Source organism: Triticum urartu, chromosome 5 (genome assembly GCF_003073215.2).
Source record: "Triticum urartu cultivar G1812 chromosome 5, Tu2.1, whole genome shotgun sequence".
NCBI lineage: Eukaryota > Viridiplantae > Streptophyta > Magnoliopsida > Poales > Poaceae > Triticum > Triticum urartu.
The window spans coordinates 12,019,939-12,091,801 of NC_053026.1; the positions used below are offsets into that span (position 1 = coordinate 12,019,939).

At 45.0% G+C, this 71,863-nt stretch overlaps 4 protein-coding genes across 7 annotated transcripts; all 4 read left to right on the forward strand.

Moving 5' to 3' along the window:
- The first annotated feature begins 17,587 nt into the window (after positions 1 to 17,587).
- On the forward strand, positions 17,588 to 20,493 carry LOC125506938 (probable glutathione S-transferase GSTU6). Of its 2 annotated transcripts, none has more exons than XM_048671645.1 (3): positions 17,588 to 17,857; positions 19,510 to 19,833; positions 19,931 to 20,493. In XM_048671645.1, the coding sequence occupies exons 1-3, from the start codon at positions 17,633 to 17,635 to the stop codon at positions 20,297 to 20,299; spliced, it is 918 nt and encodes a 305-aa protein (XP_048527602.1). In that variant the 5' UTR covers positions 17,588 to 17,632; the 3' UTR covers positions 20,300 to 20,493. The 2 variants fall into 2 exon arrangements, with proteins under 2 accessions (XP_048527602.1, XP_048527603.1); XM_048671646.1 differs by having other exon boundaries at positions 17,723 to 18,413; positions 19,496 to 19,833.
- Positions 20,494 to 32,723: 12,230 nt separating this feature from the next.
- LOC125506940 (neutral ceramidase-like) lies at positions 32,724 to 39,478 on the forward strand. Of its 3 annotated transcripts, XM_048671648.1 has the most exons (11): positions 32,743 to 32,878; positions 32,974 to 33,194; positions 34,045 to 34,475; positions 34,948 to 35,156; positions 35,506 to 35,862; positions 35,961 to 36,216; positions 36,308 to 36,578; positions 36,658 to 36,783; positions 37,238 to 37,301; positions 37,779 to 37,948; positions 38,649 to 39,478. In XM_048671648.1, exons 3-11 carry the CDS (start codon positions 34,126 to 34,128, stop codon positions 39,195 to 39,197), a joined length of 2,352 nt encoding a protein of 783 aa, XP_048527605.1. In that variant the 5' UTR covers positions 32,743 to 32,878; positions 32,974 to 33,194; positions 34,045 to 34,125; the 3' UTR covers positions 39,198 to 39,478. The 3 variants fall into 3 exon arrangements, with proteins under 3 accessions (XP_048527606.1, XP_048527605.1, XP_048527604.1); XM_048671649.1 differs by lacking the exon at positions 32,974 to 33,194 and having other exon boundaries at positions 32,724 to 32,878; XM_048671647.1 differs by having other exon boundaries at positions 32,776 to 33,194.
- Positions 39,479 to 44,336: 4,858 nt separating this feature from the next.
- On the forward strand, positions 44,337 to 45,814 carry LOC125506629 (protein FAR1-RELATED SEQUENCE 5-like). The gene is made up of 2 exons (XM_048671416.1): positions 44,337 to 44,672; positions 44,818 to 45,814. The coding sequence occupies exon 2, from the start codon at positions 44,831 to 44,833 to the stop codon at positions 45,812 to 45,814; it is 984 nt and encodes a 327-aa protein (XP_048527373.1). The 5' UTR covers positions 44,337 to 44,672; positions 44,818 to 44,830.
- Positions 45,815 to 51,106: 5,292 nt separating this feature from the next.
- LOC125555441 (chloroplast envelope quinone oxidoreductase homolog) lies at positions 51,107 to 54,893 on the forward strand. Its single transcript, XM_048718400.1, has 4 exons — positions 51,107 to 51,271; positions 52,342 to 52,483; positions 53,381 to 53,472; positions 54,134 to 54,893. The coding sequence occupies exons 1-4, from the start codon at positions 51,191 to 51,193 to the stop codon at positions 54,827 to 54,829; spliced, it is 1,011 nt and encodes a 336-aa protein (XP_048574357.1). The 5' UTR covers positions 51,107 to 51,190; the 3' UTR covers positions 54,830 to 54,893.
- The last annotated feature ends 16,970 nt before the right edge of the window (positions 54,894 to 71,863 follow it).

Genomic DNA, 71,863 nt, shown 5'->3' on the forward strand with positions numbered 1-71,863 from the left:
ATCTCATGTGCTATTAATCTTGTCAATAGTCAAAGGCTATCTTAAAAAACACATTAGGCCCTATATAGATGGAAGGAGGGAGTAGGTCCCATGCAAAAAATGAGAATAAAATTCAAACATCTGGGCATCGTGGCTCGGTCAAGAACATTGAGAAACTTGGTTTTAAAATCATGAAACTTGGCATTGTGTCATGTCATGGTAGTACCATGCCGTGGTCAAAAAATTGGCCGAATAGGAACAAATTTTGGTATAAGCTTCTTGCAAATCGGAGCTTCTCTCAAGAAGGCTAGTGGTTCTGGGAGGGAAATTCTCACCTTTGTGTGCATAATTCAAATTTGAAATACAAGCACATGTTCCAGTGCACCAAAGTTGGTTGAAAAATCACATGTGTGTCCTCGGGTAAATTTCTAGGTTCCATGCAAGAAATGGGAATGAAATTCAAAATTCTGGGCGTCGTGGCTGGGTTGGAAACATTGAGAAACTTAGTTTTTTAATTCCTGTAAATCCAAAACACGCATGAAAATAATGAAACTTGGCTTGGTGCCATGACATGGCACCAACATGCTGTGGTAAATTTGCAGTATGATTTGCGAAGGCGCACACATTAACAATCAACAAAGTCATTTTGGAACAAGTGTTGTCATGTTACAATCGGAAACACAAGTATTATTGAAACCGTGGGCGTTCTACTTACTAGTACCATTTACGTGCCGCCACGCGTCCCCATTTTTATTAGCTAGGAGGCGCCGTGTAGGGTAGCTATCTGAGTACGAGAGGCGTGCGATCAGACCCCTGCGCGTGCTTATCGGGAGGAGAGCCCTTTGACCTCCATCTGCCGTCCACCTCTCTCCCAAGGTATCCATTAATGGTGCCTGAGCCTCTGTTTAATGGCGTGGCTATGTCTCACTCGACTGAGATTCAAGAGAGAAAAAAGAAAATCTGAAAGCACGGATCTTGATGTAAGATCCGACGGACCTATATAGCATCTACTACGACTTATAGCAAGACTGATGAATATATAAGGATGATTAATTTTTTTTGATCAAAGAAGGGATTGACCCTTTCGATTTTCACTACCGAAAACCACCACAATTCACAAGAAGTTCAGCACAACTCCAGCCTAACACGAAGGACTAAAAGCTACCAGATTGAAATCGCAACATCCCAAGAGGCCAACAAAGGCCAAACATCCGCGCTAGAACCCAACATTTCACAACCGACGACACAATCCACATCCTAAACCGATTATTACATCAAAAGAAACCAGGAAACTAGTCTCCGCGGAGAGCGGCGATGAGCTCTTTCGTGTCCTCACACTACAAGAAATTGTTGGGGAACGTAGCAATAATTCAAAATTTTCCTACATGTCACCAAGATCAATCTAGGAGATACTAGCAACGAGAGAGAGAGAGTGCATCTTCATACCCTTGAAGATCGCTAAGCGGAAGCGTTCAAGAGAACGGGGTTGATGGAGTCGTACTCGTCGTGATCCAAATCACCGATGATCCTAGTGCCGAATGGACGACACCTCCGCGTTCAACACACGTACGGAACGGAGAGACGTCTCCTCCTTCTTGATCTAGCAAGGGGAGAGGAGAGGTTGATGGAGATCCAGCAGCACAACGGCGTGGTGGTGGAAGTAGCGGGATCCCGGTAGGGCTTCGCCAAGCACAAGCGGGGAGGAAGAGGTGTCACGGGAGGGAGGGAGGCGCCAGGGCTTTAGGTGTGGCTGCCCTCCCTCCCCTCCACTATATATAGGGGCCTAGGGGGGGCGCCGGCCCCTTGTAGATCCCATCTAGGGAGGGGGCGGCAGCCCTAGGGGTGGCTTGGCCTCCAAGCCAAGTGGAGGCGCCCCCACCCCTTAGGGTTTCCAACCCTAGGCGCATGGGAGGCCCAAGGGGGCGCACCAGCCCACCAGGGGCTGGTTCCCACGTCCCTTCAGCCCATGGGGCCCTCCGGGATAGGTGGCCCCACCCGGTGGACCCCCGGGACCCTTCCGGTGGTCCCGGTACAATACCGATGACCCCCGAAACTTTCCCGGTGGCCGAAACTGGACTTCCTATATACAAATCTTTACCTCCGGACCATTCCGGAACTCCTCGTGACATCCGGGATCTCATCCGGGACCCCGAACAACTTTCGGTTTACCGCAACTAATATCTCTACAACCCTAGCGTCACCGAACCTTAAGTGTGTAGACCCTACGGGTTCGGGAACCATGCAGACATGACCGAGACAAATCTCCTGTTAATAACCAACAGCGGGATCTGGATACCCATGTTGGCTCCCACATGCTCCACGATGATCTCATTGGATGAACCACGATGTCAAGGATTCAATCAATCCCGTATACAATTCCCTTTTTCTATCGGTACGATACTTGCCCGAGATTTGATCGTCGGTATCCCGATACCTCGTTCAATCTTGTTACCGGCAAGTCTCTTTACTCGTTCCGTAACACATCATCCCGTGATCAACTCCTTGGTCACATTGTGCACATTATGATGATGTCCTACCGAGTGGGCCCAGAGATACCTCTCCGTTACACGGAGTGACAAATCCCAGTCTCGATTCGTGCCAACCCAACAGAAACTTTCGGAGATACCCGCAGTGCACCTTTATAGCCACCCAGTTACGTTGTGACATTTGGTACACCCAAAGCATTCCTACGGTATCCGGGAGTTGCACAATCTCGTGGTCTAAGGAAATGATACTTGACATTAGAAAAGCTTTAGCATACGAACTACACGATCTTGTGCTAGGCTTAGGATTGGGTCTTGTCCATCACATCATTCTCCTAATGATGTGATCCCGTCATCAACGACATCCAATGTCCATGGTCAGGAAACCGTAACCATCTATTGATCAACGAGCTAGTCAACTAGAGGCTTACTAGGGACATGGTGTTGTCTATGTATCCACACATGTATCTGAGTTTCCTATCAATACAATTCTAGCAATGATAATAAAAGATTATCATGAACAAGTAAATATAATAATAACTAATTTATTATTGCCTCTAGGGCATATTTCCAACAGTCTCCCACTTGCACTAAAGTCAATAATCCAGTTCACATCGCTATGTGATTAACACTCAAGGTCACATCCCCATGTGACTGACACCCAAGGAGTTCACTGGAGTCAATAATCTAGTTCACATTACCATGTGATTAGCACTCAATGAGTTCTGGGTTTGATCATGTTATGCTTGTGAGAGATGTTATAGTCAACGGGTCTGAACCTTTCAGATCCGTGTGTGCTTTACAAATCTCTATGTCATCTTGTAGATGCAGCTACCACGCTCTATTTGGAGCTATTCCAAATAACTGTTCTACTATACGAATCCGGTTTACTACTCAGAATGATCCAGATTAGTGTCAAAGATTGCATCGGCGTAACCCTTTACGACGAACTCTTTTACCACCTCCATAATCGAGAAAATTCCTTAGTCCACTAGTTACTAAGGATAACCTTGACCGTTGTCCTGTGATCCATTCCTAGATCACACTTGTACCCCTTGACTGACTCATGGCTTGGCACACTTTAGGTGCGGTACACAACATAGCATACTTTAGAGCCTACGTCTAAATCATAGGGGACGACCTTCGTCCTTTCTCTCTATTCTGCCGTGGTCAGGTCTTGAGTTTTACTCAATACTCATACCTTATAACACAGCCAAGAACTCCTTCTTTGCCGATCTATTTTTGAACTCCTTCAAAATTTTGTCATGAAAGTACTATTAAGCGATTTTGATCTATCCTTATAGATCTTGATGCTCAATGTTCAAGTAGCTTAATCCAGGTTTTCCATTGAAAAACACTTTTCAAATAACCCTATGTGCTTTCCAGAAACTCTACATCATTTTTGATCAACAACATATACTCATCAGAAATTCTATAGTGCTCCCACTCACTTCTTTGGAAATACAAGTTTCTCATAAACTTTGTATAAACCCAAAATCTTTGATCATCTCATCAAAGCATACATTCCAACTCCGAGATGCTTACTCCAGTCCTTAGAAGGGTTGCTGGAGCTTTGCATACTTGTTAGCATCTTTCAGGATTGAAAAAACCTTCTGGATGTATCACATACAACCTTTCCTCAAGAAAAACGTCGAGGAAACAATGTTTTGACATCCTATCTGCAAGATTTCATAAATAATGCAGTAACTGCTAACATAATTCCAACAGACTCTTAGCATCGCTACGAGTGAGAAAGTCTCATCATAGTCAACTCCTTGAACTTGTCGGGAAACATCTTAACGACAAGTCGAGCTTTCTTAATGGTGACACTTACCATCATTGTCCGTCTTCCTTTTAAAATCCATCTGCACCCAATAGCCTTACGACCATCAAGTAGTTCTTTCAAAGTCTATACTTTGTTTTATACATGGATCCTTTCTCGGATTTTATGGCCTCGAGCCATTCGTCGGAATCCGGGCCCACCATCGCTTCTCCATAGCTCGTAGGTTCATTGTTGTCTAGCAACATGACTTCCAAGACAGGATTACGTACCACTCTGAAGTTATACACATCCTTGTCGACCTATGAGGTTTGGTAGTGACTTGATCCAAAGTTTCATGATTACTATCATAAGCTTCCACTTCAATTGGTGTAGGTGCCACAGGAACAACTTCATGTGCCCTGCTACACACTAGTTGAAGTGACGGTTCAATAACCTCATCAAGTCTCCACCATCCTCCCACTCAATTCTTTCTTGAGAAACTTTTCCTCGAGAAAGGACCCGTTTCTAGAAACAATCACTCTTGCTTCCGGATCTGAAATAGGAGGTACACCCAACTATTTTTGGGTATTCTATGAAGATGCATTTATCCGCTTTGGGTTCGAGTTTATGAGCCCGAAACCTTTTCACATAAGCGTCGCAACCCCAAACTTTTAAGAAACGATAGCTTAGGTTTTTCTAAACCATAGTTCATACGGTGTCGTCTCAACGGAATTGTGTGGTGCCCTATTTAAAGTGAATGTGGTTGTCTCTAATGCCTAACCCATAAACGATAGTGGTAATTCAATAAGAGACATCATGGTATGCACCATATCCAATGGGGTGCAGTTACAATGTTCGGACACACCATCACACTATGGTGTTCCAGGTGGTATTAGTTGTGAAACAATTTCCACAATGTCTTAATTATGTGCCAAACTCGTAACTCAGATATTCATCTCTATGATCATATCATAGACATTTCATCATCTTGTCACGACGATCTTCAACTTCACTCTGAAATTACTTGAACCTTTCAATAATTTAGACTTGTGTTTCATCAAGTAAATATACTTAGCATCTACTCAAATCATCTGTGAAGTAAGAACATAACGATATCCACCACGTGCCTCAGCACTCATTGGACTGCACACATCAAAATGTATTACTTCCAACAAGTTGCTTTCTTGTTCCATCTTACTGAAAACGAGGCCTTTCAGTCATCTTGCCCATGTGGTATGATTTGCATGTCTCAAGTGATTCAAAATCAAGTGAGTCCAAACGATCCATCTGTATGGAGTTTCTTCATGCATATCTACCAATAGACATGGTTCGCATGTCTCAATCTTTTCAAAAATGAGTGAGTCCAAAGATCCATCAACGTGGAGCTTCTTCATGCGTTTTATACCATCATGACTCAAATGGCAGTGCCACAAGTATGTGGTACTATCATTACTATCTTATATCTTTTGGCATGAACATGTGTATCACTATGATCGAGATTCAATAAGCCATTTATTTTAGGTGCAAGACCATTGAAGGTATTATTCAAGTAAACAGAGTAACCATTATTCTCCTTAAATGAATAACCGTATGGCGATAAACATAATCCAATCATGTCTATGCTCAACGCAAACACCAAATAACAATTATTTAGGTTTAACACCAATCTCGATGGTAGAGGGAGCGTGCGATGTTTGATCACATCAACCTTGGAAACACTTCCAACATATCGTCATCTCACCTTTAGCTAGTCTCCGTAGCCTTTTATTTCGAGTTACTAACACTTAGCAACCGAACCGATATTTATTACCCTGGTGCTACTAGGAGTACTAGTAAAGTACACAATAATATAATGTATATTCAAAATACTTCTGTCGACCTTGCCAGCCTTCTCATCTACCAAGTATCTAGGGTAGTTCTGCTTCAGTGACCATTCCCCTCATTATAGAAGCACTTAGTCTCGGGTTTGGTTCAACCTTGGGTTTCTTCACTAGAGCAGCAACTGATTTGCCGTCTCATGAAGTATCCCTTCTTTCCCTTGCCCTTCTTGAAACTAGTGGTTTTACTAAACATCAACAATTGATGCTCCTACTTGATTTCTACTTTCACGGTGTCAAACAACGCGAATTGCTCAAGGATCATCATGTCTATCCCTGATATGTTATAGTTCATCACTAAGCTCTAATAGCTTGGTGGCAGTGACTATGGAGAACTATCACTATCTCATTTGGAAGATTAACTCCCACTCAATTCAAGCGATTGTAGTACTCAGACAATCTGAGCATATGCTCAACGATTGAGCTTTACTCCCTTAGTTTGCAGGCTTAAGAAACTTGTCAGAGGTCTCATACCTCTTGATGTGGGCATTAGTCTGAAATCCCAATTTCAGTCTTTGGAACATCTCATATGTTCTGCGACGTTTCAAAATGTCTTTGGTGCCACAATTCTAAACTATTAGTATTACGCACCGAACTATCACGTAGTCATCAAAACGTGCATGTCAGATGTTTCCCAACATCTACAGACGATGCTCGAGGTTCAACGCACTGAGCGGTGCATTAAGGACATAGCTAGCCCTTCTATGCAGCAATGAGGACAATCCTCAGTTCACGGACCCAGTCTGCATAATTGCTACTGTCAACTCTCAACTAAATTTTCTCTAGGAACATATCTAAAACAGTAGAACCAAAGCGTGAGCTACGACATAATTTGCAAAGACCTTTTGACTATGTGCATGATAATTAAGTTCATCTAATCAAATTATTCAATGAACTCCCACTTAGATAGACATCCCTCTAGTCATCTAAGTGATACATGATCCGAGTCAACTAGGCCTTGTCCGATCATCACGTGAGACGGACTAGTCATCATCGGTGAACATCTTCATGTTGATCGTATCCACTATACGACTCATGTTCGACCTTTCGGTCTTCCGTGTTCCGAGGCCATGTCTGTACATGCTAGGCTCGTCAAGTTAACCTAAGTGTATTGCGTGTGTAAATCTGGCTTACACCCGTTGTATGCGAACGTTAGAACCTATCACACCCAATCATCACGTGGTGCTTCGGAACAACGGACCTTAGCAATGGTGCACAGTTAGGGGGAACACAATCCTTGATATTTTAATGAGGGATCATCTTATTTATGCTACCGTCGTTCTAAGCAAATAAGATGTAAAAACATGACAAACATCACATGCAAATCATAAAGTGACATGATATGGCCAATATCATCTTGCGCCTTTGATCTCCATCTTCGAGGCGCGGCATGATCACCTTCGTCACCGGCATGACACCATGATCTCCATCATCATGATCTCCATCATTGTGTCTTCATGAAGTTGCCTCATCAACTATTACTTCTACTACTATGGCTAACGGTTAGCAATAAAGTAAATTAATTACATGACGTTTATGTTGACACGCAGGTCATAAATAAATTAAGACAACTCCTATGGCTCCTGCTGGTTGTCATACTCATCGACATGCAAGTCGTGATTCCTATTACAAGAACATGATCAATCTCATACATCACATATATCATTCATCACATCCTTTTGGCCATATCACATCACAAAGCAAACCCTGCAAAAACAAGTTAGACGTCCTCTAATTGTTGTTGCATGTTTTACGTGGCTGGTATGGGTTTCTAGCAAGAACGTTTCTTACCTACGCAAAACCACAGCGGTGATATGCCAGTTGCTATTTACCCTTCATAAGGACCCTTTTCATCAAATCAGATCCGACTAAAGTGGGAGAGACAGACACCCGCCAGCCACCTTATGCATCAAGTGCATGTCAGTCGGTGGATCCAGTCTCACATAAGTGTACGTGTAAGGTCGGTCCGGGCCGCTTCATCCCACAATGCCGCCGAATCAAGATAAGACTAGTAACGGCAAGCAAATTGAAAAAATCATCGCCCACAACTACTTTGTGTTCTACTCGTGCATAGAATCTACGCATAGACCTAGCTCTGATACCACTATTGGGGAACGTAGCAATAATTCAAGATTTTCCTACGTGTCACCAAGATCAATCTGTTGGAAATATACCCTAGAGGCAATAATAAAAGCATTATTATTATATTTCCTTATTCATGATAATTGTCTTTATTCATGCTATAATTGTGTTATCCGGAAATCGTAATACATGTGTGAATAACAGACACCAACATGTCCCTAGTAAGCCTCTAGTTGACTAGCTCGTTGATCAACAGATAGTCATGGTTTCCTGACTATGGACATTGGATGTCATTGATAACGAGATCACATCATTAGGAGAATGATGTGATGGACAAGACCCAATCCTAAACATAGCACAAGATCTATAGTTCGTTTGCTAGAGTTTTCCAATGTCAAGTATCCTTTCCTTAGACCATGAGATCGTGTGACTCCCGGATACCGTAGAGTGCTTTGGGTATACCAAACGTCACAACGTAACTGGGTGACTATAAAGGTAGACTACGGGTATCTCCGAAAGTGTCTGTTGGGTTGACATGGATCAAGACTGGGATTTGTCACTCCGTATGACGGAGAGGTATCACTGGGCCCTCTCGGTAATGCATCATCATAATGAGCTCAAAGTGACCAAGTGTCTGGTCACGGGATCATGCATTACGGTACAAGTAAAGTGACTTGCCGGTAACGAGATTGAACGAGGTATTGGGATACCGACGATCGAATCTCGGGCAAGTAACATATTGATTGACAAAGGGAATTGCATACGGGGTTGATTGAATCCTCGACATCGTGGTTCATCCGATGAGATCATCGTGGAGCATGCGGGAGCCAACATGGGTATCCAAATCCCGCTGTTGGTTATTGACCGGAGAGTCGTCTCGGTCATGTCTGCTTGTCTCCCGAACCCGTAGGGTCTACACACTTAAGGTTCGGTGACGCTAGGGTTGTGAAGATATGTATATGCAGTAACCCGAATATTGTTCGGAGTCCCGGATGAGATCCCGGACGTCACGAGGAGTTCCGGAATGGTCTGGAGGTAAAGAATTATATATAGGAAGTGCTGTTTCGGCCATCGGGACAAGTTTCGGGGTCACCGGTATTGTACCGGGACCACCGGAAGGGTCCCGGGGGTCCACCGGGTGGGTCCACCTATCCCGGGGGGCCCCATGGGCTGAAGTGGGAAGGGACCCAGCCCAAAGTGGGCTGGGGCGCCAAACCCCAAGGGCCCATGCGCCTAGGGTTGGGGGGGAACCCTAAGGGGGGGCGCCCCCTTGCTTGGGGGGCAAGCCCCCCACCCCTTGGCCGCCGCCCCCCTAGGAGATCCCATCTCCTAGGGCCGGCCACCCCCCCTTGGCACCCCTATATATAGTTGAGGAGAGGGAGGACTTCATACCTCAGCCTTGGCGCCTCCCTCTCTCCCCGTTACGTCTCTCTCTCGTAGCATAGGCGAAGCCCTGCTACTGTGACGCCCTGCATCCACCACCACGCCGTCGTGCTGCTGGATCTTCATCAACCTCTCCTTCCCCCTTGCTGGATCAAGAAGGAGGAGACGTCTCCCGTCCCGTACGTGTGTTGAACGCGGAGGTGCCGTCCGTTCGGCGGTTGGTCATCGGTGATTTGGATCACGTCGTGTTCGACTACATCATCACCGTTCTTTGAACGCTTCCGCACGCGATCTACAAAGGTATGTAGATGCATCTGATGACTTGTTGCTAGATGAACTCCTAGATGGATCTTGGTGAAAACGAGTAGGAAAATTTTTGTTTTCTGCAACGTTCCCCAACAGTGGTATCAGAGCTAGGTCTATGCGTAGTTCTTCTTGCGCGAGTAGAACACAATTTGTTGTGGGCGTAGATTTGTCAACTTTCTTGCCGCTACTAGTCTTTTCTTGCTTCAGCGGTATTGTGGGATGAAGCGGCCCGGACCAACCTTACATGTACGCTTACGTGAGACCGGTTCCACCGACTAACATGCACTAGTTGCATAAGGTGGCTGGCGGGTGTCTGTCTCTCCCACTTTAGTTGGAGCGGATTCGATGAACAGGGTCCTTATGAAGGGTAAATAGAAGTTGACAAATCACGTTGTGGCTTTAACGTAGGTAAGAAGACGTTCTTGCTAGAACCCTAATCCAGCCACGTAAAACTTGCAACAACAATTAGAGGACGTCTAACTTGTTTTTTGCAGCAAGTGGTTTGTGATATGATATGGCCAAAGTTGTGATGAATGATGAATGATCTATATGTGATGTATGAGATGTTCATGCTATTGTAATAGGAATCACGACTTGCATGTCGATGAGTATGACAAACCGGCAGGGAGCCATTAGGAGTTGTCTTTATTTTTTGTATTGACCTGCGTGTCATTGAGAAACGCCATGTATTACTTTACTTTTTTGCTTAACGTGTTAGCCATAGTAGTAGGAAGTAAATAGTTGGCGAGCAACTTCATGGAGACACGATGAATGGAGATCATGGTGTCATGCCGTGACAAGATGATCATGGAGCCCCAAGATGAGATTCAAGGAGCTATGTGATATTGGCCATATCATGGTCACTATTATATTGATGCATTGATGTTTTATCATGTTTGCATCTTGTTTAGCTTAGACGACTGGTAGTAAATAGATGATCCTCATAATAATTAATTCAAGAAGTGTTCCCCCTAACTGTGCGCCGTTGCGACAGTTCGTTGTTTCGAAGCACCACGTGATGATCGGGTGTGATAGATTCCAACGTTCACATACAACGGGTGTAAGACAGATTTACACATGCAAACACTTAGGTTGACTTGACGAGCCTAGCATGTACAGACATGGCCTCGGAACACAGAAGACCGAAAGGTCGAGCATGAGTCGTATAGAAGATACGATCAACATGAAGATGTTCACCGATGTTGACTAGTCCGTCTCACGTGATGATCGGACACGGCCTAGTTAACTCGGATCATGTTATACTTAGATGACTGGAGGGATGTCTATCTGAGTGGGAGTTCATTGAATAATTTGATTAGATGAACTTAATTATCATGAACTTAGTCTAAAATATTTACAATATGTCTTGTAGATCAAATGGCCAACGTTGTCCTCAACTTCAACGCGTTCCTAGAGAAAACCAAGCTGAAAGACGATGGCAGCAACTATACGGACTGGGTCCGGAACCTGAGGATCATCCTCATAGCTGCCAAGAAAGATTATGTCCTACAAGCACCGCTAGGTGATCCACCCGTCCCACAGAACCAAGACATTATGAACGCTTGGCAGACACGTGCTGATGACTACTCCCTCGTTCAGTGCGGCATGCTTTACAGCTTAGAGCCGGGGCTCCAAAAGCGTTTGAGAGACATGGAGCATATGAGATGTTCGAAGAGCTGAAAATGGTTTTTCAAGCTCATGCCCGGATCGAGAGATATGAGGTCTCCGATAAGTTCTTCAGCTGTAAGATGGAGGAAAATAGTTCTGTCAGTGAGCACATACTCACTATGTTTGGGTTGCATAACCGCTTGTCTCAGCTGGGAGTTAACCTCCCGGATGATGTGGTCATTGACAGAATCCTCCAGTCGCTTCCACCAAGCTACAAGAGCTTTGTGATGAACTTCAACATGCAGGGGATGCAAAAGACCATTCCCGAGTTTTTCTCAATGCTGAAATCAGCGGAGATAGAAGTCAAGAAGGAACATCAAGTGTTGATGGTCAATAAAACCACTAAGTTCAAGAAAGCCAAGGGTAAAAAGAACTTCAAGAAGGACGGCAAGGAGGTTGCCGTGCCTAGCAAGCAAGCTGCCGGGAAGAAGCCAAAGAATGGACCCAAGCCCGAGACTGAGTGCTTTTATTGCAAGGGAAGCGGTCACTGGAAGCGGAACTGTCCTAAATACTTAGCAGACAAGAAGGCAGGCAAAACAAAAGGTATATGTGATATACATGTAATTGATGTGTACCTTACTAGTGTCCGTAGTAGCTCCTGGGTATTTGATACTGGTGTAGTTGCTCACATTTGTAACTCAAAGCAGGGGCTGCGGAATAAGCGGAAACTGGCAAAGGACGAGGTGACGATACGCGTCGGGAATGGTTCCAAGGTCAATGTGATCGCCGTCGGCATGCTACCTCTATATCTACCTTCGGGATTAGTTTTAAACCTTAATAATTGTTATTTAGTGCCAGCTTTGAGCATGAACATTGTATCGGGATCTCGTTTAATTCGAGATGGCTACTCATTTAAATCCGAGAATAATGGTTGTTCTATTTATATGAGAGATATGTTTTATGGTCATCCTCCTATGGTGAATGGTTTATTCTTTATGAATCTCGAACGTGATACTACACATGTTCATAATGTGAGTACCAAAAGATGTAAGGTTGATAATGATAGTCCCACATACTTGTGGCACTGCCGCCTTGGTCACATAGGTGTCAAACGCATGAAGAAGCTCCATGCAGATGGACTTTTAGAGTCTCTTGATTATGAATCATTTGACGCGTGCGAACCATGCCTCATGGGTAAGATGACCAAGACTCCGTTCTCAGGAACACTGGAGCGAGCAACCAACTTATTGGAAATCATACATACTGATGTGTGCGGTCCAATGAGTGTTGAGGCTCGCGGTGGCTATCGTTATGTTCTCACCCTCACTGATGACTTGAGTAGATATGGGTATATCTACTTAATGAAACACAAGTCTGAAACCTTTGAAAAGTTCAAGGAATTTCAGAGTGAGGTTGAAAATCAACGTGACAGAAAAATCAAGTTTCTACGATCAGATCGTGGAGGAGAATACTTGAGTCACGAATTTGGCACACACTTAAGAAAATGTGGAATAGTTTCACAACTCACGCCGCCTGGAACACCTCAGCGTAACGGTGTGTCCGAACGTCGTAATCGCACTCTATTAGATATGGTGCGATCTATGATGTCTCTTACCGATTTACCGCTATCTTTTTGGGGCTATGCTTTAGAGACTGCTGCATTCACTTTAAATAGGGCTCCGTCAAAATCCGTTGAGATGACACCGTATGAATTATGGTTTGGGAAGAAACCTAAGCTGTCGTTTCTAAAAGTTTGGGGATGCGATGCTTATGTCAAGAAACTTCAACCTGAAAAGCTCGAACCCAAGTCGGAAAAATGCATCTTCATAGGATACCCAAAAGAAACTATTGGGTACACCTTCTACCTCAGATCCGAAGGCAAGATCTTTGTTGCCAAGAATGGGTCCTTTCTAGAGAAAGAGTTTCTCTCGAAAGAAGTAAGTGGGGGGAAAGTAGAGCTTGATGAAGTATTACCTCTTGAACCGGAAAATGGCGCAACTCAAGAAAATGTTCCTGAGGTGCCTGCACCGACTAGAGAGGAAATTAATGATAATGATCAAGATACTTCTGATCAAGCTCCTACTGAAATTCGAAGGTCCACAAGGACACGTTCCGCACCAGAGTGGTACGGCAACCCTGTCTTGGAAATCATGTTGTTAGACAACAGTGAACCTTCGAACTATGAAGAAGCGATGGCGGGCCCGGATTCCGACAGATGGCTAGAAGCCATGAAATCCGAGATAGGATCCATGTATGAAAATGAAGTATGGACTTTGACTGACTTGCCCGTTGAACGGCGAGCCATAGAAAATAAATGGATCTTTAAGAAGAAGACAAACGCGGATGGTAATGTAACCATCTATAAAGCTCGGCTTGTCGCTAAGGGTTATCGACAAGTTCAAGGAGTTGACTACGATGAGACTTTCTCACCAGTAGCGAAGCTGAAGTCCGTCCGAATCATGTTAGCAATTGCCGCATTCTATGATTATGAAATTTGGCAAATGGACGTCAAAACGGCATTCCTTAATGGTTTCCTTAAGGAAGAATTGTATATGATGCAGCCGGAAGGTTTTGTCGATCCTAAGAATGCTGACAAGGTGTGCAAGCTCCAACGCTCGATTTATGGGCTGGTGCAAGTATCTCGGAGTTGGAACATTCGCTTTGATGAGATGATCAAAGCGTTTGGGTTTACGCAGACTTATGGAGAAGCCTGCGTTTACAAGAAAGTGAGTGGGAGCTCTGTAGCATTTCTCATATTATATGTGGATGATATACTATTGATGGGAAATGATATAGAACTCTTGGAAAGCATAAAGGCCTACTTGAATAAGTGTTTTTCAATGAAGGACCTTGGAAAAGCTGCTTATATATTAGGCATCACGATCTATAGAGACAGATCGAGACGCCTCCTTGGTCTTTCACAAAGCACGTACCTTGACAAGATATTGAAAAAGATCAATATGGATCAGTCCAAGAATGGGTTCTTGCCTGTATTGCAAGGTGTGAGATTGAGCACGGCTCAATGCCCGACCACGGTAGAAGATAGAGAAAAGATGAGTGTCATCCCCTATGCCTCGGCCATAGGGTTTATCATGTATGCCATGCTGAGTACCAGACCTGATGTTAACCTTGTCGTAAGTTTGGTAGGAAGGTACCAAAGTAATCCCGACATGGAACACTGGACAGCGGTCAAGAATATCCTTAAGTACCTGAAAAGGACTAAGGACATGTTTCTCGTTTATGGAGGTGACGGAGAGCTCATCGTAAAGGGTTACGTCGATGCTAGCTTCGACACAGATCTGGATGACTCTAAGTCACAAACCGGATACGTGTATATTTTGAATGGTGGGGCAGTCATCTGGTGCAGTTGCAAGCAAAGCGTCGTGGCGGGATCTACATGTGAAGCGGAGTACATGGCAGCCTCGGAGGCGGCACATGAAGCAATATGTGTGAAGGAGTTCATCACCGACCTAGGAGTCATACCTAATGCGTCAGGGCCAATCAAACTCTTCTGTGACAACACTGGAGCTATTGCACTTGCCAAGGAGCCCAGGTTTCACAAGAAGACAAGGCACATCAAGCGTCGCTTCAACTCCATTCGTGAAAATGTTCAAGATGGAGACATAGATATTTGTAAAGTACATACGGACCTGAATGTAGCAGATCCGTTGACTAAACCTCTCCCTAGAGCAAAACATGATCAACACCAGAATTCCATGGGTGTTCGATTCGTCACAATGTAACTAGATTATTGACTCTAGTGCAAGTGGGAGACTGTTGGAAATATGCCCTAGAGGCAATAATAAAAGCATTATTATTATATTTCCTTATTCATGATAATTGTCTTTATTCATGCTATAATTGTGTTATCCGGAAATCGTAATACATGTGTGAATAACAGACACCAACATGTCCCTAGTAAGCCTCTAGTTGACTAGCTCGTTGATCAACAGATAGTCATGGTTTCCTGACTATGGACATTGGATGTCATTGATAACGAGATCACATCATTAGGAGAATCGTGATGGACAAGACCCAATCCTAAACATAGCACAAGATCTATAGTTCGTTTGCTAGAGTTTTCCAATGTCAAGTATCCTTTCCTTAGACCATGAGATCGTGTGACTCCCGGATACCGTAGGAGTGCTTTGGGTATACCAAACGTCACAACGTAACTGGGTGACTATAAAGGTAGACTTCGGGTATCTCCGAAAGTGTCTGTTGGGTTGACATGGATCAAGACTGGGATTTGTCACTCCGTATGACGGAGAGGTATCACTGGGCCCTCTCGGTAATGCATCATCATAATGAGCTCAAAGTGACCAAGTGTCTGGTCACGGGATCATGCATTACGGTACGATTAAAGTGACTTGCCGGTAACGAGATTGAACGAGGTATTGGGATACCGACGATCGAATCTCGGGCAAGTAACATATCGATTGACAAAGGGAATTGCATACGGGGTTGATTGAATCCTCAACATCGTGGTTCATCCGATGAGATCATCGTGGAGCATGCAGGAGCCAACATGGGTATCCAGATCCCGCTGTTGGTTATTGACCGGAGAGTCGTCTTGGTCATGTCTGCTTGTCTCGCGAACCCGTAGGGTCTACACACTTAAGGTTCGGTGACGCTAGGGTTGTGAAGATATGTATATGCAGTAACCCGAATATTGTTCGGAGTCCCGGATGAGATCCCAGACGTCACGAGGAGTTCCGGAATGGTCCGTAGGTAAAGAATTATATATAGGAAGTGCTGTTTCGGCCATCGGGACAAGTTTCGGGGTCACCGTTATTGTACCGGGACCACCGGAAGGGTCCCGGGGGTCCACCGGGTGGGTCCACCTATCCCGGGGGGCCCCATGGGCTGAAGTGGGAAGGTACCCAGCCCAAAGTGGGCTGGGGCGCCAAACCCCAAGGGCCCATGCGCCTAGGGTTGGGGGGAACCCTAAGGGGGGGCGCCCCCTTGCTTGGGGGGCAAGCCCCCTACCCCTTGGCCGCCGCCCCCCTAGGAGATCCCATCTCCTAGGGCCGGCCACCCCCCCTTGGCACCCCTATATATAGTTGAGGAGAGGGAGGAATTCATACCTCAGCCTTGGCGCCTCCCTCTCTCCCCGTTACGTCTCTCTCTCGTAGCATAGGCGAAGCCCTGCTACTGTGACGCCCTGCATCCACCACCACGCCGTCGTGCTGCTGGATCTTCATCAACCTCTCCTTCCCCCTTGCTGGATCAAGAAGGAGGAGACGTCTCCCGTCCCGTACGTGTGTTGAACGCGGAGGTGCCGTCCGTTCGGCGCTTGGTCATCGGTGATTTGGATCACGTCGTGTTCGACTACATCATCACCGTTCTTTGAACGCTTCCGCACGCGATCTACAAAGGTATGTAGATGCATCTGATGACTCGTTGCTAGATGAACTCCTAGATGGATCTTGGTGAAAACGAGTAGGAAATTTTTTGTTTTCTGCAACGTTCCCCAACACCTGTCTTCACCATCATGCATGTAGACGGGGTTGCACTGGAGTTTCCAGTGCCTCATATGTCATCCGACGTGTGCCATTGGTCCATATGCGTATGTGACAGATGTTTCTAGTTTGTCATGTATGATTTGCCATGACAGTAATTTTATGATGTCACTAATTTAAATTATGCTTAGACAAAATCTGTCTAATTTCCTAACAATATCGAGCTAGAAAAAGAGAGGAGCAAAAGATGGGCGCACAAGCAGTGGAAAACTGGAGGACACCGCGCGCAGGGCAACCGCCCACGCAGCAGTAGACTCTAGAGATATCGGTCAATCATTTACCACGCACCGCACGACGGTACTACGTCCAAACAAATGCGAAATCAAAATCTCTTGATCGTGACAGACATGATTTTGCGGATCGGGTAGGAAGTTCAGAGTTCAAACGCCATAAGATATTGAGCCTCTGTGTGGCACAAGACGATATGCACGCTGGCTCAATCGATCGTCCGCGAGGGATCATATTTAAAATTATTATTTCTTAGATTGACTAGTAAGCGTGCACTTCAAGGGAGTTGGTTGGGAGTTGGTGCATTGTTGAATTTTTCTTAGATGAAGACGTGGCAAGCTCCGCTCTGTATATAGCGGCCAGTGCCGTCGTCCCGCTCCGGCGCCAACCGAATAGGCAGCCATGGCGCTTCTTGTGCTCGCTTCGGCTCCGTCCAACCCCGCCGGCTTCGGACAGTCCGCTCCGTCGGCTCCCAAAAGGCCTCTTTTTATCGGGGCTGCCAAACGGCCAAGCGCACGCTTGGTGTCCGCTCCAGCTTCGCTCCGGCTCCGGCTCGTTGTCGGCACGTCCTCTCTGCCTCCGGCTCTTAGGCTCGGCAGCGCAGCAGCGGCAGCCAGGACAAACATGGTACTGTACAATCGCCATACACATCTTTACTCAAATAAATAAATCAGGATAGAAACACGAATTAGCTCTTTTCTGGTTTCCCTCTTGCTCCTGGCGGCTGGAATCCTAGCCGCCGCCATGAGAGGCAAATCTTCCCGCGCCGTTCTTCGGCGGCTCCCCTTCGCCGGCGGCCTTGATTAGGTGAGAAAGGTCGTTGGATCCACGTATGTGGAACATTTTTACTCCCTCGTAGTCTAGGTTTTTAGGTTGTTCATCGTCTTAGTTTCGACAACGACAATAACAACACTGAATAAAGCTTCAGATCCTTCCCTGACGAGGCCATCGGTCCTATGGTTGGGGACGGATTTGAAAACTAGTCTGTTCAAGTAAGGATGAGGTGGCGACGGCGGCATCCTTGTGGTGGACCCATGTCCTCGGGCTCCGTCGTTGCGACGGCGTTTGCTCCAGCATCGGCGCGGAGCTTGGGAGGTAGTCCAGGAGTGGATGCAGATTGTGGTCTGCATCGACGACATCTAGAAGACGAAACGTGTGCTGGTTCGTGGTTCGTGGATGGCAGGTATGATTTTCTTATTCGGCGTTTTAGTCATGGTGGGGTGTCAGATCTAAAGTTCGATGGTGCATCCGGGTTGTTGCCCCGATCTGATTCAGTCAATAGCAAGGGCTTCACTTTTGGTGATCCATCTTTTTTTTGAAAGTACAGACACAAGCGCTCATATACACGCGCATACACTCACCCTTATGAACGCACACACGCACACCCTACCCCTATGAGCACCTCTGAAAGAATGAGCCGGCATATCATCTTAAGATTTACGAAGTCACCGTAGGCGCCTCGTCATCGATGGGAACATCTTCTCCCACTGAATGCGCATCGCCGGAAATCCTAAAATAAATCCAGGATAAATGCGAGCACTAGGATTTGAACACTGGTGGGCTGGGGATACCACAGTCCCTCTAACCATCCAACCACAGATTGGTTCGCCTTTTGGTGATCCATCTTAGAGGTCCGCAGATCCGTATATCAGTGGTGGAGCCGCGTCGAGCTCCGATGAGGAGGTGATCCATCATCCTTTTTTTTGGTGACTGCTGTGATGGTGCCGGAGGTAGGTGACGGGCATTTGTGTCAAGCTAAGAGATGTTCTGCTATCTTTTCAGTTTCGTCATGTCAGCCTTTACGTGACTTGTATTTTATTTTTTATAATATAAATGAGCCACGTATTGTCATGCAAAAAAATTAAACCAGGAAAACAAATAAATAATTAAACTACACAGGTTCCCGCATGTGTCATTTCCATTTCCGCACGGCATCTTCCAATGGGCCCCTTGAATTTATCCCGACGAATGCTTCAAAAGCAAGTTCTTGTTTTCTTGTGTTTCGACTATGTTATTTATTTATTTTTGCCACCGGCCACCACCGGTTTATACACGGTTTAAATGATATGAGTAGAATATCAAGAGAACTGTAGAAAGTACTTTCTTCATCGTTTTTTTGACACTAGTGTAGTGTCAAAAAACATCTTATATTATGAGACGAAGAGAGTACATGATATCATACTTTCGACTTACTTTATTTTGCCCGGAGAAGAGCATGCATGCAATGAGCTATGTTGATAAAATCCGCCTTGATGCACCTACTAGGCTACATATGGCAGGAACAATTAGGAGACGAGCTCAAGGTGTTGGGAACATGGCGGAGCCCATTCGCTCTACGGGTGAGGCTAGCGCTCAACTTCAAGGGCCTACCATATGAGTACTTTGAGGAGGACCTTGACAACAAGAGCGACCTTCTCCTCAAGTCCAACCCGTTCATTAAGAAGTTGCCCGTTCTCATCCACAACAACAACCTGATATGTGAGTCACTCGTGATCTTGGAGTACATTGAGGAGAAGTTTAGTGATGTGGGTCCAGCCCTCCTCCCCGTTGACCCCTACGAACGTGCCATGGCACGGTTCTGGGCCAGGTACATTGAAGATAAGGTACATACATGTCTGACGACTGTAAACCCACTTACATATATAGCAACATATATATGTCCCACGGACTATGTGGGTGCTCACGCTTGATGAATTGCAGCTAGTCGCCCCATGGTTGAAGATGTTTAGGGCCAACACAAACGAGGAGAAAGCTGAATGGATGAGAGAGACGGTGGAGGCAGTGAAGACGCTGGAGGGGGCGCTCTCCAGAAAATTAGCGCCCTTCTTCGGTGGTGATGATGTCGGGTACGTCGATGTCGTGCTCTCCGGCATGATCGCGTGGATGCAAGGAACTAAGGCACTTTGTGGTGTCGAACTCCTGGACACAACAAAGACCCCACTCCTAGTGGAATGGACGGAGCGCTTCGCTGGGTTGGAAGGTGCTAAGGAGGTTATGCCGGATGTGGACAAGTTGGTTGAGTTTGCCAAGATAAAGCGTGCCAAAATGATGGCACTCGATAATAATTAAGCTGTGCATGCATGCATAGCATGCATTCTCTCTAGTTGTTGGTTGGTGTTTCTCCATCTCAGTAGTTGCAGTTTGATTTACTCATGCAAAGAACAAGGACTGAAAATTATGAAAGAAGTAGATAAGAAGACAATGGGAGTACACATCCTATATCCTATATATACATAAGAAATTGATCTCCACTATCCTATTTATCTCAACATGCACATATGCCACCTCATCAATTATTATTTCCTCTTTCTTAGTTGCATGCTCCATCCAATTAGCATACTTAATGCACATGCAACCATGCATACATGGGAAAATGTCTACCTCAATACACAATCATGCGTGAAAAAAAGTTTTACACTATACAATAATCACATGATACTATTAATTCACATGTATTTATGCTCCATACAACCAATCCCATTAGAATATATTGCAACCATTTCCCGCCGCAACGTGTAGAGTATCATCTAGCTATCTATATGCTTCCGTGCATGATGTAGGCAACCCACCCATTTTTTATTCATTGGGTCTATTCATTTCATCGCTTCTTCTTCCCCTTAGCCGAGATACTTCATGAGTGAGGAGTTAGGCTGGTTATAGTGGGGAGTAACTTAGACTAGTAACATGCATATGTTACTATTACTACTACCTCTGTCCTGATTTATTGGTCCCCTTCGTATTTAGTGTCAATTTTTCACCATAGATTTGTCAATGCATGTCATAAAAAATCATACCACGAGAAACTATGTTCAAATACGAATCCAACATTTTTTGGTGACATGCACTAACATTTTGTTGGTCAAATACATGGTCAAAATTTGACATGAAATATGAAGGGGGCCAATAAACCAGGACGGAGGTAGTACCTCTATAGTTGGTAGTGTGTGGTGTCATGCAATACCTTATTTATTAGGTTCTAGACTCATTTTATCTTATATGTGTACTGTTACCGTAACATATTATGTTACCAAAACATTGTCTTTCCTCATTAATTACTTAACACATACATCATCTATTTTGTCTAGATATGTGTGATATTACCACTTATGCTACTCCCTCTATGAGTAGTCTTAGGGTTCAAGGTCAATTAGCGTGTTTGGAGTGCGTGCATATTTGTGTATGGACAGACCGAGGGACACATAGGCTCCATCCCCACTAGTAATGTGTGACTACACTATTACTACACGACTTGCATATCTAATACGTCTTTGAGGTTTTCGGGATATTATTAATTATATATAGCCTATAATCTAAGAAGCTCAAGGGGGATAGAAGAAGGGGTAGTCCTATACAAACTTCTAGCTCAAATTTCAGGGTTGGCGAGTTTTAGGTTAAGCTAGTTTGTCTATATTTGCTCCACTCATTGAATCCCTCGACATCCATATAATTTGTTTCTTTTTTTTATCATAGTACATTCATCTCTTGAAAACAATGATCTTGGTGTTGATGACTTTCATGCCAAATCCATTCCGACACACTTCATCCATCACCTATGGAACATTTTTTTGTATATTTGAATGCAATTATTGCTCCACGGGTGCCTATGGCCACACCCCTGGTAGCACCTCTTGCGCGTCAACAACCCCCTTCGCGCCCTGCACCGTCGCGTCAACAAGCTCTTGCGCCACCGTCTTAAGTGCCCTTGATCCCTCCCCGTAGTAGTGAATAAAGTGGATCAAGTGCTAGATCCTAGATATAAGGACATCATTTGTTTTAACGGTGGAGAACCAAAACACTAAGAGCCAAAGACTTGCTTCATATGCAATCAGCTAGGTCATAATGTTAACAACTGTGCGACATGGCTGCAACTACATCCAATGGAAACCTACTTTGGTAGGTCCGCTAGGGGATTGAGTTTTTATCACATTGATGTGCCTATACATAATGAGACTAATTGACTCAACGTCAGAAATTTAATAGTCCCAAATGTGGTGAAATGTGAAGTAAGTAGGGATGATTTATAGGAATATTTAATTTGAGTACTTTGTTTTGCAAACAGAAATAGTGGCCTTGGCAGAGCAATGCTCAGTAGAAACATTTCCATGGTTTGGTTTTCTCCTTAAAAGAAAATAGAAGACTTGATTGACTTCTTTGCCCTTCACTTAACTGAAGGGGTGAATTGTTGGAAATATGCCCTAGAGGCAATAATAAAATGATTATTATATTTCATTGTTCATGATAATTGTCTATTATTCATGCTATAATTGTATTATACAGAAATCGTAATACATGTGTGAATACATAGACCACAATGTGTCCCTAGTGAGCCTCTAGTTGACTAGCACGTTGATCAACAGATAGTCATGGTTTCCTGACTATGGACATGGGGATGTCATTGACAACGGGATCACATCATTAGGAGAATGATGTGATGGACAAGACCCAAACCTAAGCATAGCACAAAGATCGTGTAGTTCGTTTGCTGTAGCTTTTCTGAATGTCAAGTATCATTTCCTTAGACCATGAGATTGTGCAACTCCCGGATACCGTAGGAGTGCCTTGGGTGTGCCAAACGTCACAATGTAACTGGGTGACTATAAAGGTACATTATAGGTGTCTCCGAAAGTGTCTGTTGGGTTGGCACGAATCAAGACTGGGATTTGTCACTCCGTATGACGGAGAGGTATGTCTGGGCCCACTCGGTAATGCATCATCATAATGAGCTCAATGTGATCAAGTGGTTGATCACGGGATCATGCATTACGGTACGAGTAAAGTGACTTGCCGGTAACGAGACTGAACAAGGTATTGGGATACCGACGATCGAGTCTCGGGCAAGTAACGTACCGATTGACAAAGGGAATTGAATACAGGATTGATTAAGTCCTCGACATCGTGGTTCATCCGATGAGATCATCGAGGAGCATGTGGGAGCCAACATGGATATCCAGATCCCGCTGTTGGTTATTGACCGGAGAGTCGTCTCGGTCATGTCTGCTTGTCTCCCGAACCCGTAGGGTCTACACACTTAAGGTTCGGTGACGCTAGGGTTGTAGAAATATGAGTATGCAATAATCCAAAAATTGTTCGGAGTCCCGGATGAGATCCTGGACGTCACGAGGAGTTCCGGAATGGTCCGGAGGTGAAGAATTATATATAGGAAGTGTAGTTTCGGCCATCGGGAAAGATTAGGGGTCACCGGTATTGTACCGGGACCACCGGATGGGTCCCAGGGGTCCACCGGGTGGGGCCACCCATCCCGGAGGGCCCCATGGGCTGAATGGGGAGGGGAACCAGTCCATAGTGGGCTGGTGCGCCACCCCCTTGGGCCCCCTGCGCTTAGGGTTGGAAACCCTAGGGTGGGGGGCGCCTCCACTTGCCTTGGGGGGCACTCCCACCCCCTTGGCCGCCGCCCCCTTGGGAGATCCCATCTCCAGGGCCGGCGCCCCCCAGGGGGCCTATATAAAGGAGGGGGAGGGAGGGCAGCCGCACCTGAAGTCTTGGCGCCTCCCTCTCCCCTGCTACACCTCTCCCTCTCGCAGAAGCTCGGCGAAGCCCTGCTGCGATCACTGCTGCATCCACCACCACGCCGTCGTGCTGCTGGATCTTCATCAACCTCTCCTTCCCCCTTGCTGGATCAAGAAGGAGGAGACATCATCCGCTCCGTACGTGTGTTGAATGCGGAGGTGCCGTCCGTTCGGCACTTGGTCATCGGTGATTTGGATCACGGCGAGTACGACTCCATCATCCCCGTTCTCTGAACGCTTCCGCTCGTGATCTACAAGGGTATGTAGATGCACTCCTCTCTCCCTCGTTGCTAGATGACTCCATAGATTGATCTTGGTGATGCGTAGGAATTTTTTTTTTCTGCTACGTTCCCCAATAGTGGCATCATGAGCTAGGTCTATGCGTAGTTACTATGCACGAGTAGAACACAAAGTAGTTGTGGGCGTCGATATTGTCAATTTGCTTGCCGTTACTAGTCTTATCTTGATTCGGCGGCATCATGGGATGAAGCGGCCCGGACCAACCTTACACGTACGCTTACGTGAGACCGGTTCCACCGACTGACATGCACTAGTTGCATAAGGTGGTTGGCGGGTGTCTTTCTCTCCCACTTTAGTCGGATCGGATTCGATGAACAGGGTCCTTATGAAGGGTAAATAGAAATTGGCAATTCACGTTGTGGTTTTGGCGTAGGTAAGAAACGTTCTTGCTAGAAACCTATAGCAGCCACGTAAAAACTTGCAACAACAATTAGAGGACGTCTAACTTGTTTTTGCAGCAAGTGTTTTGTGATGTGATATGGCCAAAGGTTGTGATGAATGATGAATGATATATGTGATGTATGAGATTGATCATGTTCTTGTAATAGGAATCACGACTTGCATGTCGATGAGTATGACAACCGGCAGGAGCCATAGGAGTTGTCTTTATTTATTTATGACCTGCGTGTCAACATAAACGTCATGTAATTACTTTACTTTATTGCTAAAGCGTTAGCCATAGTAGTAGAAGTAATAGATGACGAGACAACTTCAAGAAGACACGATGATGGAGATCATGGTGTCATGCCGGTGACAACGATGATCATGGAGCCCCGAAGATGGAGATCAAAGGAGCAAATGTGATATTGGCCATATCATGTCACTATTTGATTGCATGTGATGTTTATCATGTTTTACATCTTATTTGCTTAGAACGATGGTAGCTTAAATAAGATGATCCCTCGAAATAATTTCAAGAAAGTGTTCCCCCTAACTGTGCACCGTTGCGAAGGTTCGTTGTTTCGAAGCACCATGTGATGATCGGGTGTGATAGATTCTAACGTTCGAATACAACGGGTGTAAGCCAGATTTACACACGCGATACACTTAGGTTGACTTGACGAGCGCCTAGCATGTACCGACATGGCCTCGGAACAGAACCGAAAGGTGAGCATGAGTCGTATAGGAAGATACGATCAAACATGAAGATGTTCACCGATGTTGACTAGTCCGTCTCACGTGATGATCGGACACGACCTAGTTAACTCGGATCATGTTATACTTAGATGACTGGAGGGATGTCTATCTGAGTGGGAGTTCATTGAATAATTTGATTAGATGAACTCAATTATCATGAACTTAGTCTAAAATCTTTACAATATGTCCTGTAGATCAAATGGCCCACGTGTCCTCAACTTCAACGCTGCCGTTCTAGAGAACCAAGCTGAAAGACGATGGCAGCAACTATACGGACTGGGTCCGGAACCTGAGGATCATCCTCATAGCTGCCAAGAAAGATTATGTCCTAGAAGCACCTCTAGGTGACTCACCCATCCCAGAGAACCAAGATGTTATGAACGCTTGGCAGCAGCGTGCTGATGATTACTTCCTCGTTCAGTGCGGCATGCTTTACAGCTTAGAACCGGGGCTCCAAAAGCGTTTTGAGAAACACGGAGCATAAGAGATGTTCGAAGAAATGAAAATGGTTTTTCAAGCTCATGCCCGGGTCGAGAGATATGAAGTCTCCGACAAGTTCTTCAGCTGTAAAATGGAGGAAAATAGTTCTGTCAGTGAGCACATACTCACAATGTCTGGGTTACATAACCGCTTGACTCAGCTGGGAGTTAATCTCCCGGATGACGCGGTCATTGACAGAATTCTTCAGTCGCTTCCACCGAGCTACAAGAGCTTTGTGATGAACTTCAATATGCAGGGGATAGAAAAGACCATTCCTGAGGTATATTCAATGCTGAAATCAGCGGAGGTAGAAATCAAAAAGGAACATCAAGTGTTGATGGTGAATAAAACCACTAAGTTCAAGAAAGGCAAGGGTAAGAAGAACTTCAAGAAGGACGGCAAGGGAGTTGCCGCGCCCGGTAAGCAAGCTGCCGGGAAGAAGCCAAAGAATGGACCCAAGCCTGAGACTGAGTGCTTTTATTGCAAGGGAAGTGGTCACTGGAAGCGAAACTGCCCCAAATACTTAGCGGACAAGAAGGCCGGCATCACGAAAGGTATATGTGATATGCATGTAATTTATGTGTACCTTACCAGTACTCGTAGTAGCTCCTGGGTATTTGATACCGGTGCGGTTGCTCACATTTGTAACTCAAAGCAGGAGCTGCGGAATAAGCGGAGACTGGCAAAGGACGAGGTGACGATGCACGTCGGGAATGGTTCCAAGGTCGATGTGATCACCGTCGGCACGCTACCTCTACATTTACCTACGGGATTAGTTTTAAACCTCAATAATTTTTATTTAGTGCCAGCTTTGAGCATGAACATTATATCAGGATCTCGTTTAATTCGAGATGGCTACTCATTTAAATCCGAGAATAATGGTTGTTCTATTTATATGAGAGATATGTTTTATGGTCATGCTCCGATGGTGAATGGTTTATTCTTAATGAATCTCGAGCGTAATGCTACACATATTCATAGTGTGAATACCAAAAGATGTAAGGTTGATAATGATAGTCCCACATACTTGTGGCAATGCCGCCTTGGTCACATAGGTGTCAAACGCATGAAGAAGCTCCATGCAGATGGACTTTTAGAGTCTCTTGATTACGAATCATTTGACACGTGCGAACCATGCCTCATGGGTAAAATGACCAAGACTCCATTCTCAGGAACAATGGAGCGAGCAACCAACTTATTGGAGATCATACATACAGATGTGTGCGGTCCAATGAGTGTTGAGGCTCGCGGTGGTTATCGTTATGTTCTCACCCTCACTGATGACTTGAGTAGATATGGGTATGTCTACTTAATGAAACACAAGTCTGAGACCTTTGAAAAGTTCAAGGAATTTCAGAGTGAGGTTGAGAATCAACGTGACAGGAAAATCAAGTTCTTGCGATCAGATCGTGGGGGAGAATACTTGAGTCACGAATTTGGCACACACTTAAGAAAATGTGGAATAGTTTCACAACTCACGCCGCCTGAAACACCACAGCGTAATGGTGTGTCCGAACATCGTAATCGCACTCTATTAGATATGGTGCGATCTATGATGTCTCTTACCGATTACCGCTATCATTTTGGGGCTATGCTTTATAGACTGCCGCATTCACTTTAAATAGGGCTCCGTCGAAATCCGTTGAGACGACATCGTATGAATAATGGTTTGGGAAGAAACCTAAGCTGTCGTTTCTAAAAGTTTGGGGATGCGATGCTTATGTCAAGAAACTTCAACCTGAAAAGCTCGAACCCAAGTCGGAAAAATGCGTCTTCATAGGATACCCTAAAGAAACCATTGGGTATACCTTCTACCTCAGATCCGAAGGCAAGATCTTTGTTGCCAAGAATGGATCCTTTCTAGAGAAAGAGTTTCTCTCGAAAGAAGTAAGTGGGAGGAAAGTAGAACTTGATGAAGTATTGCCTCTTGAACCGGAAAGTGGCGCAACTCAGAAAAATGTTCCTGAGGTGCCTGCACCGACTAGAGAGGAAGTTAATGATGATGATCATGAAACTTCAGATCAAGTTGCTACTGAACTTCGTAGGTCCACAAGGACACGTTCCACACCAGAGTGGTACGGCAACCTTGTCTTGGAAATTATGTTGTTAGACAACGGTGAACCTTCGAACTATGAAGAAGCGATGGCGGGCCCGGATTCCGACAAATGGCTGGAAGCCATGAAATCTGAGATAGGATCCATGTATGAAAATGAAGTATGGACTTTGACTGACTTGCCCGATGATCGGCGAGCCATAGAAAATAAATGGATCTTTAAGAAGAAGACAGACGCGGATGGTAATGTGACCATCTATAAAGATCGACTTGTCACTAAGGGTTATCGACAAGTTCAAGGGGTTGACTACGATGAGACTTTCTCATCGGTAGCGAAGCTGAAGTCCGTCTGAATCATGTTAGCAATTGCCGCATTCTATGATTATGAGATATGGCAAATGGACGTCAAAACAGCATTCCTTAATGGTTTCCTTAAGGAAGAATTGTATATGATGCAGCCGGAAGGTTTTGTCGATCCTAAGAATGATGACAAGGTGTGCAAGCTCCAACGCTCGATTTATGGGCTGGTGCAAGCATCTCGGAGTTGGAACATTCGCTTTGATGAGATGATCAAAGCATTTGGGTTTATGCAGACTTATGGAGAAGCCTGCATTTACAAGAAAGTGAGTGGGAGCTCTGTAGCATTTCTCATATTATATGTGGATGACATACTGTTGATGGGAGATGATATAGAATTCTTGGAAAGCATAAAGGCCTACTTGAACAAGTGTTTTTCAATGAAGGACCTTGGAGAAACTGCTTATATATTAGGCATCAAGATCTATAGAGATAGATCGAGACGCCTCATTGGTCTTTCATAGAGTACGTACCTTGACAAGATATTGAAAAAGTTCAAAATGGATCAGTCAAAGAAGGGGTTCTTGCCTGTATTACAAGGTACAAGATTGAGCACAGCTCAAAGCCCGACCACGGCAGAAGATAGAGAAAAGATGAGTGTCGTCCCCTATGCCTCGGCCATAGGGTCTATCATGTATGCTATGCTGTGTACCAGACCTGATGTAAACCTTGCCGTAAATTTGGTAGGAAGGTACCAAAGTAATCCCGGCATGGAACACTGGACAGCGGTCAAGAATATCCTGAAGTACCTGAAAAGGAATAAGGAAATGTTTCTCGTTTATGAAGGTGACGAAGAGCTCGTCGTAAAGGGTTACGTCGATGCTAGCTTCGACACAGATCTGGATGACTCTAAGTCACAAACCGGATACGTGTATATTTTGAATGGTGGGGCAGTAAGCTGGTGTAGTTGCAAGCAAAGCGTGGTGGCGGGATCTACATGTGAAGCGGAGTACATGACAGCCTCGGAGGCAACACACGAAGCAGTCTGGGTGAAGGAGTTCATTACCGACCTAGGAGTCATACCCAATGCGTCGGGCCCGATGACTCTCTTCTGTGACAACACTGGAGCTATTGCCCTTGTCAAGGAGCCCAGGTTTCACAGGAAGACCAGGCATATCAAGCGTCGCTTCAACTCCATTCGTGAAAGTGTTCAAAATGGAGACATAGAAATTTGTAAAGTACATACAGACCTGAATGTGGCAGATCCATTGACTAAACCTCTCCCAAGATCAAAACATGATCAACACCAGAATTTCATGGGTGTTCGATTCATCACAATGTAACTAGATGATTGACTCTAGTGCAAGTGGGAGACTATTGGAAATATGCCCTAGAGGCAATAATAAAATGATTATTATATTTCCTTGTTCATGATAATTGTCTATTATTCATGCTATAATTGTATTATTCGGAAATCGTAATACATGTGTGAATACATAGACCACAATGTGTCCCTAGTGAGCCTCTAGTTGACTAGCACATTGATCAACAGATAGTCATGGTTTCCTGGCTATGGACATGGGGATGTCATTGATAATGGGATCACATCATTAGGAGAATGATGTGATGGACAAGACCCAAACCTAAGCATAGCACAAAGATCATGTAGTTCGTTTGCTGTAGCTTTTCTGAATGTCAAGTATCATTTCCTTAGATCATGAGATTGTGCAACTCCCGGATACCGTAGGAGTGCCTTGGGTGTGCCAAACGTCACAACGTAACTGGGTGACTATAAAGGTACATTACAGGTGTCTCCGAAAGTGTCTGTTGGGTTGGCACGAATCGAGACTGGGATTTGTCACTCCGTATGACGGAGAGGTATGTCTGGGCCCACTCGGTAATGCATCATCATAATGAGCTCAATGTGATCAAGTGGTTGATCATGGGATCATGAATTATGGTACGAGTAAAGTGACTTGCCGGTAACGAGACTGAACAAGGTATGGATACCGACGATCGAGTCTCGGGCAAGTAACGTAACCGATTGACAAAAGGAATTGAATACGGGAATGATTAAGTCCTCGACATCGTGGTTCATTCGATGAGATCATCGAGGAGCATGTGGGAGGCCAACATGGATATCCAGATCCCGCCTGTTGGTTATTGACGGAGAGTCGTCTCGGTCATGTCTGCTTGTCTCCCGAACCCGTAGGGTCTACACACTTTAAGGTTCGGGTTGACGCTAGGGTTGTGAAATATGAGTATGCAATAATCCGAAAATTGTTCGGAGTCCCGGATGAGATCCTGGACGTCACGAGGAGTTCCGGAATGGTCCGGAGGTGAAGAATTATATATAGGAAGTGTAGTTTCGGCCATCGGGAAAGATTAGGGGTCACCGGTATTGTACCGGGACCACCGGATGGGTCCCAGGGGTCCACCGGGTGGGGCCACCCATCCCGGAGGGCCCCATGGGCTGAAGTGGGGAGGGGAACCAGTCCATAGTGGGTTGGTGCGCCACCCCCTTGGGCCCCCTGCGCTTAGGGTTGGAAACCCTAGGGTGGGGGGCGCCTCCACTTGCCTTGGGGGGCACTCCCACCCCCTTGGCCGCCGCCCCCTTGGGAGATCCCATCTCCAGGGCCGGCGCCCCCCAGGGGGCCTATATAAAGGAGGGGGAGGGAGGGCAGCCACACCTGAAGTCTTGGCGCCTCCCTCTCCCCTGCTACACCTCTCCCTCTCGCAGAAGCTCGGCGAAGCCCTGCTGCGATCACTGCTGCATCCACCACCACGCCGTCGTGCTGCTGGATTTTCATCAACCTCTCCTTCCCCCTTGCTGGATCAAGAAGGAGGAGACGTCATCCGCTCCGTACGTGTGTTGAACGCGGAGGTGCCGTCCGTTCGGCACTTGGTCATCGGTGATTTGGATCACGGCGAGTACGACTGCATCATCCCCGTTCTCTGAACGCTTCCGCTCGTGATCTACAAGGGTATGTAGATGCACTCCTCTCTCCCTGTTGCTAGATGACTCCATAAATTGATCTTGGTGATGCGTAGAAAATTTTAAATTCTGCTACGATCCCCAACATGAATGTCAAGATAACTAAATGGAAGGGCAGTGTTGATCCTTCTTGGAGAATCAATTGAGGGTTGAATCTTGGTTTGAGGGACTTCCTCCTGAATGGTGCGTGTACTTGGGAAGGTTTTTGCACATGGGACTTCCTGTTTTGGCACATTGATCATGTACCACCATTGAAAGATTTGATGCGGGCATTTTTGGTTCCTCCAAACATCCATGTGTTTCTTTGGTTGGTGGTCTATAACATAATATTAACTAGGGATAACCTATCAAAGAAGGACCATTGCTGATACGTCTTGCTTATGATGTTGTGAGAATGAATTGGTGCAATACTTTCTATTTGATTGTGTTGTGGCTAAGAAAGATTGGCAATTTACCGTTGTAGCTTTTGAAATGCCTAGCACTAAATGCATTGATGATATTTCTAAGTTTTGGTGTCGAAATAAATACACGTATATTTAATATGGTTAACTCTATTGCCTCGTGGAGCATTTGGTGCCTTCGAAATTAGTTTTGTTTCCAAGAGAGAACATGGAGAAGTGTAAGATACATGCTAGGAAAAATGAATACTCACCTCCATCAATGGGAAGTGATCTGCGGTGATGCACGCTTAGTGCCGCCAATGTGTTGTCTACTTTTTCTGGATCATCACCGCAGGGTATAGTTCTCTCACTGGATGCAACTGACGAACAATGATATTGGATGCTTATTGCCAACACCAATTGGTCCTTCGTGATGAGTGATTTGCTTTGCATTTTTGGCCGTTGAGTTATTTTAGTTGTAGTTCTTCTTGCATTTGGTGCTTGTAATAAACAAGAGTGAAAGTTCACATTCAAATTAAAGCTGAAACGTGGCTGGTTGCTCAGATTTAGCTTGATACTATGTTACTTGGCATATTCTTTTTTCAAAAAAGACACCCAAAGGGTATCTTATATCTGATAAATACGATGAAAAACAATAGCTAATAGAATGTACAAACAACTGGATTAAGAACGAGCATTAAAAATAAAATTATATTGTAAACTAGGCGTATTCTTCTATCAACAGTCCGCCGCACGTCGGAGCATGAAAATTATATCGAACCAACTGTAAAATAAAATTATATCGTAAACTAGACGTATTCCTCATCGATGTAAAAAAAGCCTGAGGAAAAAAAGATGATGTTGCCTGCAGTTTGATACCATGCTACTTTTCGCTTTAATGAAATGGTGTTTGGGTTTGGGGAAGGGGGACTTTTTTATCAACATAGAAAGGAAAAAAATTATTCGTTGTCGTCACTTGCAAGCAACATAACATTAGGTCTGACCATTATTGGTTGCTCGTTTCTGTCTCTATGGAAAATGGTGCAAATGCATGGATCATCTAAAAAAACAAATATTGTTAAAAAACTGACTGTGATGCCGTTGTAAGAGATTTGCTATACTCTAAAGCAACATTGCCATGTACTCCCTCCAATTCAAAAAAAGTGTCATTGTTTTTTTTATCGGAGAGAGTAGTAAAATAAATAGTAGAAAAATTGTCACGCGTTTGATCGGGATCCGACGATTCTAAGGGCGTTTGGACTGCTAAAAAAAATCTAACGTTCGCAGGGGAGTAAAAAAAACAAAAAACAAAATGGGCTCAAACGCGTGGAAGGCCCGGCCCGAAGTCTCCGCGGCGCGTCGCCATCGTCTCCCCACTTGGTCGTCATCCTCGCCGCCGATTCAACGCCTCGCCCGCTCCCCCTCCTCCTCGGTCCGGCCGTCCCCATGCCGACGAGGTCCAGGCCCTCGAGCCCAGAGGTGCGCGCGCCTCCTCCTCCCCCGCTCCCCCCCTACTCCACACCTCACCAGTTCCCGCGGCGCTGAACTCCTCTCGTGTTTGCTTGTTTGGTTAGCTGGGTCCCTTTTCCCTTTCCGAGCCGTGCCTTGTAGGCTCCACCCTGTCCCCCTCCGTCCGTCGCGGTCGGCCTCCGCCACTGAGCTACGACTACGAGGCGCCCCGCTCTTGGAGTTCCCAACCGGCCTAGTCGTGTCTGCGGGTTTAAATGGCGGCGGAGGCCACTAGCCAGTGGAGCAGCCGGGGCGGGGTTCCCAGTCGAGATTCGCCGTTCGCATGGTGAGCCAGTCCGCCTCCCCCCTCCGCCCCTCACTTCATTCCAGCCAGGTCGCGTCGGTCGTAGCTGGACGCGTTGTGCTAATCAGCTGCAGTACCAGTTAAATTGCTGTATGCAGTTGTTCTAGCTAGGGTTTGAGCATGCTTGGTGCGGATCTGGGGTACTAGATTTTGTGCTCCAGTGGATGACTTTTGAGCATACCAATTCTAGGAGTTTTTATGATACTACATCTCTAAGAAAACCCAGAATTTCATCAATACTAATTCCAAGATTATTTTTTGAACATCGAGCGAATTTCATGATCTTTCCGGAACTTAAATTTAAGTGGAAAATTGATAATTCTGGGACAGTAATTCAGCAACCGCAAATTAAATTGAGTGTACTCTGGGTCCCGAGAGCCAAAAATTCCCGTCCATTAGGTAGGTGCTAATACACTAGTACTACTGATTCTAGAGTACAGACCTACCTACCAAACGGACCCCAGTTCATCAAACCATTAACCCGTACAGAATAGGCCATTAATGCCTCCTAGTTCAGAGCTCCTACTTCATTTAGTTAAACATGTTATCGCCTGCCAGATGATGAGATGGACCACATATCAGTCAGATCCACCAAATAGAAGCCATACCTCAGCTGGCCCATGAGCACTCAGGAGATGGTGACCCGGAAGCCTGGCCCACGCCACACTACTGTTTTTTTCTCGCGGGGACACTGTATTTATAGCTTAACATGTACTTGTGTCATTATAGCTTGATAGTCTTGTTGGATACTACTAGTATGCACCCTTTCCCTTGCATCAGTATGATATAATGTTTGGTGGTTTTTTTAATAGGCTTTTCTTCTCTTTTGCAGAATGCAGTTAAATTTCTTGTTCTCTCCAGGCTTCTGACTTGCACTAGTTAATTAACAACTTCATTCCCTGGTTCCTTCCTGATGGAGGCTTCGTCTTGCTTGCGCTACCAAGTCTGCGGTTTTGGTTTGTCCTGGATATGGCTATGTCTTCTTTTACTGCATCTCCTTCAGAATTGCAGCCTGGTGCTCTCGGACTCTCCTTATCTGGTCGGCATGGGGAGCTATGACATAACAGGGCCTGCGGCAGATGTTAACATGATGGGATATGCAAATGCGGAGCAGGTTACATCAGGGATTCACTTCAGGCTAAAGTCACGAGCGTTTATTGTTGCGGAGCCTGACGATGGAAAGCGTGCTGTCTTTGTGAATCTCGACGCTTGCATGGCATCACAGCTTGTGAATATAAAGGTGCTCGACAGGCTAAAAGCAAGGTAGTAAGAAGCAACTTCTCCTGAATTAACCCTGCAAAAAAAAACTTCTCCTGAATTAATCATCAGAAAATCCTGAGATGTTGGTTTCAACTCTGAGTGCATGTTTTGTGTCTCTTTGTAGATCATGCATACAGTTGCATGGTTCCATCATCCTTTGTGCATCTTTCTCTCTTGAAACATTAGTTCATTATATGAAGTTGTTTTCTTACTTGTACCATGTTTATTCTCGTGATTATGTTAAGCCATCATTAGCTGCTGGTGTCTTTCTGTACCTTTTTATGATAATATGAACTGAGCTGCTGTCACTTAACGCGCTTAGCCATTTCACAATGCACATACATACTGTACAGAGGCACCCAATGACATGATTAAAAGTCTTATAATCTGCTTGGTCTATTTCATCAATAAGAAAGTAGATTCTGCCTTGCACGCTCATGAAGTTGGGTTGACTTGGCAAGCCTCGATTTGGCAGGTACGGTGATCTTTATAATGAGAATAACGTGGCTATCAGTGGTATCCATACCCATGCTGGGCCTGGAGGTTATCTGCAGTATGTAGTCTATATTATCACATCACTTGGGTTTGTTCGTCAGTCATTTGATGTAATTGTCGATGGCATTGAGCAAAGTATTGTTGAAGCTCATAACAATCTCCGTCCTGGGAAAATCTATGTGAATAAAGGTATGCAACTAGTTGCACTGTCTTAAACTAATGTCTTACCAAACTACCATTTGTACTGATATCACACATCTAATTAAAACACATATGTTTCGTAATATTTATAGCATCTTCCACCTGGCTCTAAAATGTCATTTAGTTTCAGTTTGGTCTTTAAATGTTACTTCAAGTCTGGCTGCAATTATTTTTCTCACTGCTCCATCTATATAATAATCAATGCAGTATAAGTTCGGATGTTCATTCCTCATGTGATGCCTACTTTTCTCTCTCTATATGGTATTGTGATGCCGGCTAAGCTTAGATCTAGTTGCTGCGAAGATTTTGTTGTCAATCTCATATGCTTGATGTTCAGGTGACCTTCTGGATGCTGGTGTGAATCGCAGCCCGAGTGGGTATCTGAATAACCCGGCTGAAGAGAGAAGCAAATATCGATACAATGTTGATAAAGAAATGACCCTTGTTAAGTTTGTAGATGATGAATTCGGTCCAGTTGGAAGCTTTAATTGGTTTGCGACTCACGGAACATCAATGAGTCGTACAAATTCTTTGATAAGCGGTGATAACAAAGGAGCAGCTGCACGTTTCATGGAAGACTGGGCTGAACAAAATGGCCTTCCTAAGCATACAGCTCATGCAAATTCTAATGATTTTGGATCTTTGCACCTTCCGAGAAGAGTCTCTACAATAATACCAGAACCAGATGAGATAAGTATGTCCCATCCTTCTTGCACTGTATGGATAGTGTGTCGGAATGAACATGTTAGATTATTCCTAAACCTACTATTTTCTCCATTTGCTTTTGTTCAGCGGATGACTTGATGCAATTAGCATCATCCTACAAGGCCTCAGGTGGCAGAATATTGGCAAGTTCAAATATCACTAGGCGCATTAGAAACACTCAAGAAAACAGTGCCAAATTTGTTTCCGCATTTTGCCAGTCAAACTGTGGAGATGTCAGTCCAAATGTCTTGGGAGCATTTTGCATAGACACCAACCTTCCTTGTGACTTCAATCACAGCACGTGCAATGGGAAGAACGAACTTTGCTATGGACGAGGTCCAGGGTATTCTTCTCGCATATCAAGTTATTAACCTTCCATGAGCATCAGCGACAAGTCCTTATAAATGAGGTTTTCAAATATTCCTGTCTTGCAGGTATCCTAATGAATTCGAAAGTACCCGCATAATTGGGGATAGGCAATTTCTGAAGGCTGTAGATCTCTTTAATTCGGCTTCAGAAGAACTACAAGGAAAAATTGACTATCGTCACACTTACTTAGATTTCTCGCAACTCGAAGTTAGTGTTTCGACGAGTACGGGAGGTCAGCAGGTGGTGAAAACATGCCCAGCAGCCATGGGGTTTTCATTTGCTGCTGGAACCACAGATGGCCCTGGAGCTTTTGATTTCAAACAAGGAGATGACAAGGTTTGGTATATCAGTTAAATACTTGCTTCAAAATTGTAGATGACGTGGTATTCACTGATTGCACGCCTTCTATTATCAGGGAAACCCTTTCTGGAGATTAGTGGGAGGCATACTAAAGAAACCAGGGAAAGAGCAAGTCGACTGCCAAGCTCCGAAACCAATATTGCTAGACACTGGTGAAATGAAGGAACCATATGATTGGGCGGTATGATATGCTTTTTTAAGTAATCATAAGCAGGCTTGTTACGTCACTTTCTCTGAAATGTCCTAATTGCAATTTCACTTAATAGCTGACACCAATGCCACCATCAATAAGGACCAATTGCTGCTGCATCATATCAGCACTGCCCAGGCTGATATATAAGATATAATTTCGTTTCTGTAATGAACTTGATTTTTTCCCAGTGCGAGTTTCTTAGTTTTACTGTTTTAGAGATTAATGTGTAGGCACTATATATCTGCATGTTCACGCCCGACGCTGTTTTTTTTGGTAGAGGTGATGGGATCAAATGAGTAATTATTTGTGAACTGCAGGGCACCTGTTGTGCGCAAGCTCCACAATATGTCAAATCAGAACCAAAATCTCAACCAGAAACCAATTTACCAAATTAATACAAATTTTCTTTCCTGGTCTTATTTACTTCCGTAATCTTTTGCAGCCTGCGATACTTCCCATTCAGATCATAAGAATTGGTCAGCTGGTTATCTTGTCTGTTCCTGGAGGTATATTCCAGTTCGTCAACCCTATTATGTCCATCCAGTTAGAAGTGCATGCGGGGTTTTTATCTATCAAGACATGCCATGCTCATGTTATCCAATGTTTTGAGTTACTGTTCTTTCTCAACAACACCAGCAACATGCATGTCTGCATCATTTTGCCACTTTGCTTTGCTAGGCAAGAAAAAAGTAGCCCACTTGATCAATAGCTCAAGGCAGCAAGACCAGCAAAGCTAAGTGAAATTGTATAGTAATTATGAGAGACTACTTAGTGGACCACAGGTCCACAACATGACAAAAGGAAGACTTTTCCCATGTTAACGGACTTGCTTTACGTAGCAAGGTTTTTGAGCTCTGCCAAACACCTAGTCTTGCCGGGCAGGAGTTAGGTGGGGGGCAATTGCTTGGGTTTCAGAGCTAGCAATCATATGGTCAATAAGCGTCAGCACTCCTCTAATATTTTTTTGTTATGTTTTGGCACAGAATTCACGACAATGGCCGGCAGGCGGTTACGTGATGCTGTAAAAAATGTACTGATAAGTGGCAGCAATGGTGAATTTAATTCCAACACTCACGTTGTTATTGCGGGGCTGACAAACACATATTCTCAGTATGTTACAACATTCGAAGAATACCAAGTCCAAAGATACGAGGTATGTGAACTTTGCTTCTGTACACCCCCTTAAATAAATTGACGGTGGAGATTGAAACACACCCCTCTAATCAAAATGGGTAATATAGTCCATTAAATATTAAATACTGGAGCGGTTTCATAGAGCTATTACTCATGATTATGATTATTGTTGCGTGAACTTCATGAGTGCCTATCTCCAATCAGTTCCACCCCAAGAAAACTGAGTTGGCTGGGATCTGCTACAGCAGCCTGCCGGTGGTTGGATTCCACAACAGATTGCATCCATCAGTAGACATCTCGTTGTGATGTTTTTCATGTCCTTGCTACCCCTTTTTTATGGAAAGGAGGGACCCTCAGCCTCTACATCAAGTGAATGCATGTAGTCCATATGCCCCTGCCCCATATATATATGTCAGAACATTAGTCATTCCTCTTCGATTTGCTTGCAAGCCTGCAGTAGATTGAAGTGTCATTATTTGAAGATGTCAGAACTTGTTTCAGCCACATCCAATATTTTTAGCGCTAACCAGTATTTTTGGTTTTTGTTAGAAACTCTCCACAATTATACCAGTTTGGCTTTCATTGATGTTTTGTTGCTAAAGATCTGACATTTCTGAACCTGAATTTCCAGTGATTGTTCCATCAAACATATGAAATAGATCCACTCACATATGTACCAATGCATGAATAATTTGTTGGAGTGAATATGTGTTTTGCAGGGTGCGTCAACTTTGTACGGTCCCCACACCTTGAGTGCATACATTCAAGAGTTTCAGAAACTTGCCACGGCTATGGTTGCAAACAAAGAGATCGCAGCAACAAACATTCTACCTCCTGACATGTTGGACAAGCAAATCGGACTGCTGCCAGGCGTCATTCTCGACTCGACTCCTCCTGGTGTTCACTTTGGGGATGTCAGCTCCGACGTCGCAGCAAACTCAGACTTCCGGAAGGGCAGTACCGTGAATGCTACGTTCCATTCGGCCTGTCCAAGGAATGATCTTCTAACCGACGGTACCTTCGCGCTCGTTGAGAGGCTGAATGGTGACAACTGGATTCCTGTCTACGACGATGACGATTGGTCTTTGCGATTCAAGTGGTCGAGGCCTTCGAAACTCAGTCCGGAGAGCTTTGCGACGCTGGAGTGGACCATTCCTGAAGATGCCGTCCCTGGTGTTTACAGGCTACGGCATTTCGGTGCCTCCAAGCCGCTGATAGGGTCGATCGAGCATTTTACAGGTACCTCTCGCGCGTTTGCAGTGCGTTAAGCAATACACAACTTGTGAGGATGTCCGAGAACTGCTGCTCTTTTTGCTTTGGTTACAAGCAAATATATAGCGTGTACATTAGGGAAAATACATCCCGCTATCGGTGCATGTTCATATTATACATATCTAGTACTTTGCAATAGCGCAGGCCGTTTCAGGATCCTGTATGAATGTCGTGGATTCACTCATGCATTACTTAGTGTCTGTTGGTAAAGCCCATCTCCTTTTACCTATTTCCTCAAGAACTGAGTTAACAGTGGATTGGGCAAATTTGGACTCGATTTGTTCCCCCTTGAGAGACTATATAGTTCAGATTGTACCACCATGCGGATTGGATGTACTCCCTCCGTTCCAAATTACTCGTCGCAGAAATGGATGTATCTAGAATTAAAATACATCTAGATACATCCATACCTGCGACAAGTAATTGGGAACGGAGGGAGTATATGTTAAGGCTGAGATGCATGCAGATTGGATGCCATGTTGTATGGACATGTAATTAATCCATGGTTGACCACTGTTCGCATCATGTGAGGGTTACCGCTTTGAGTGCTGGCTACGTGATCAGATGGCAAATTTTCTTGCATGATTGACTGACATAATTCATGGGAAATGGGAAATGGCAGTTCACAACCTGGCACTAGAGTAGCATTTTCAAGCACAAGGCTGCAAAAGCAGCAAGTGTAGCATTTCAAACACAAGGCCGCAAAAGCAGCAAGAGTATCTGTGATGTGGTAATATCTTGTATCGGAATGTGGACTGTGTTGTTAAGTCATCTGGTAGAGACACTTTTGTCATGCATACTTACATGATGAACCGAGACACTACCTTCCTCCTTAATCATCTCTTGAAGTATAGCTAGATAAAGGGAATTTCCACCACTCGTGTTTGCTCATCTTTTGGCTTCCTCCAGTATTCCAGACTGTTCAGTAGACTGATTTCACATTTGTGAATCGCAAGTCCTGAATGTAATCTTGATGGAAGTATTTATACAAGGGATGTCAATGAACTTGTCACCCTCCTTCATGCGTTTGACATCCGTTACCCATTTCATGCAGTTTTAACCATTCTTCGCAAGTGGAACGAATACGAGCGGTAGGATGGTCACATGATTTTGCACTTGCAGTGTGCATATTCTCATGATAAAACAGTTTCTGGACGAGTCACTCCATACTCATGTCATGCTTTGGTAACACAAAAACAATAAAGCATGTGGAATAATTCGGCCTTTTTTCAGTCGTTCGCTTTCTCTCGAATGTCTAAATTGTGATTTCACTTAATAGCTGACACCAATGGCACCATCAATATAACTAATTGCTGCTGCATCAAATCAGCACCGCATAGGCTAATACTCCCTCCGGTCCTTTTTAGTCCGTATATAAGTTTTGTCCGAAGTCAAAGTATCTCAACTTTGATCAAACTTACAAAAAAGATATTAACATTTACAATGCCAAATCAACATTGTTAGATTCATTATGAAATGTAGTTTCATAGTATATATATTTGGTATTGTAAATGTTGGTACTTTTTGATATAAATTTGGTCAAACTTTGCAAAGTTTGACTTGACACAAATCTAATATGCGGAGTAAAAATGACCGGAGTATATGGGATATAATTCCATGTAACATTAGTGAATTTCACATTCATTATTTTTTCTGTGACAAACTTGACTTTTTTTCCCATGAGAGTTTTTTAGTTTTAGAACTTAATGCGCAGCCACTATATATATGGAGAGGTGATGGGATCAAATGAGTCATCATTTGTTAACTGCAGGGCACCTGTTGTGTGCAAGCTCCGCAATATGCAAATCAGAACCAAGATCTCAACTAGAAACCAGTTTACTGAATTAACACATTTTTCGTTTCCTGCTCTTGTATTCACTTCTGTAATCTTTTGCAGCCTGTGATACTTCCCGTTCAGATCATGAGAATCGGTCAGCTGGTTATCTTGTGTGTTCCTGGAGGTATATTCCAATTCGTCAATCCTAGGATGTCTGTACAGTTAGAAGTGCATACCATTTTTTTTCTTTCTACCAAGATGTGCTACGACATGCCATTCTTATGTTACCCAGTTCTTTCTCAACAACAGCAGCAACATGCATGTCTGCATCATTATCCCACTTTGCTTTGCTAGGCAAGAAAAAGTAGCCCACTTGAACAATGGCTCAAGGCAGCAGCCAGCAAAGATAGGTGTTTGGTACATAAAATGGTTTGTATCTTAATGTAACTGTCAGCAAAAATACTATATACTGTAGTAATTATGAGAAACTACTTAGTGGATCACAAGTCCACAACATGACAAAAAGAAGACATTGCCCATGTTAACGAGCACGCTATATATTTCCTTGTAACAAAAAGAAGACTTTGCCGGGTAGGACTTAGGTGGGGGCAATTGCTTGGGTTACAGAGCTAGCAAGCATATGCTCAGAAACTATAAGCACCACCGCTCCGCTAATTTTTGTTGTTATGTTTTGGTATAGAATTCACGACAATGGCCGGCAGGCGGTTACGCGATGCTGTAAAAGATGTACTGATAAGCGGCGGCAATGGTGATTTTAATACCAACGTTCATGTTGTTCTTGCGGGGCTTACAAACACACATTGTTAGTATGTTATAACATTCGAAGAATACCAGGTCCAAAGATACGGGGTATGGGATTTTTCCTTCGGTACCTCATGTACTGTAAAAGGTCTCTACATATATTTTCGTTTGTTTTTTCTAGAAACGTCCCACAATTATGGCAGTTGGCTAAAGATTCAATATTTCGGTAACCTGAATTTCCAGTTAGTTCTCCATCAGACATAAAAAATGCATGAATAATTTGGAGTGAATATGTGTTTTGCAGGGTGCGTCGACATTGTACGGTCCCAACATCTTGAGCGCATACATTCAAGAGTTTCAGAAACTTGCCACGGTTATGGTCGCAAACAAGGCAAATTTTAAGATGGTCCCAACTATTATGGACCGTCCATTATTTCTGATCCAAGGGTCGAGATTTTATGAGGTAATAGGTTATCCATGAGAGGTAATAAGTCACCATCAAGAGGTAATAGGTCGCCCAACACTCTTATTTGGAAAGTTTTGGAAAAGTAGGAAACACCAGAAATGGAAAGTAAACATTAATGATATATTCCTACCATATAAAGAGCGCTCGGGTATAAGGAAACTATTGCATTCCAAATTAACATGATCAATGACATTAAATCCACGATTTATATTGAGATATCATGAGGTCACACAATAGCGTGACAGTACATATAATATGAACGTTTGTATTATTTCCATAATTTATTAAAGGCTGTAAGAAAAATGCACATATATGGTCAAGTACACCAAGATACCATGAGGTCACACAATAGCGTGACAGTACATCTAATATGAATGTTTGTATTATTTCCATAATTTATTAATGTGTGTTAAAAATGCACATATATGGTCATATACACCAATAAATTTAAAAAATGAAGAAAATATGGCGTTGTCCTAGTTAGCTATTTCTTTAAGTTGTGAGTTCGAAACTTGGTATTATGTTAATGCTATTTTCATAAGTTTTCCACTATTTCTATTCGATGTGATTCAGCCAATTTCTTTTTTTTTGCAGGTTTGTAGATACCTAGCAACGAGTCGAAGCGTTGGAGCGAGCTCAAGGCATGCCATCGTCATCACACCTCCCTCACCGGAGCATGACAAAAACACGTAGTAAACAGTCAAAAAGTCGTCGTGCTAAGCCCGCACAGGACCAGGTGACCAGAACAGTAACCCCTGCAGATGAAGATAAGCGTAGATCAGAATGATCCAAACCATAGACAAGTAAATGGAGATGAACAAAGACAGAATCCACCAAGAACAACCGAGGACCAACACTAAACCTAATCCCACAAAATACAATGGAGTCACACCTTAACATGCCGTCGTCGAGCTGGACGCACCATCAGGATGGGGGCTAGGCCGGGAGGACCTTATTTCATCTATGGGGAGCCGTTGTCGCCTCGGCTTACTAAGCAGGACACAAATGCCTGTTGGAGATGAGGCGGACCGACGGCGATATCGACGACAGGTGGTGAAACTCTAATCATCTGGCAACCGCGAGCAGAGGCAAACAGATTAATTCTCAAGTTTCTATCTCATCTAAAAAAAAATCCAATTTTAATCTAGCTTTTCGGATCATGTGGAGGTAACATGCGCGACAATAGTCAAACTGATTACTGCGTAAAATGCAACGATGTGTTGTTTTACAAATATTAAAATATTCTTATTTTTTGAAATACTAACACCGTCTCTAATTTTCAACTTAGATGGACCTCCACATCTTTTCATAATTCATGATGATTTCTACAAATAGATAAAAAAAATTGAAAGGGATATGAACTAGAAAGATGTTGGTAAAATCAACGAAGAGGGTTGGACGACTAGCCTAGATTCGACCAAACGTTTAAAAGGTAGACTTAACTTTAGAAGCTTACCAAGGACGACAAATTTGGTCAAATGAGGCTCTCTGAGGCCTTGAGTACCTCTTGCATAACATGCAAGCACAACAAGACCCAACACTCCGGGAGAGCGACGAAGGGGAACAAAACTTACTCTAACTCAAGAGACATAACTTTAACGCCAGAACACATATCTGGGCCTGCACCTCTCTTTTTGTCGGAGCGGATGACGAAGGAGGAGGGGACTCGTGGCTTCGTCGGCGGGTAGCAGATGGAGTGATGGAAACTATCAAGGGTTTATGGGGAGGGGGTATGGCTTGAGTACCTATATCGTTGAGCATGTCGTGACCGAGGACACAACATCGCGAGGATCAGAATGACTTCATAAATCTCAAAATTTCCTAGATACTACTCCCTCCGTTCCATAATATAGGACGTTTTTGGGCACTAGTCTAGTGTCAAAAAAACGTCTTATATTATGGGATGGAAGGAGTAGTTTTTAATCCTACTGTATATTTTTCCCATCAGTATCGAACATATAAAAGCCCGTTGAACCGTCCGATTTATAGTTTTATTTTTGTGTGGAATATATAGAGACGAAAATAGTACTATAGAAATCCCTGGAAAAGAACGCTTTAGCTAGGTCTATGATACCCCTAAAAAAACTAGATTTACGTACGATCCAATCTTGCTAGCTTTTCATCCGCCGCCGCTCCATTCCTGCCGGCTGTCGCTCGAGATCCCATTGAAAGCATCGGCGCCGCTCCAGTCCACGAGTCCAAGGGCCGCCACCGCCGCTCCAGTCCACGAGTCCAAGGGCCGCCACCGCCGCTCCATTCCCGCCGGGCGTCACCCGGTGAAGGCACCGCTGTCGCTCCAGTCCACGGGTCCACATCCGCTCCATTCCCGCCGGCCGCCGCTCGAGTATCCGGTGAAGGCACCGCTGTCGCTCCAGTCAACGCTGCCTAGGGCCGCCACTGCCGCTCCATTCCCGCCGGCTGCCACCGCTCCAGTTCTGCTGGCATCCTCGAGTCCAAGTACCCAAGGTAACAGTCATTACTCCCAGACTGTATATTTCTTTGTCTACTATGTTATATTGGCATATGCCAAGCCAAACCAGTCGATCTTCCCATTCTTATTTTAGCACGGGTGAGTAATCCAGATGTTAAATAGTTGGCTGTCTTCATTTAGGGAATAATTTGGTATGTCTCCCCAAGATGATAATGAAGTAACCCAGACACTGGAAGAATTAGCTGAATATGAAGATATAATACAGAGGACCTTCAGTTCTGATGAAGAATGCTATGATTTTTTCAATAAGTTTGCCAAGACAAAAGGATTCAGTGTTAGGAAGAGCAAAGTTTGGCGCTCAAAAATCACAGGTTGTATAATAAGTCGACAGTTTCTTTGCTCAAAAACTGGGGTGAGAGATGAGAAGTATTTCAATTTGCCAAATAGAAAACGGAAACATTGGCCACTTACAAGATTTGAATGTCCTGTGAAGTTAGTGATTAGATTCAGCCGGGAGATGGATCTATGGTATGTTGACAAGTACATTGATTCACACAACCATGAGCTGGCTAGACCCAACGAAACAACATTTCTCCGTTCACACAGAAAAATGACAGAGTGGCAGAAAAATGAAATTATAGGTCTCCAGAAGGTTGGCTTGAGAAAACATCAGATTATGGATGTTATGGTGCAGGAGAGCAATGGAGATCATGCTGAAGTTGGATTTGTCCCGAGGGATCTTTACAACTTTTCATACTTAAATAAATGTGCTAAGATTATTGATGGTGATGCAAATGCAGTTCTGCAGAATACGAGACAAAGACAACTAGAAGATTGTGAATTCTTCTTTGACTACCAAACCAATTCTGAAGGCCGCTTGGTTAATTTGTTTTGGTGTGATGGTCAGTCTCGCCTAGATTACCAAGCATTTGGGGATCTTCTCATTTTTGACAGCACGTATCGGACAAATAAGTACACCATCAACAATTGGGTCGCAAGTGAAACGTGTATCAGAATAGTTGAGACGCAAACACATGACCACCTAAACCATGCAGACCATTATTACATTGTTATCACAGTCATAATACAAAATATATGTCTAAGATTCTTAATAACCTTTGCAGCACCCATTTTATTTTTTGCGTCTAAAACCATCCGCTTGTCACATTGCTGTTGATCCCAGTTTTTAATCAATGGATGCTCATGGTGATCATAAGCAAAGTCATCTCCATGTGCTTGAAAATGTTCGAAGTACCAAACCTGATCATCGAAGATATAGAACTTACATGAGTTAGCAAATCACACAACTCAAGCAATAAACCAAGGAATATAAAAAGAATGAAAATTACCTGTAGTAGTGCCAAGTTACCTACTAGGCCTGATCTTTTATTTTTCTTGAATTCTGCCAAGTTAGTTAGCAAATATTCCAGTGTGAACTCTGCCCAGTTGTATTTTTTTATCTTTGAAATGTCTGCAACAACTTCTAAGTAGTGGCTGCTAACATATTCCTTTGAGCATGGTGCCAAAACTGTCCCAATTGCATACAAAGACAAACATTCTAATGAAGTGCTCATCAGCTACACCACTCCTTATCTGTTTTTCTAAGTGAGTGAAAGTGATCGCCTTATCGCCCTTGTACAACGCAAACAACTTTGGGTCTGCTCGATTTTTACTAATTGTTATCTTCTCACCTCGGTTTGGCAAACCTAAGATGCATTCCACATCCCAAATACAGATTGGAACCACATGCTCACCTACTGTAAAGCTTCTATCCCTTTCACTGTAACCATCTGCAAGGGACTCGAGAAGAATGCGACGGATTGACATGGAGGGTACATTAAGCAATGGCCCTAAGTCCATCTCATGCACAAGTTTTATTTGGTCCTCATTCAGATCGTCACAGAGATCAGCAAATTTTCCAGGCATACATACTGTCGAAGGCTAAACACGAAAGCGTAAAATAAAGTCATCAAAACTGAAGATGAATGGCAACACTGCTGAAATAGAATGAACATCTACGCACATACCATCTCAACCGCCGCTCCCTGACAGCTGACCAAGAACGTCGACTAGAACCCGTCGATATCACGCACCTCCCTCACCGCGCTGCACTTCACAAGGGGAGCGGCGTGAGTAAGCCACCGCGACGGGCATGGGCTGCGCTGGCGTTCACTTTGGGGATGTCAGCTCTGATGTCACAGCAAACTCAGACTTCAGGAAGGGCAGTACCGTGAATGCTAGGCCTGTCCAAGGAACGACCTTCTGACTGGCGGTACCTTCGCGCTTGTTGAGAGGCTAAATGGTAACGACTGGATCCCTGTCTACGACGATGACGATTGGTCTTTGCGATTCAAGTGGTCGAGGCCTTTGAAATTCAGTCCAGAGAGCTTTGCGACACTAGAGTGGACCATTCCTGAAGATGCTGCCCCTGGTGTTTATAGGCTGAGGCATTTTGGTGCCTCCAAGCCGCTGATAGGGTTGATCGGGCATTTTACAGGTACCTCTCGCGCGTTTGCAGTGTGTTAAGCAATACACAACTTGTGACGATGTCCGAGAACTGTTGCTCTTTATGCTTTTGTTACAAGGAAATATATAGCGTGTACATTTGGGAAAATACATCCCACTATCGGGTGCATGTTCATATTATACATATCTAGTGCTTTGCAATAACGCAGGCCGTTTGAGGATCCTGTATGTATGTCGTGGATTCGCTCACGCATTACTTACTGTCTGTTGGTAAAGCTCATCTCCTTTTACCTTATTCCTCAAGAACTGAGTTAACAGTGGATTAGGCAAATTTGGACTCGATTTGTTCCCCCTTGAGAGACTATATAGTTCAGATTGCACTATCATGCAGATTGGATGTATATGTTAAGGCTGAGATGCGTGCAGATTGGATGCCATGTTGTATGGACATATAATTAATCCATGGTTGACCATTGTTCTCATCATGTGAGGTTTACCGCCTTTGAGCTGTTTGATGGCAAATTCTCTGGCAAGATTGATTGATGTATTTCATGCGAAATGGAAAAGGAAATGTCAGTTCAGAGCCTGGCACTAGAGTGACATTTTCAAGCAAAATGCTGCACGAGTATCTGAGATGTTGTAATTTCTTGTATTGGAATGTGAACCTTGTTTTTAAGTCACCTGGAATGGACATTTCTGTCATGCATGCTTGCACGATAAAAATGACGAGACACCATACGCGGTTTCTGAATGAATTGCCATACTGATCGACACCAATTTCCAGAAATCATTTGCTGAAAGATGCTTTTCTTTGATTGACGAGTATGCACGAGCACATCAGTGATAGGCTATATGATATGCTGACTCCACCTGATCTCGAAAGGTAGTTTGGCTTAACATGTACTCCCTCCGTCCCAAAATAAGTGTCTCAACTTTGTACTACATTTATTTTGGGACGGAGCTTTAGTACAAAGTTGTACTAGAGTTGAGACATTTATTTTGAGACGAAGGAAGTACAATTTCTCTCCGTACTGTGAATATATATGCATTGTCTTTTGCATGTCGCCAGATAGCATTTTGTATTGTTCTTTTTGCCAGTTGAAAAAAAACCTTTTTTTGCGGGGTGCCAGTTGAAAAAACATAGCACGGAAGTTAACATTTCTCAGGAGGTGACATCTTTCACTGTGCAGTGGGATTGGATTTTCTCTTCGTAATGAGGCCTGCCAAGGGATGGTATGTTCGAGTCACGTGCATTTTAGATTGTCCTTTGCCACCTTCTACTTGGGTATGAAGAGAAGTAGAGCTCCATACATGGATTCCAACAATTTGATCCAATAGATGGATAATTGGAGGAAACAACATGAAGTATAGCTAGATAGAGAGATTTTCCAGCACTCGTGTTTGCTCATCTTTTGGCTTCCTCCAATATTCCGGGATTGTTCGGTAGACTGATTTCACATTTGAATCGCAAGTCTTGAATTCAATCTTGATGGGAGTATTTATACAACGGATGAATTTCTCACCATTCTTCACAAGTGGAATCGAATAAGGGCAGTAGGATGGTCACATTATTTTGCACTTGCAGTGTGCGTATTCACATGATAAAACAGTTTCTGAATGAGTTACTCCATACTCATGTCATGCTTTGGTAACAAAAGAAATGATATAGCATGTGGGACATTTCATCATTTTGTAAGATGCCATTTGGATAATTTTGAGTATGTGCATCTTGCAGCAAGATGGAGAGGCGAGGCGTGCCATCCTAAACGTACCCACTTACATTTTGGATTTAGATATCCACTTACCTTTTGCCCATGCTCGCATTTCATCAGTCGACCGACCGCAGGCACAGCCACGTCCGCCGGTTGGCCGGGCTCAACCCTCTCCCAGTAGCCCGTCAGCGAGCCTCTATCAGTCATCAAGTGTGATGATTGCCGGCGGCAGGTGCTGCGCCTCGTCTCGACCACGAACAAACATCTTGGATGGGTTTTCTACAAGTTTAAGTGGAAGGAGTGAGTACAATCTACTAGATGTTCTTGAGATTTGTTGCAATTTGAAACTCATTGTTTGATTAAAATTTCCCCTCCCTCAACAAAACACCACCAAGTTGCGGGCGCGTTGAAGACATGCAGTTGCAGTTGGGGGCGACACTTACAGTTGCGTTTTTGAGGCAGATATGCAATTGCCCCTCCCTCGATAAAATTAACACCACCAAGTTGCAGGCACGTTGAAGACATGCAGTTGCAGTTGGGGGCGACACTTACAGTTGCGTATTTGAGGCGGACGTGCAATTGCCCCTCCCTCGATAAAACAACACCAAGTTGCGGGCGCGTTGAAGGCATGCGGTTGCTGTCAGGGGTGACACTTGCAGTTGCTTGTTGGTTGCAAATATGCAAATGCCTCCCTGACAAAACATCATTAAGTTGCAATCGCTTTGAAGACATGCAGTTGTAGTCGAGGGCAATTGTGCAACCAGATGACAAATATTTTCAAATTCCGAAAATGAAAGTTGTTATTTAATAAATATTAAAAACAAAATGGATAGCAAGAATATTGTTGTTAGCAAGAAAAAGGTCTAAAACCATCATTAAAAAAAGAAGTAATGGTGATAAGACATGCAAAAAAACACCACAAGTAACACTGACGAGAAAAGTTTAAATCCAAAAAAACCTATATTTTGAAAAATACCATGTCAAAAAATATAAACCAAACAAACTAAAAAAAGTGTATAGAGGAAAAATATACAAAAATGGAAAATATATTTGCCTATATACATACATACGTGTATAATAAACATGGTCATCCCATATTTACAATAAATTATGCACAAAAAATGTCCATTTAAAAAGTCTATGCATATGTTAAAAATATTGCAGATTTTAAAGAATCCGTACTTTCAACCCCCAGCCTCCTAACCTCAGTTTACTACAAAAGGCAGTCAACAACAAATAAAAAAACAGTCAAAATGAAAGGAGCAAAAGGCTAAAAGAAGACCTCAGGCCCGTCCAGCACGCCCAACCAACGACAGGCCCGACAGAAAAAAAAAGAATCTAAAAGAACAAAAGGAAAGAGCCCAACCCGAAAATAAACAGAAAAAAAATGAGCTGGCCGCGCGCCTTAGCAGGCCGAAACGAGAAAATTCACACTCCAGAACGATTCTTGAAGCAAGTAAGGCAGACGGTTAACGCATTAACCCGGACTTCGTTAAGTCTCAGTCAATTAAGACTTGTCCGTATCAAAAATAAAAAGTTTACAAAATGCATGGCAAAATGTCTATTCTAAAAAGAATTAGATCTTCCATTTTTCTAAAACAAGAAATTAGAAAAGGTAAAAAATAGAAATACAAGTGAAACCAGTTTTATAATAATAAAATGATAAATAAATACACTAACATACAAAAGGGAAAGGAAATATAAAAATGAAAAAAGGTATGTGTAGACACAGAGTGAGCTGCACCAGCGAGATTCCTACAATACACACAAGCCGAACAAAAAAAGAAAGAAAATACAAAACGTTCACACGGGAGACCTATGAGTGAGAAAATAAAAAACACAAAAACAAGAGAAATAGGAAAGGACCTTAAGCCGCAGCTCGTGGCCAGATATACAAAAGCAAAGCCCGTAGAAGGCACGCTCTACCCCCACTGGGACAAAAAGCCCAGTATGTTTTTCTTTTTTTTGAACATAGCCCAGTATGTTTTTTTTTTGCGATGAATAGCCCAGTATGTTTTTGGATGAGAGGAATACCTCAGCGACAAATCACAGATCAATTGTACAAATCACCTAAGAAAAGATCAATTGCAGAAATAAAACTCATCGACTGAGACAACTGAGAATTAGCACAACCGTACTTACTTAATAATGCATGCTTTTCTGATTAGATGTGGGGCATCCCGCATAGAAAAGTCCAAAGCCAAAACCCAGGATTCCTCGCGTCCGCATGTGTGTATATAGATATCAGCCCAGACACCGCCCGTGTACCCCATGAGGAACTAGAGAGCCAACCAGCCCGCCCACGCATCAGCTAAAGCACACACAAACAGCCCTCACGAGGCTTCTTCCCCTCCATTGGCTATCTTTCTTTCGCCATGACCACCCCAACGGCGACGCCGGCGAAGATGCGGGCCGTGCTTTACGTCGCCTGCGGCGGAGGCACCGCCGGCCTCAAGGTAGGAGTTACCGGCCCCGCAGCTCTGCACGTGTTCTTTTTATTCTGGATAACGCGCGGGGAAGAGGGCCGAAGCTTGCGAGTTTGCTCTGTATTCCGGTCGGCGATCGAGGTTGGTGGTAAAGGATGATATGGCTGATTCACTGCCTATTTGATTAGTTATTAGTAAGCATTAGAGTCTATGTTAGTTGTTTCCTGTGCCTCTCCCTTGGTGGAGAATTATTTTTTATGGCAGCTGGGTGGCTTTTTTTTTTAGAACGAAGGCTCGCGGAGAGCCCGGCTTTGAATTAACAAAGCCATCAACCGGTTAGGAGTTACACACATAGAACAGACCACATCGGCCCAACAATATAAGGAAGCACTCTAGGAAGCTTACAACTCAACGCAGCGCACAAGCACGAAAGTAAAGAAAAACATAGCCCAATGCTTGCACTAGCCGAAGACCGCAGCAAAACTGGTGCCAAGGGTAGCGACCGGCAAGAGCACGATGAGGACCTACTAGTACAGAGTGAGGGTATGAACTCGGCTGACACTCCCAGGATAGAGAAATCCAAACATCTTCCTCCTCTCGCGCCGCAGAGGAACCCTTTCCTCTTGTCTTGGATCGAAAGGCGTCGAACCAACAGACCTGAGAAGCGCTCACCCTAGAGCAGAAGAGATGCCGACCTCGAGTCCTGGAGCAACCACAGAGCACGACCCCTTGAACAATGAGCACACCACATCCACCGTACCGTCGCAGCTTAGGACACCAGTAAACCGCAGGAAAGCCACCGGGAGCAGCAGCTAGGTGGCTTAATCACGCTTTTGCTCTATAATTTAATTTGTGAGGGGCACTAGGTGGTTGTACGATCGATTGAGTGGTTTGTTTGGTTGTGATGTGTTACACTAGATATTTTCTCTCTTTCTCATGTATACACGGCTTTCGGACTAGTTAAGATGTTACCGTGAAATTAATTAGTTAAATATTTTGGAAAGAAAGAAAAACAGTAAACATCAAGGTTTCCTTCTTCCATGGAGTTAAACCAGTAAAACCTACTATAACCATGTGATTCTGAAATCTCTCTAATGCAGCATGCACAAGTCCTCGTCCCTTCAGCAAAGAGGAATGAGGTCCTGTTGAAACTACAAGCTGCGACCGTCAATCCACTTGACTGGAAGATACAGAAAGGGGACTTGCGGCCTCTGCTGCCTCGTAGACTGCCTTTTATTCCAGGTAACTATCCTCAGTCATAGTGTCACCGTGTGGATGCTACCCATTTTCTATCTATCATGAGTTTTGTTTGGAGGTTTCCTATGTATAGACAGCAAAATAGCACCAAGGGTAGTTATGAGAACTTCATTTGATGATGTCTGTCTTTCAGTTTTATCAACTGTCAATATTTCCATTTCCTGTTGTGTCTTAGGCCCTGTTTGGAACACGGGAAACCCATATATAGGAACACTATTCACGTTGGAAAATTTCATGTCGTTTGGAGCGCAGGAACCGTCGTAGGAAAAGCGAAGGACAGGAATCGATTTCCTTCACTTGTACAGGAATTTCACAGGATTCTGAACATCCAGTCCAACCACACTTTTTCCGTCTCGTCGCATAATAAGACCGAGGCACCGCAGCTACAATAGCCGCGCTCGAGCGAAAGCTAGCACAGAGTGAAAAGAAGGAACCGTGCATGAAGAAGATGAGGTTGGGGTAAGAAAGAACATGTGGTGGAGAAAGGATGATTGCAGGATGTTCTTTGGCCACACGTACTTGGTAGTTGTAGGCAGCAAGATTCAGTGACAGGTCGGGCTTAAGGCTGTGTTTGACTGTGCTTTTAGGATTCATGTGATGTCCCAATACCTGCATTCCAAACAGCATACTTGCAGTTTTCCCTATGTTTTCAATTCTTATCTTTTGCCTGCGATTTCCTTTCATATTCCTGTATATTTCCTATCCGGCGTTTCAAGCGGGGCCTTACTATGTTATTTGGTTCTTCACCTTTAACATCTATCTAGAGTGTCTCTTACCTTTTCGTTGTGATAAAGATAACATGTGTGTGTGTGTATGTGTGTGTTACTCAATTCATCGAACAATGTGCTAATAGCTGCATCTCTACTGCGCCTTTTCCTGCAGTGCCTGATGTCGCGGGAGTAGTTGTTGGTGTTGGTCCTGGAGTGAATGGTCTCACAGCGGGTGATCAAGTTGTCGCCAAGTTGAACTCTCTTGTAAGTGAACTTCACTCATGACAACATCTTCCCATGTTTTCCATCTCCATATACTTAGAAAAGAAGATGGTTTCCTCTGAATAATATCAACACATCATTTGGGACGTGGCTTGATGGGATAGTGCCCGGAACAGTGAGACACATTCGTGAGTATGTGCTTTATTATGGGCTATCTGAAATTGCAGAAATGATTTGGTCTTTAACAGAACAACAAATACTCATTTTTTAAGGTTATCTTCCGAGCCACTACGTTGATCCGTATGTGGTCGCTACTCACTCCGACGGAGGCCAGGGAGCGTTTGTTTACTGGATCTATCCGATGGGAGATGGTAGCACAGGCTATTTTCAACCGGTTTGAATGGCAGTCATGTAATAAGATAGGCAATTAGTTTCCTATCTTTTTTTGCTAGCCGGTTATGCCTTCTTTTTTTAGCTCTTTGTGAACATCTTCTTGTTTTTTTTGAGACTTTAAGACCTGTCAAACTGTTTTGCTTAGTAATAAAGTTGGCCGTATGCATCTTTCTGATGCAGAGGCCGGGGTCATTTCCCTTGTCGAAAAAAAGAAAAAGAAAAGAAAAGAATATAGTTTAAGAAAAATCCTCTTCATTTAAAAAAATATTGCCGTAAACTCGTCAACATGACAATGTATTTGTTGTTTCAGAATGGAGGTGGACTTGCAGAGTACACTGTAGCATCCGCAAACCTGACTGTCAAAAGGCCAGCTAAGGTTTCTGCAGCTGAGGGTGCTGGCCTTCCCATTGCCGCAGGCACTGCGCTCCAGGCGTTGAGGTCCATTGGTTCCAAGTTTGACGGCACCGGCAAGCCTCTAAACGTGTTGATCACCGCTGCCTCTGGTGGCGTAGGCCTGTATGCCGTGCAGCTTGCAAAGCTGGCGAACCTTCATGTTACCGCCACCTGCGGCGACCGCAACATGGATCTTGTGAAGAGCTTGGGCGCAAACGAGGTGATGGACTACAGGACCCCAGAGGGAGCGACCTTGCAGAGCCCCTCCGGCCGGAAGTACGACGGCGTGGTTCACTGCACCGTCGCTGTCAGCTGGTCGTCTTTCCAGCCATTGTTGAGTGACGGCGGGAGAGTGGTAGACATCACGCCGAACTTGTCAGCCATCCTCACATATGTGCTGCACAGGGTGACATTCTCCAAGAAGCGCCTCGTGCCCCAGCTGCTCCTGTCGCTCAACAAGGTAGACCTGGAGTTCTTGGCCGGGTTGCTCGAGGAAGACAAGCTGAAGACGGTGATCGACTCGAGGTTCCCGTTGAGCGACGCAGGCAAGGCGTGGCAGAGCAGTATCGATGGCCATGCCGCTGGCAAGATTGTCGTTGAGATGAAGAGCTGATCGTCGTCAATATAATATAAAACGAAGACGCACGAAGCATCCGGCTTTAAATTAATAAAGCCACTAACCAGCATCCAACCAAGTCATACTCCACAACCACATAACACTCAAGTTCAGCGGGCTCGCAGTCCCGGCAAAAGAAGATACTAAACTTTAAGGGGACGCTAAAAGCACATAGCCGAAAAGATAATAGACGCAAAAGCTCACTCTGGCGGATCTTGAAGTCTTGCTCTTGTCGTGCATGCTTTGATCTGCTCCAAAACCTCGTTCATGCGCCCCTCGTCACGCTGCTTCTCCAATGGCGCCCAAGCCTGTAGGAAAATATGGCATTTGAAAAGAATCTCAGCTGGGTGAGCAGGGAATTTATGCTCGATAGTAATTTTGTTTCTCACAGTCCAAATGGACCAAAACAGCGCCCCGACGCAGCGCCACACCACACGCGCGTTCGCACCCCGTTGTGCGGTTAGTAAAGAAAGAAGGTCTAAGCTATTTTGCGGATTCCAATTCTGCTTAAATGTGTCCCTAACAGCGCTCCACGCAAATCTAGCAAGGCAACACTTGAAGAAAACATGATTAGCGTCCTCCCCAAGCCCGCAGATGGCGCATGTCCCGTTCGCCGGCCTGTTGCGTTTGGCCACATTGTCCGAGGTTGGAAGACGGTTGCGGAACATTTGCCACAAAAACATCTTGATTTTGAGTGGAATGCCAGCCTTCCACAGCCCCCTGGCCATATCAAGCCCATTCCCCTCCGTAAGCTTCTCGTATAAGGATTTAACCGAGAATTTACGAGAAGCCGCAAGCTTCCAATCAATCTGATCTTGATCGTGGCTGAGACTCCATCCCTCGAGCTCAGCCACCAATGCCTCCCAAGCCGTCGCCTCTCCCGCTTCCAGAGGTCTGAAGAAGGAGATCGTCGGGGGGTGCACTCTGAGAGCGTCAGCGACCATGATGTGTGTGTCCGTGGAAAGCTGGAACAGCTGCGGGTAGGACTGCCACAGCGGCGTTTGACCCTTCCAGCAATCCAATCAAAACCGCGTGGACTTGCCATTGTTAACTGTAAACTGGGCCCCAACCGCAAACGCTGGCCTAACCGCTTGAATGCCATTCCAAAAGGGCGATCCTTTGGGTTTGGCCTTAAAAAGGTTGCCATCCGGGAAATACTTGGCCCGAAGAATATCAGCCCAGAGACCCTTCTCGTTTTGGGCAAGTCGCCACCACCATTTGGTAAGGAGAGTAACGTTCATCAGCTTCGAGTTCGTGATCCCCAGACCACCGAACTTGTTAGGACGACAAACCGCAGCCCATTTAACCAGATGATATTTGCGCTTTGTCCCAGTTCCTTCCCAAAAGAACCGGGCACGAGGCGTGTCAAGCTTGGCATGCACTCCATCTGCTAGGAGGAACAAACCCATCGTAAAGATAGGCAAGGAGGATAAGCTAGAATTGGTCAAAATCAACCTAGCAGCCGAGGACATGAACCTACCTTTCCACGGACTGACCCGGTTCACCACTTTGCCGTAAAGTGGCGCCCAGTCGGCAATCGTCAAGTTTTTGTGGTTTATCGGTAGTCCCAAGTATTTAATCGGAATCTTCCCAATCTTACAATTGAGCAAGTTTGCGATTCTCTGACCTTCGTGATCATCCATCCCTATGTTGATCACTTCGCTTTTGAGAAAATTAATCTTTAGACCCGAAAGAATCTCAAAAGTAATCAAAAGCAACTTAATTGTTGCAATGCTATGGTCGTCTGGCTCAAAAAGCAGCATCGTGTCATCCGCGTATTGCAGATGAGTCACGCCGCCGGGGATTAGGTGGGAGATCAACCCTTTGATGTGCCCCGCAACCCTGGCTTTGCTGATCAGAGCCGCCAAAGCGTCCGCAACGAAATTGAAGATCAAAGGAGAGCTAGGATCTCCCTGCCTAAGGCCGCGTTTGTTGCGAAAGAATTTGCCCATTACACCATTGATGGTCACGGCCGTGTGTCCACTACTCACAAGGTGCATGATACGGTGGACAAAGCCCACATCAAAACCCTTTTTGATGAGGACTTCTCACACGAACTCCCAGTTCACACGATCGTACGCTTTTTCGAAATCTAACTTAAGGAGGACACCTCTAGACTTGGTACGTTTGAGCTCATGCACGATTTCGAGAAGCGCTAACGGTCCTTCAAGAATATTACGCTGCTTGAGGAAACCCGATTGGCTAGGGCTAATCACTCGTTGAGCGATAGGCGCCAAGCGGGAGGCGTAAGCTTTTGCACAAATCTTGAAAGGGACATTAATCAGAGTGATAGGCCGAAATTGCTTAATGTCGTCGGCCCCTTTAACCTTAGGGATCAGACTAATAGCCCCGTAGTTGAGACGAGATAGGTCAACGGTACCTAGCGCAAAGCCATTCACTAATTCGTAGAAAAGAAATTTGAGCTTAGACCAAAACTTCTTGAAGAATTCCACCGGCCACCCATCCGGTCCGGGTGCCGTGCCCGTTTTCAATATCATGCACAACACGATCTATTTCCTCCGGAAGGAAAGAGAGGACGAGCCCATCGTTCTCCTCCTGTGAGACCCGATCAGCAGGGTCCCAAAGGTCGTCCCGGAGGCATAGAGGTTTCTCCTCGGCCGTTCCCAACAACCCTATGAAGAACTCATAGATGTGAGCTACGATGAGCTCGTTGGATAGTAAGAGCCCTTGATCGGATTGTAATCTAAGGATCGTACTTTTACGTTTTCTACCGTTAGCGTAAGCATGGAAATAGCCGGTATTAGCGTCTCCTTTGGTGACCCACTTGATCCCGCCCCTGCGGCGCCAATACTCCTCTTCGGCCCGGAGTATGGCAAGAACTTGGCGTTCCAAGTCGTAACGAGCGACCCATTCATTCTCCGAGAAGGGCCGCCGGTCAGCCTCCAAGTCTAACGCGGCAATTGCCTCAACAATTTGGGCCCGCTCTCGCTTGGATTCGCTGCCATGGTTAGCCCCCCAACCACGCAGGAAAGCCCTGAGTTTGCTTGCCGCCAAGTTCCAGCGCTCTGTCGGTCACCGTTGCGGCCCAAGCTGGTGGCAGATCGTATCCCAACGATCCAACACCATCTGAGCAAACCCCTCGGACTCAAACCAAGCCGTTTCGAAATAGAATCGGGGGCTTCGCCTAATATATTCCTCCCCCGAAGAAAATATCAACGGAACATGGTCCGAGCCGATTCTAGTTTCAGCCACCAAATTGCATAGGGGAAATAAAACCTCCCATTCGGGGGTAAAAAATACCCTATCCAACACGCTCCGGACCGGGCACAACTGCTTGTTTGTCCAAGTATATCTCGCCCCGGTCCGAGCGGCCTCTCGCAACGCCGATGCCGCTATGGCCACATTGAACATGGACACCCGAGACCAGTCAATGTTGGCGTTGTTTTTGTCCGCACCCGAGCGAATAAGATTAAAGTCCCCACCTACAACAAGGGGGAGATTGAGAGCTCGCTTGGTCCCTACCAAATTAGTCAATTCCTGTAGGAAGATATCCGAGCGCGAGTGATCTGCCGGCCCATAAACGCACACCACTACCCACGAAAGGCCCGGGACGCGGTGTCTAATAGTAGCAGAAAGAAAAAATACACCAACATCCCATTGTAAAACATCACAGATATCATTATTACAGCCCATTAATATACCACCCGAGTGGCCCGCTGAGGGCAACCAGTGCCAAGAGAAACGCTGTAAGGAATCAAAAGCCAGAAGATCACGGAACAAGAAGTCGGCTTTGATCGTTTCCTGAAGGGCTACGACGTCAATCCTCTCTTTGGCAATGTACTCCTTGAGTTGTGTACGCCGCCCCACGTGGCCACAACCCCGAATGTTCCAGAAAAGATAGCGCATTTAGATGATACGATTGCGCAGGCGCACCCCCCTGGATGTCACCGCTTTCGCCACGCGCTTCCTAGCCGGCATTCGACTGGAAGAAGGAATTACAGAGGCCTCCCTAGCCTCTGTCTCCTCCTCGGGCACTACCTCGCTGCCATCCGCACCCGGAACGATGTCGCGCTGGATCTGTTCGTCCCCACGAGCAGTCGCAGCCGCCAGCATGGCCTGCGCTTCTTCCTGAGCACGGACCATAGAAATAATCTCGCTACAAGGGTCACTAATCGCCACGCCACTATCATCCAGAATGCTAGCAAGCTGATCATCCGTAAACGCATTCAAGATACGGTAAGATGGTAGGGGATTACCTATAACCTCCAGGTTCTTGTCAGCGAGCCGCAGTTTAGCGCTTTCCAACGACGTCAGTTCTCCCAGCTTGGCCTTGGCGCGGGCGCTGGGGGCCTGCGGAGTCACCGGAGTAGCCTTGGAGCATCTTGCCTTGCTGCCCACGTCTGCCTTGCCCAACGCCTCCCCCAACTCGCCACCCAGCGTCGCCACCGCCACCGTCGATACTGTCTTGGGGGCCGGCTTCCGCCCAGCCGTCTTCTTAGCCTGACGTCCCGCACTGTTGGAACCACGCTTGTTGGCAGGGGTCAAGTCGACAGTCCCAGGAGCCACAGGAAGAGAATACAACGGGTCCGCAACCACGATAGCCCCAACCACCTCTTGAGTATTCGTCTGTGCCCTTGCCAGGGCCGGGATGTTGGATCCATACTCATCAAAGGCAAGCGTCGGGGATCTGGCCAGGGGTGGCACACTCACCGCCGTGTCCTGGGTCGCCAAACCCAAGGCTCCCGAATCAGTGGACGCCGCTCCCAGCTTATCCCAAGTCTCCGTGTCAATAGAGTAATCCTGTTGGCTGTCATCCCCTTCTTCGCCCGTATCCTGCATCTTGGAGTCGCCGTCAGGGGCCTTGGCAAGCGCCCGGTCCTCTCCCTGAGGTTCATTACCAGGGGCGGCCCCTTTAGGCGGAGCGCTACCCGATGACCGAGATCCACCGTGACCAGCAGAGTCTTTTGGCGGGGGGTTGGGAGGTTCAGAACCATTCATCACACGTTCTCCCCCACGCTTGGGCAGGATCTCACGCTCCACCTTGATCTGGTACCCTTCATGATTGAACCACACTTCCACAAATCCATTTAGTTTCTCCGGAGCCTTGCATGCTAAATTCATCCTCACAGGCCCCAACCTGATAAGGGACAATTCATCCACCACAATCGGGCGGCCAAGCATCCGAAACCCTTCCCTTATGCAGTCCTCACGCCTGTGTTTCTTTGGAATGCCATGCAACCGAACCCAAGTCTCTGGCATGGCCATTGGCTGCACCTCCTCATGAAGCATATCCCGAACCGATGCCGTGATGTCATTGATTGACATAAAGAGTTTCCCACTCGTCTTTGCCATGTGAAGGAGATCTGCAGAAGGGAAAACCACCAAGAAATCATTGTCGCCCACCTGTGTCACTTGCCAATCCCAAGATCCGGTCACCATGTGTTGTAGTTCCTGCTTGAGGATGCGGAGATTGAGCCGCCCTGGCTCAGCCGATAAGATGGCCGCATTCTCAATCCGAGCATCCACTGGCAGCTCGCCCTCGGCCTCCTCGTCGAACTCCAAGCAGAAGAAGCCCTCACCGGCGATAGCGCTCCCCATGATCTGCAGTTGCAGCTGCCGACCCCTTGTCGGGCAGTGCGCAGATGCATGACCCTCCTCCTTACACAGCACACAGAGGGGAGGGAACTTGTTGTTGGAAATATGCCCTAGAGGCAATAATAAATTAGTTATTATTATATTTCCTTGTTCATGATAATCGTTTATTATCCATGCTAGAATTGTATTGATAGGAAACTCAGATACATGTGTGGATACATAGACAACACCATGTCCCTAGTAAGCCTCTAGTTGACTAGCTCGTTGATCAATAGATGGTTACGGTTTCCTGACCATGGACATTGGATGTCATTGATAACGGGATCACATCATTAGGGGAATGATGTGATGGACAAAGACCCAATCCTAAGCCTAGCACAAGATCATGTAGTTCGTATGCTAAAGCTTTTCTAATGTCAAGTATCATTTCCTTAGACCATGAGATTGTGCAACTCCCGGATACCGTAGGAGTGCTTTGGGTGTGCCAAACGTCACAACGTAACTGGGTGGCTATAAAGGTACACTACAGGTATCTCCGAAAGTGTCTATTGGGTTGGCACGAATCGAGACTGGGATTTGTCACTCCGTGTAAACGGAGAGGTATCTCTGGGCCCACTCGGTAGGACATCATCATAATGTGCACAATGTGATCAAGGAGTTGATCACGGGATGATGTGTTACGAAACGAGTAAAGAGACTTGCCGGTAACGAGATTGAACAAGGTATCGGGATACCGACGATCGAATCTCGGGCAAGTATCGTACCGCTAGACAAAGGGAATTGTATACGGGATTGATTAAGTCCTTGATATCGTGGTTCATCCGATGAGATCATCGTGGAACATGTGGGAGCCAACATGGGTATCCAGATCCCGCTGTTGGTTATTGACCGGAGAGTCATCTCGTTCATGTCTGCATGTCTCCCGAACCCGTAGGGTCTACACACTTAAGGTTCGGTGACGCTAGGGTTATAGAGATATTAGTATGCGGTAACCCGAAAGTTGTTCGGAGTCCCGGATGAGATCCCGGACGTCACGAGGAGTTCCGGAATGGTCCGGAGGTAAAGAATTATATATAGGAAGTGCTATTTCGGCCATCGGGACAAGTTTCGGGGTCACCGGTATTGTACCGGGACCACCGGAAGGGTCCCGGGGGTCCACCGGGTGGGGCCACCTGCCCCGGGGGGCCACATGGGCTGTAGGGGGTGCGCCTTGGCCTATATGGGCCAAGGGCACCAGCCCCAAGAGGCCCATGCGCCAAGAGATAAGGGAAAGAAAGCGTCCTAAAGGGGGAAGGCACCTCCTAGGTGCCTTGGGGAGGATGGACTCCTCCCTGGCCGCACCCTTCCTTGGAGGAAGGGCCAAGGCTGCGCCCCCCTCTCCCTTGGCCCTATATATAGTGGGGGGAAGGGAGGGCAGCCGCACCTAAGCCCTGGCGCCTCCCTCTCCCTCCCATGACACATCTCCCTCCTCCCGCAGCGCTTGGCGAAGCCCTGTTGGAATCCCGCTACTTCCACCACCACGCCGTCGTGCTACTGGATCTCCATCAACCTCTCCTTCCCCCTTGCTGGATCAAGAAGGAGGAGACATCGCTGCTCCGTACGTGTGTTGAACGCGGAGGTGCCGTCCGTTCGGCGCTAGGATCATCGGTGATTTGGATCACGACGAGTACGACTCCATCAACCCCGTTCTCTTGAACGCTTCCGCGCGCGATCTACAAGGGTATGTAGATCCACTCCTCCCTCGTTGCTAGATGACTCCATAGATAGATCTTGGTAGATCTTGGTGACACGTAGGAAAATTTGAATTTATGCTACCTTCCCCAACAGTGGCATCATGAGCTAGGTCTATGCGTAGTTTCTATGCACGAGTAGAACACAAAGTAGTTGTGGGCGTTGATTTTGTTCAATATGCTTACCGTTACTAGTCCAATCTTGATTCGGTGGCATTGTGGGATGAAGCGGCCCGGACCGACCTTACACGTACTCTTACGTGAGACTGGTTCCACCGACTGACATGCACTAGTTGCATAAGGTGGCTAGCGGGTGTCTGTCTCTCCCACTTTAGTCGGATCGGATTCGATGAAAAGGGTCCTTATGAAGGGTAAATAGAAATTGGCATATCACGTTGTGGTTTTGCGTAGGTAAGAAACGTTCTTGCTAGAAACCCATAGCAGCCACGTAAAACATGCAACAACAATTAGAGGACGTCTAACTTGTTTTTGCAGGGTATGCTATGTGTTGTGATATGGCCAAAAGGATGTTATGAATGATATATGTGATGTATGAGATTGATCATGTTCTTGTAATAGGAATCACGACTTGCATGTCGATGAGTATGACAACCGGCAGGAGCCATAGGAGTTGTCTTAATTTATTTATGACCTGCGTGTCAACATAAACGTCATGTAATTACTTTACTTTATTGCTAACCGTTAGCTGTAGTAGTAGAAGTAATAGTTGACGAGACAACTTCATGAAGACACGATGATAGAGATCATGATGATGGAGATCATGGTGTCATGCCGGTGACGATGATGATCATGGAGCCCCGAAGATGGAGATCAAGAGGAGCAAAATGATGATGGCCATATCATGTCACTATTTGATTGCATGTGATGTTTATCATGTTTATGCATCTTATTTGCTTAGAACGACGGTAGTAAATAAGATGATCCCTCATAAAATTTCAAGAAAGTGTTCCCCTAACTGTGCACCGTTGCGAAGTTCGTTGTTTCGAAGCACCACGTGATGATCGGGTGTGATAGATTCTAACGTTCGAATACAACGGGTGTTGACGAGCCTAGCATGTACAGACATGGCCTCGGAACACATGCAACACTTAGGTTAACTTGACGAGCCTAGCATGTACAGACATGGCCTCGGAACACAAGAGACCGAAAGGTCGAGCATGAGTCGTATGGTAGATACGATCAACATGAAGATGTTCACCGATGATGACTAGTCCGTCTCACGTGATGATCGCACATGGCCTAGTTGACTCGGATCATGTAATCACTTAGATGACTAGAGGGATGTCTATCTGAGTGGGAGTTCATAAGATGAACTTAATTATCCTGAACATAGTCAAAAGGTCTTCGCAAATTATGTCGTAGCTCGCGCTTTCAGTTCTACTGTTTAGATATGTTCCTAGAGAAAATTTAGTTGACGGACTAGGTCCGTAAACTGAGGATTGTCCTCATTGCTTCATAGAAGGCTTATGTCCTTAATGCACCGCTCAGTGTGCTGAACCTCGAACGTCGTCTGTAGATGTTGGGAACATCTGACATACAAATTTTGATAACTATGTGATAGTTCAGTTAAATGGTTTAGAGTTGAGGCACCGAAGACGTTTTTGAAACGTCGCGAAACATATGAGATGTTTCGAGGGCTGAAATTGGGATTTCAGGCTCGTGCCCACGTCAAGAGGTATGAGACCTCTGACGATTTTCTTAGCCTGCAAACTAAGGGAGTAAAGCTCAATTGTTGAGATTGTGCTCAGATTGTCTGAGTACAACAATCATTTGAATCGAGTGGGAGTTGATCTTCCAGATGAGATAGTGATGTTTCTCCGAAGTCATTACCACCAAGCTGCTAGAGCTTCATGATGAACTATTATATATCAGGGACATATATGATGATCCTTGAGATATTCGCGATGTTTGACACCACAAAAGTAGAGATCAAGAAGGAGCATCAATTGTTGATGGTTGGTGAAACCACTAGTTTCAAGAAGGGCAAGGGCAAAAAGGGATGCTTCATGAAACGGCAAATCAGCTGCTGCTCTAGTGAAGAAACCCAAGGTTGAACCCAAACCCGAGACTAAGTGCTTCTGTAATAAGGGGAACAGCCACTGGAGCAGAATTACCCTAGATACTTGGTAGATGAGAAGGCTGGCAAGGTCGATAGAAGTATATTGGATATACATTATGTTAATGTGTACTTTACTAGTACTCCTAGTAGCACCAGGGTATTAGATACCGGTTCGGTTGCTAAGTGTTAGTAACTCGAAATAAAAGCTACGGAATAAACGGAGACTAGCTAAAGGTGAGATGACGATATGTGTTGGAAGTGTTTCCAAGGTTGATCAAGTATCGTACGCTCCCTCTACCATCGAGATTGGTGTTTGCGTTGAGCATAGACATGATTGGATTATGTCTATCGCAATACGGTTATTCATTTAAGGAGAATAACGGTTACTCTGTTTATTTGAATAATACCTTCAATGGTCTTGCACCTGAAATGAATGGTTTATTGAATCTCGATCGTAGTGATACACATGTTCATGCCAAAAGATAGTAATGATAGTACCACCTACTTGTGGCACTGCCACTTAAGTCATATCGGTATAAAACGCATGAAGAGGCTCCATGTTGATGGATCTTGGACTCACTCATTTTTGAAAAGTTTGAGACATGCGAACCATGTCTATTGGTGTATATGCATGAAGAAACTCCATGCAAATGGACCGTTTGGACTCACTTGTTTTTGAATCACTTGAGACATGCAAATCATACCACATGGGCAAGATGACTGAAAGCCTCGTTTTCAGTAAAATGGAACTAGAAAGCAACTTGTTGGAAGTAATACATTTTGATGTGTGCAGTCCAATGAGTGCTGAGGCGTGTAGTGGATATCGTTATGTTCTTACTTCACAGATGATTTGAGTAGATGTTGAGTATATTTACTTGATGAATCACGAGTCTGAATTATTGAAAGGTTCAAGTAATTTCAGGGTGAAGTTGAAATATCGTCGTGACAAGAGGATAAAATATCTATGATATGATCATAGAGATGAATATCTGAATTACGAGTTTGGCACAGAATTAAGACATTGTGGAAATTGTTTCACAACTAATACAGCCTGGAACACCATAGTGTGATGGTGTGTCCGAACATCATAACTGCACCCTATTGGATATGATGCATACCATGATGTCTCTTATCGAATTACCACGATAGTTTATGGGTTAGGCATTAGAGACAACCACATTCACTTTAAAAGGGCACCGCGTAATTCGGATGAGATGACACCGTATGAACTATGATTTAGAGAAACCTAAGCTATCATTTCTTAAAAGTTTGGGGCTGCGACGCTTATGTGAAAAGGTTTCAGGCTGATAAGCTCGAACCAAAGCGGATAAATGCATCTTCATAGGACACCCAAAATAGTTGGGTATACCTCCTGTCTCAGATCCGAAAGCAATAAGGGATTGTTTCTAGAATCGGGTCCTTTCTCGAGGAAAAGTTTCTCTCGAAAGAATTGAGTGGGAGGATGGTGGAGACTTGATGAGGTTATTGAACCGTCTCTTCAACTAGTGTGTGGCAGGGCACAGGGAGTTGTTCCTGTGGCACCTACACCAATTGAAGTGGAAGCTTATGATATTGATCATGAGACTTCGGATCAAGTCACTCCTAAACCTCGTAAGATGACAAGGATGTGTACTACTTCAGAGTGGTACGTAATCCTGTCTTGGAAGTCATGTTGCTAGACAACAATGAACCTACGAGCTATGGAGAAGCGATGGTGGGCCCGGATTCCGAAATGGCTCGAGGCCATATAATCCGAGAGAGGATCCATATATGAAAACAAAGTGTAGACTTTGGAAGAACTACTTGATGGTCGTAAGGCTGTTAGGTACATATGGATTTTAAAAGGAAGACGGACAATGATGGTAGGTGTCACCATTAAGAAAGCTCGACTTGTCGTTAAGATGTTTTCCGACAAGTTCAAGGAGTTGACTGCGATGAGACTTTCTCACTCGTAGCGATGCTAAGAGTCTGTTGGAATTATATTAGCAATTACTGCATTATTTGTGAAATCTTGCATATAGGATGCCAAAAACCATTGTTTCCTCGACGATTTTTGAGGAAAGGTTGTATGTGATACAACCGGAAGGTTTTGTTAATCCTGAAAGATGCTAATAAGTATGCAAAGCTCCAGCAATCCTTCTAAGGACTGGAGTAAGCATCTCAGAGTTGGAATGTATGCTTTGATGATGATCAAAGATTTTGGGTTTATACAAAGTTTATGAGAAACTTGTATTTCCAAAGAAGTGAGTGGGAGCACTATAGAATTTCTGATGAATATATGTTGTTGACATATTGTTGATCAGAAATTACGTAGAATTTCTGGAAAGCATATAGGGTTATTTGGAAAGTGTTTTTCAATGGAAAGCCTGGATTAAGCTACTTGAACATTGAGCATCAAGATAGATCAAAACGCTTAATGGTACTTTCAAATGAGCACATACCTTGACATGATCTTGAAGGTGTTCAAGATGGATCAGTCAAAGAAGGAGTTCTTGCCTGAGTTGTAAGGTATGAAGTTAAGACTTAAAGCTCGACCACGACAGAATAGAGAGAACGGACGAAGGTCGTCCCTTATGCTTAAGACATAGGCCCTATAGTATGCTATGCTGTGTACCGCACCTGAAATGTGCCTTGACATGATCTGTCAAGGGGTACAAAGTGATCTAAGAATGGATCACAAGACAACGGTCAAAGTTATCCTTAGTAACTAGTGGACTAAGGAATTTTCTCGATTATGGAGGTGGTAAAAGAGTTTGTCGTAAAGGGTTACGCCGATGCAAACTTTGACACTAATCCAGATTATTCTAAGTAGTAAACTAGATTCGTATAGTAGAACAGTTATTTGAAATGGCTCCAAATATAGCGTAGTAGCTGCATCTACAAGATGACATAGAGATTTGCGAAGTACATACGGATCTGAAAGATTCAGACCCGTTGACTATAACATCTCTCACAAGCATAACAAGATCAAACCCAGAACTCATCGAGTGTTAATCACATGGTAATGTGAACTAGATTATTGACTCTAGTAAACTCTTTGGGTGTTAGTCACATGGGGATGTGACCTTGAGTGTTAGTCACATAGCGATGTGAACTGGATTATTGACTCTAGTGCAAGTGGGAGACTGTTGGAAATATGCCTTAGAGGCAATAATAAATTGGTTATTATTATATTTCCTTGTTCATGATAATCGTTTATTATCCATGCTAGAATTGTATTGATAGGAAACTCAGATACATGTGTGGATACATAGACAACACCATGTCCCTAGTAAGCCTCTAGTTGACTAGCTCGTTGATCAATAGATGGTTACGGTTTCCTGACCATGGACATTGGATGTCATTGATAACGGGATCACATCATTAGGAGAATGATGTGATGGACAAAGACCCAATCCTAAGCCTAGCACAAGATCATGTAGTTCGTATGCTAAAGCTTTTCTAATGTCAAGTATCATTTCCTTAGACCATGAGATTGTGCAACTCCCGGATACCGTAGGAGTGCTTTGGGTGTGCCAAACGTCACAACGTAACTGGGTGGCTATAAAGGTACACTACAGGTATCTCCGAAAGTGTCTGTTGGGTTGGCACGAATCGAGACTGGGATTTGTCACTCCGTGTAAACGGAGAGGTATCTCTGGGCCCACTCGGTAGGACATCATCATAATGTGCACAATGTGATCAAGGAGTTTATCACGGGATGATGTGTTACGGAACGAGTAAAGAGACTTGCCGGTAACGAGATTGAACAAGGTATCGGGATACCGACGATCGAATCTCGGGCAAGTGTCGTACCGATAGACAAAGGGAATTGTATACGGGATTGATTAAGTCCTTGACATCGTGGTTCATCCGATGAGATCATCGTGGAACATGTGGGAGCCAACATGGGTATCCAGATCCCGCTGTTGGTTATTGACCAGAGAGTCATCTCGGTCATGTCTGCATGTCTCCCGAACTCGTAGGGTCTACACACTTAAGGTTTGGTGACGCTAGGGTTATAGAGATATTAGTATGCGGTAACCCGAAAGTTGTTCGGAGTCCCGGACGTCACGAGGAGTTCCGGAATGATCCGGAGGTAAAGAATTATACATAGGAAGTGCTATTTCGGCCATCGGGACAAGTTTCGGGGTCACCGGTATTGTACCGGGACCACCGGAAGGGTCCCAGGGGTCCACCGGGTGGGGCCACCTGCCCGCGGGGGCCACATGGGCTGTAGGGGTGTGCGCCTTGGCCTATATGGGCCAAGGGCACCAGCCCCAAGAGGCCCATGCGCCAAGAGATGAGGGAAAGGAAGAGTCCTAGGGGGAAGACACCTCCTAGGTGCCTTGGGGAGGAGGGACTCCTCCCTTGGCCGCACCCTTCCTTGGAGGAAGGGCCAAGGCTGCGCCCCCCCTCTCCCTTGGCCCTATATATAGTGGGGAAGGGAAGGCAGCAACACCTAAGCCCTGGTGCCTCCCTCTCCCTCCCATGGCACATCTCCCTCCTCCCGCAGCGCTTGGCGAAGCCCTGTTGGAATCCCGCTACTTCCACCACCACGCCGTCGTGCTGCTGGATCTCCATCAACCTCTCCTTCCCCCTTGATGGATCAAGAAGGAGGAGACGTCGCTGCTCCGTACGTGTGTTGAACGCGGAGGTGCCGTCCATTCGGCGCTAGGATCATCGGTGATTTGGATCACGACGAGTACGACTCCATCAACCCTGTTCTCTTGAACGCTTCCGCGCGCGATCTAGAAGGGTATGTAGATCCACTCCTCCCTCGTTGCTCGATGACTCCATATATTGATCTTGGTGACACGTAGGAAAATTTTGAATTTTTGCTACGTTCCCCAACACTGCCTGCATCTACTACTATTACTCCACACATCGACCGCTATCCAGCATGCATCTAGAGTATTAAGTTCAAGAGAACAGAGTAACGCTTTAAGCAAGATGACATGATTTAGAGGGATAAATTCATGCAATATGATAAAACCCCATCTTGTTATCCTCTATGGCAACAATACAATACGTGCCTTGCTGCCCCTACCACTACAAAAACTACACTTCCGTGATGATACGTGTTTGTCATAGTAGGTCGCGTTTTTTGTCATGCATGTACATCCATGACAAATTTATGACAGAATCAAGATAGTCATACCTGTGCTGTCGTAGAAGTGTTCCATGACATTACCAAAATTACCATCATGGAAGTGTCCACTTCCAAGACGATAAATCACGCGTCACAGAAGTGCTTTAGTCAAGGGTGACCGACACGTGGCATCCACCGTAACGGAACGCCGTTAAGCTATCGGGTCGGGTTTTGGATCCGATAACCCATTAACAGCCCCGATCAATGGGGATTTTCCACATGTAAAATCATCATTGGCTAGAGGAAACACGTGTCAGCTCATCGTTGGGACAGATGTCATCCACTCACTGGACAGAAGGCGCCTATGATACGTCGACACGTGGCATGACCCAACAATGGCCCATTCCTGTGAAAAGGCCGGTCCGTTTGACTTGGTCAAAAGCTGGCGGGCCGGCCCATGGAAAGCCTGTTAACGGCATGTTCGCATATAGCCCATTTACAGCCCGCTAACCCAAGGCCCGTTACGCCCTATCCGAATTAGGCCCAGTAGCGTCATCTGGGCCATCCAATATGATTCCAGCCCGTTTTCACTTCTGGCCCATGTATAGCCCATGACGTCTTTCGGCCCATATGAGGCCCTTTGTAACTCTTGGCCCATTAGCGGCCCGTGCTGAAACTGGCCCATAATGAACAGTGTATCACTTTATACCCATTAACGACCCGTTATTCCATTGTGCCGTTTCCAGCCCAAGTTAACTTTCGACCTTCTGAGGGCCCATTTATTCTTGGGCTCATTTGCATCATTCGGTTACTTACGCCCCGTTACTATCATTTTCTGCTTGTGGGCCAAATTCAGCCCGTCATTACAGTCGGCCCGTTTGTGGACCGCTAGTCTGTTGGGCCATTTTCCTAGCATCACCAAATGCAAACTATTAACGGCCCGTTATGGTCAGCCCATAAAACGTATGATTTCCATTAAAGGCCCATCTACGGCCCATTAAAGGCCCGTACAAGACCCATAAATGAGTCGGCGGCCCATGGATCCTACGAGACATACAAGATCCATGGATCCTACGAGACGTAGAAGGCCCATGGATCCTACGAGACGTAGAAGGCCCATGGATCCGATGGCCCGTGAAGGGCCATGGTCGGGCGAGTTGGCCCCCGTTTGAACGATATAGCATATTCAAAGAATTATCCTACTCAATACTATCACCCCTAAAAAGCATACACTATACAACAAAGAGATCAAGGTATAGAAAGGTAGAATAATCCTACACTATACAATAAAGAAATTACAGCCGATTATACCCACTGGGCATTATGGTTCGGCACAGGTGATAATAAAGCATACACAAACAACAAATTACATACACTGGGAAAATACAGCTTATACATCATGGACGCGCATCAACTTAACTCCATTTGAACTATAATCTCTTCAGAAAATAGGATTAGCCGGATTCAGATAGCACAAATTTCAGTCTGCAAAATCTCCAATTCCTTCATGGTTACCTCAGTGTCTTGTTTCATTTTTTGACTCCTGCATCTAATACCTGCATGTCCAGTCTCAACTTGTTGATTATACGTTGACAATCATGTACACGTTGTCTTGCCACCTCTAGTTGATGCTCGAGAACATCAGCACATTCCAACTCCAATCCATAATCATTCGGTAACGGCCATGCCGCACTACTCGCAGATCTTTGTGTTGATGTCACTTCATCCTGAAATGTTTATGTAAGTACACATGACTAGGGCAAAAATATAGTTACAACAGTGAAGTGAACAAGACACTATTTTGTACTACATGGCAAAACAGGACTAACAATAATGTTACATGTCACTTTCAAAAAAAATGTTACACGTCATGAAGCATAAGCAGGTGATATTTTAAAAATTATAAAAAAGATAGTCCGTGCAGCCTGCATACAGAAATCCCTCTTAGCTCACCAGAGGAGCATGATGTTGGGGCCCAATCGAAAACACAGACAAGTTACAAATTTAGATAGCACGTTGCGTATAAGTAAGCAAGCAGTTGGCCATTCTGTGCCTCAATTAAAGTCTTAGGGAGCATAATGAACAGCTGAGGGTTTCATACAAACATACTACAACAGGCAAAACTATGCAATCATTAGCGTAGTATAAACTAGATTGTGAGCCTCATGCAATAATAGTTGGTTAATAGACTTCAAAGCTTCAGGCACACTTCGACAGAGTAATTAAATGGTAAGGCCTTTAATTATGTCAACTAATAGTGATACAAGTACCGAACATCAGGCATGATTATTTGGGCATCTCATTAACTGAGGACAAATAAAGCAATTGAAAAGAGAAAATTAACTATGCCTAAAACAAACAAGGAATTGAACTGTTGAGTTGCATACAGTGACTTACCTTAGCAGGTTGAAGAGGCTCAGCGCAGCTCCTACTTCTCTTGCAACGCTCCTTCCTAACATCTTGTACTTGGAAATCCTCAATCTTATCTTCATTGCACCCCCTCTGCAAGGTGACACAAACTAGTTACTCGTCTCCTTGGAAGATAAATATGCATACTTTCCAGTCTGTGAACACAAAAGAATGAGATAATAACA

Coding starts and splice junctions, on each gene's coding strand:
- LOC125506938 (XM_048671645.1), top strand. CDS start 17,633: ATGGCGCTTCTTGTGCTCGCTTCGGCTCCGTCCAACCCCGCCGGCTTC. Junction 17,858..19,509: donor CGGCAGCCAGGACAAACATG/GTACTGTACAAT, acceptor TACATATGGCAG/GAACAATTAGGAGACGAGCT. Junction 19,834..19,930: donor CCAGGTACATTGAAGATAAG/GTACATACATGT, acceptor GATGAATTGCAG/CTAGTCGCCCCATGGTTGAA.
- LOC125506940 (XM_048671649.1), top strand. CDS start 34,126: ATGGAGGCTTCGTCTTGCTTGCGCTACCAAGTCTGCGGTTTTGGTTTG. Junction 36,579..36,657: donor TCAAACAAGGAGATGACAAG/GTTTGGTATATC, acceptor TTCTATTATCAG/GGAAACCCTTTCTGGAGATT. Junction 36,784..37,237: donor AGGAACCATATGATTGGGCG/GTATGATATGCT, acceptor AATCTTTTGCAG/CCTGCGATACTTCCCATTCA.
- LOC125506629 (XM_048671416.1), top strand. CDS start 44,831: ATGTCTCCCCAAGATGATAATGAAGTAACCCAGACACTGGAAGAATTA.
- LOC125555441 (XM_048718400.1), top strand. CDS start 51,191: ATGACCACCCCAACGGCGACGCCGGCGAAGATGCGGGCCGTGCTTTAC. Junction 52,484..53,380: donor TAGACTGCCTTTTATTCCAG/GTAACTATCCTC, acceptor CTTTTCCTGCAG/TGCCTGATGTCGCGGGAGTA. Junction 53,473..54,133: donor TCGCCAAGTTGAACTCTCTT/GTAAGTGAACTT, acceptor TTGTTGTTTCAG/AATGGAGGTGGACTTGCAGA.